Genomic DNA, 60,948 nt, shown 5'->3' on the forward strand with positions numbered 1-60,948 from the left:
ATATGTGGAGACTGGAGGAGCTGCATAAAAACCTGACGATGGCTCTATTACACAGCCACGTACTGCTGGTGGAATTAATGAGACTGTACATAAACCCATGTGCCTACTAAACAACAATGCCACTTCCCAGTAGCAGGTCAGTCGGCTGAGCTTGTGCAGTGCAATGTGAAATGTGCACTCACAGCAGAAAAAGCAGAGAAAAACTACAGTGAGATGAGGCCCCTTGTGGCCATGAGTGGATTCAATCAATCCGAATTAGAGATGTGAAGGGTTCCAAGGTTTTGTCTTGTTTCATGTGGAGTGGGAAAAAAATTGAAAATTGACCTGGCAGCCTTCATTTAGTGACAATGTGCTAAAGTATCATAAAGTATGATGGGTATTCATCACACTGATCTGCATAAGCGGGGGCAATACAGTGGCACAAAGGTTTTCAATTGAAAACCATAATACTCATTAATGTAACACTCGACATCAGCAGCAATCAGAAGTTGCATTAGCAGCGAGAAGGTGCCTGGACAAAATTACATCCCTAAAATGGCTAAAATATATACAACACATACTGGAAAATGCAGGCCAGCTAGGATCTATAGCGTGGGATTATGCACTAAAAATACATCAAATGATATATGAATATCTATATATTGTCTCCTTGACATATTCAAGTGGTGAAATGTTCAGTTTCTTTTCAAGGCTGACCATGAAAAAATTATGACGTTTTCTTTGCAATTTCACATCATTTATCAGTTTAAGAGTATGATCAGGGAGGATATGAGAATACCCACAAATGCTAGCCTAAAGAAAACACGGCCTACTATTCAGTGTTAAAGCAGAATAAATAAGTGAGATAACATCATAAATACATCATGATTTTCAAGCAATAATAGAAGATAGAATTGCTTATTTATCTGATATGACATATTTAGAGCAGAGGACAAATTAAATTAATCTATCCTAATTGACTGCATTGTGCATCAGTATTTTATATTTAAAAAAAAATTCAATATTCACACTAGGAGCCAGGTTTTGAGCCAGTTTCGCATATCTAAGGTTACCATCTAGACAACCTAAAAAAGAGACGGTTCTTCTTCGGTTCTTCTGCGGCTTCGATTTTGATAATTTTTAGTGATGGTGGCAGCATGGCTCTAGGGTGGCACGTTGGTCGGTCTACATGTCTCAACAACTGTTTAATGGATTGTCATGAAATTTTGTTGACGTTCATGGTCCTTGGAGGATGAATCTTAATGACTTTTCCTCTTGCGCCATTAGGAGGTCAAGGTTTTCACTTCAGCATCCACTTGATGGAATCAAAATCAAAATTTGGTTTCCAAATGATTTATGATGGGTTTGGTGTGAACACACCATAAAACATAAAAATACAGTTTTCCTCTAGCGCCACCACCAGGTAGACACTTTTGGCTCAGAGTGAAATGTGTGGACAACTATTGGACGGATTGACTTGAAATTTGGTAGACATTCATGATTCATCATCGGCCATCATCGGGTTGAAATGTCCAATAGTGTCCACTACTTTTGTTTCTGTATTATGTTTGAAGTTATTAAGTATATTTTCTTTTGACAAAATACCTGCCAAACTAATGACATTCCAATCAGTCTCAACTTTGTTATTGCTAATTAGCAAAATATTATCATGCTAATACACTAAAAAAAATGGTAAACATAAATGCTAAACATCAACATGCTAGCATTATCACTGCAAGCAAGTTAGCAGGCTAACCTGAGCATTTAGCTGAGCCTCACAAAGACGCTAGCATGGCTGTACTGTAGACATAGTCTTGTTCTTAAACTGTCCGCCATGAGTCCAAAGTATTATAGAAGTGCGGTGGAGAACTCTGAAGAGTGCAACATCTGAAAGAGGTATGGAATATTAGTTAGCAGTATACATCCGAGTGCCAGGGTTGTTCTAATTGACCCTTTTATGTTTACAAAGTTGTTTATTGATGATGTCATCGTCTTTGCTTGTGTCCTTTTTTTCTATTTGTAAAACTCTGAATTATTATGCTAGGGTATTATGTCCAAATTAAATACATTTTATAAACGTTTGTATTTTTGTGTTGTACAATGTCAAAACATTAAATGAGTAAAAAAAAAAAGATACTGATTCGCTAAGTTTTATTTCCTTCTCTACAATAAGAATCACACCATTTGAGCAATATACAAAACATTTTTTTATTTTCAGTATGAAGTGTTTCAAAACACACATTGGGAATTGTTTTGACAAAAGATCTTTAAAAAAATGTCTACAATGGAAAAGAAGCAGGGTTTCTCTGCAGGGTAGTGGACCTCCTATCACCTGTGACATATTACACATCAGTTAATCTCACACAATGTGATTAAACACATGGGACAAACAGGAAGTCTCACCCTCCAGCTGCATCAATCTCCTCTACTGTATCAACATCAGCTGGGAAACAGACAGGTCTTCTCCACTGATACACCTGACTCAGCCACGATAAATCTGTAACACTATTAAAACAGTGATTCGTTACATCAGGAGAGTTTCTTCTTGGTTGCAGCTAAAGTCTGTGGTGATGTGGGCTTTGTACAGACAGGGCAGACCACCTGTATGTTGGGAGGGTGGGCTCCAGGCCAGCAGCATCTCAGAGTCCAATCAGGCCTGTGCCGCAAGCCTCTCAATGATTCTCCTGTAGTCTTCCACGACAACCTGATAACTCTTCTCCAGCTCTTCGTGCTGCGTCTGAGTGTCCATCTGACCCATGTGGGACACCAGCTCCTCCGGCCGCAGGCACTTCCTCATCTTCGCCAGCTCCCTCTGATTCTTCTGCACACACACAGGTGAGGTGTTAAGATCAGTTTGGCCACTTCCTCCAAAGACACATAAACATGCTATGTAACAACGTGTGGTGACAAACGTGTGCTTTTTCATTAACATTTAGGTGTCACTGATAAGGAATACATTATAAAGGGGTATATAAGCTATAATTAACTGGAGAGATATTGATGAGTTATCAGAACTGAGATTTATGTATATTGTACCATGTTCATGGTGCTTAATGGTGGGAATTATCATCAACCCTAAATCATTTTGTGTCCGATATCAGGCAGTGGCTACATAGGCACCATCATTTAGTAGTTTCAATTTTTTGCTGATTTTGGACTTTAAAAATGTATATACCCTTTATAAAGCATGCCTCATTAGACAGTGGCACATACATTTGTAGTAAAATCAGAGCACTGACAGGTTCTGGACATGGACGAAGTGTACATTCACTTAGTTTAGTGCAATCTGCTGTTTGAAAAATCCTGCACGCACATCCATGCAAACATGGTCTCTGGGGAACTGGGGTAAAGAGAAGAAATGTATAATCCCCCTCACATTCACAGAGCAGCGGCTTCTGCCATTCAACTAATTACATGCTAAATCTCCTCAGGGAAGGAAAACCGCTCTGCATCTGGCCACCAGATCTTTCCTTGCCACTCTCCCAAGGAATTCCTACTTCCCGCTTCACCACATAGGTCTTTTCCACGTCAGATTTTTTTTTTTTTTTTTGAGACATTTGGTTACCCTGCTGACAGCAACTTCTCTAATGGCTGGTGTGCAAAGTCTCAGTGAACAGCTCAAACAAAATGTCACAAGCAAACAGTCTGGTGAAACAGAATCAGAGAAGCTTATGATATTCTGTTCACCAGGTTTAAGTCTGTTGAACTAAATCTCTGAAACAAAGACAATTTTATAAAATTGCACTGTTTTCCTAGTAAAAAGCGCTGCTATAGTAAAAGCCACAGAGCTCTGAAGAGTAGCAGCTTTTTGACAAAGTGCTTCAAACACACTTTCATGAAAATGATTTCTCCCAAAGAAATGCAAATCCTTACTAATGACATGTGCCTGAATAGAAAAAAGCTCCAGCAGCAGCAAAACCACAGACGCCTGGTGCGCCCTATTGTGGCTGTAACAATACACCATTAGTAATCTATCAGTTTTATCGGGACTGAAGATCAATTTTTCGGCTGTTTTAAAAAGGTAACATAATAAACAGTGACAATACAGAGCTGTAAGCCAATCAAGTGTAAGCCGTACATGGGCCACTTTGCTTCCTACACTAAACAGCTGTAATGTTATTCTAACAAAAAGGTAGAAGACTGCTCACTGGATTCTTGTTTGACAGCAACAGAGACAAGTTGACGTTTGGATTTATTTCTGAATAAATCAGGAAATCACTTATACACAATGTCTTTCTGCATGCTGACATGTAAAGTACACTTCTGTGAAGGTGCGATGATTAAAACCTCACCCTGTATGGTCCAAATAGCCTCTTCTTCACCTCCAAACGGTACTCTCTTGCCTTTTCTTCATCGTTCATGTCTGTTGCTCGCAGGCGCAGGATTTCATACACTCGCCTCGCATGTTTCTGTAGGAAAAGGGGGAAAAAACATAATTAAATTTTTTTAAATGTACAAAACACCAGTGTGCCTCACCATGAACCTAAAACACTTTCCAGGAAAGGCTACAGGAAGTCATAAGCTATTCAGGGCTTATGCTAAATCAGGCCTCTAGTTATCTGTTCCAAGAACAGTATCGCTTTAGCACTTGTATGTGCTAAAACAATTAATGGATTAGGTGACAGACAAAAATTGTTTTGATGATCCATAATTGTTCATAAAGAAAATATGAAAAACATAATCTGGTTGTTAAATGTGAGGATTTGCTGCTTTTCTGTTTTATAATCACCATAAAAGTAATGATTTGGGGTCTTGGGGCCGGACAAAACACGCACATGAAGACATCATCTTGGGGTTCTACAAAATTGAGATTTTCCACTATTTTCTGACATTTTATAGACAAGACTACCAAATACAGAAAAAAAATCATCCTTAGTTGCAGCCTCATACAGCACCTTGTTAATTTTCAACTTTTCTTGTGCCTCTTTGACCATGTCAGCTGAGAAGCCGAGGTGCAGCTTGTCCGCAGTGAAGGATGACAGGCCTTGACAAAGTTTAACCAACACGTAATCTCTCAGCTTCACGTAGTTCTCAGAGGGGTCTTCAGCTGAGAACAAACACCACAACACAGTTAAAATGAGTGAACAGGGTTGATCTCATGGTTTTCAAATCATTTGCAATAAACCTGACACACGTGGCTTGGTTCAATACGTGCTCCTGTTAATAGTGTGTGTGTGTGTGTGTTGGGGGAGCAGGGAAAGGATTTTGTGGGTCTACAAAAAAGTCCCATCAAAACTTTTTCAAGAAGTTACTTATAAACAACAATAAAGAGATATTACTCAAGATCAGACGAACAGGAATGTTCTGCCTATTCAAATGCTACATTTTAAAGTTCTTTCTTGAAAAGAATTCCTCTCTCAAAAGGATAAAAGATGGGATGCCTCTTTAGTATTCATGCTCTGTCTCCATGTAAAGCAACTGTTTGGAGCCAACGAGTTTCAACAGAGCCTCGGCACATTCTGGTGTACATGCCAGCCCTCCAAATTAACTGTCTGCATCCACCTACTGCAGAGAAAAATCATTTAAGGTGTTTGTGGGTGAGGATCTTGGATTTAAATGTTTATCCACGCCTTCTTCAACACAGTAAATGCTGTTAATAACACGCTCACCTGTGATGTCTTGCACTTTGGGCAGGCTGCAGTAAAATCTGTGCACTGCCTCCAGAAGCTGAGCTCCATGACCTTCTCCTTGGAACGGAGGCAGGATCAACATTTGGCTGTTTAGTTAAAGGGCAGACAGACACGCAAACATAGAGCCAAATGAGGGAAACAGGTTTGTTCAAAATTAGTCACAAAACAAACTGATGTGGTATCTGAGTGGCAATTCTGAGCAGGAGCAGAAATTCTTTGATTCAAAGCGGGAAATAATAGATTGTTATCCTGATCCATCAATGCAACAAATCAAATCACATCAAAAGCTGATCCATAAAGTTGTTTTCAGATACAAATCACCCTGGTTTGGTAATGAAACAAAATCTGGTTGAATGGTTGGCTATATAAGCCAGTAATTTGGGCTCTTTGGGAAGAGGATAAAGAAATGTATAATTTTCCACTCCTTTTTCATACAAAAGAATGGGAAGGCACGTGCTGCCCCAGCAATTACCTTACACGTGGTCGGGTTTTGTCTGGGTACACGTAGTAATTATAAACTGTCATGTAGCCAACAGTTGCGTAGAGAGTCTCCCCATCTTTATTGTACTTTTCAAATCTGCAGATAAAACACAAAGGCAAACAGGTCAATTACAGGCACACTCCCATGCAGTGTCCATTTTAGCCTCTCTGTTCTCGTGCCCACCCCTCACCCCCCGACGTCAGCATGTTAGAGCAGCCAGGCCCCGATTGGTACACCTGCTACAACCTGAATACATTATGCACTTAATTGGAGTACTGCAACTTAGAGGAAGAGAAGGGGTTGGAGGAGGGACTGAGCTCCTCAAAATCACTTCAGTCCATTTTCCCCATTGTCAGTATTAATAGTTGCCAGGGTAAAGAAAACACTGGCAGAGGCTCTTTTTACTGTTAAGACATTGTTCAGTGTTTCAAAAGACAACAGTATTCAATTCAGCTCTTGCCCCTGAAAAATTTGAAAAGGGCTTTTGGCACAAAGGAAGCTCTTGCCTGATCAACAATTCTACAACTGGGGGAAATATAATCAAACTGGCCTGGTAATTGGTCACAAGCGCCACAAAGGGGGGCTTTGTTTTTCAATGACACAATAAAGGCTTTAGGGTAGGGGTGGGCGTAGAGGGGTGGCGGGTGTGGTGGGGTATGATGTCAATAGAGTGTTGTAGGGATGACATATTTTTGTAGGCAAATCTGTTAGCGTCGCCCTGGCTCCCTCAACAAAAGGCCAATGAGATTTGTCCATGGGATTTTGGATTATTGCAGAAAATAAGCTCTGTGGAAAACAAAAGTTTGATACTTACACGTTTTTGTTCAGCAAGATAATCTTTACAAATTAACATTTATGATTTTTGAAGCCTACATGGTTAGGCTAATGTTAGGCTATAAACAAACTACACCACGGTCACATTACTTCAACGTCACCACCACTAACCTTAACTTTTAAGAGAACATAAATAGATATAGATGTATAGATTATAGAGTATAAGTAATAGTACTAGTATATAGCACATTCTGTGTACGGCATGAAGACGTTTAATGTCCGCGACAACCTCTGTAGTCTCATTCAGCCACTTGTTAGCAACTGCCTTTTTTAAGACACGTAAAACCTTCAAAATTCACAAGTGGGGTATCTACTGATGTATTTTATGTCGTAGAACAAAATGTGAAAATCTCTTAAGCTTGTGTTAACCACAGATCTTTCATGTATCTAACCAAAAACCCATTTGAGGGAACCGGAAGTGTAAAAACGGGAGGACTCTATTAAAGAGGGCACTCACACAAGAAAGAAGTCCCAGCGATCATCGTCTGCATCGATGAAACTGGCAGTCTCTATGAACCACATGAGGAAGGTCTGCAGGCGCTCGTGGTACTCTTGGAATCCTGGGCAGGTAATATCAGCCTGTGGCGAACGCGGCATAAACAAATGTCTGATATGGTTTACAGTTAAATCTCATCCCTGCCATTATGAAAAGTTAAAAACTGATATTAAAATCTAAAAGGCATCCTGGATTGCTTTGGTGAGGCGGTGAATGGCGTTTGTACCTTGTGGATCTGGTATGTGAGTTCTCCTGCCTCCTCGCTGTGGACTGTGTACGAGTGAAGCAGGGTGCCGAAGGGCTTGAAATTGGCCTCCTTCTCCAGCAGTGAGATGAAGTCGTCAGTGTTGCAGGTGAACCCAGCAGGAACGATTTCCCGGATCTTCCCTTCGATATCGTCAGGCTGGATGACACAATGTATATGAATTTAGCACTGCAACAAACAGACCAGGATGATAAAATACATCTAGCATATGTTTTGTAAGACTTAAATGCCTTAAATTAGGCAAGACTGTAAGCTAGCAAAAAAAAAGCGCAAATATATCCTATAAAATAAAACTGGAAACATACATGTTTTGTGCCTATAAAAAAGAAAACCATTAGGCAATTAAAACTGTCAGCTGAGCAGAGACCACAGCAGCAACCTCCCCACCTCCCCGGTGAAAAGACCACTTAAATCAGTACATTTACTACTTATGTTAAACCATGAATATGTGATGAAGTTGCCACAATAAACGCATTTCTGCTTCTCACTGGGAAATAAAATCTTATGAATTGATCTCAACTTAACAAACCTTTGGCCATCCATAATAGAGGCCTCTCCTCTAATCCTGCCAAGTGAACCCAATCAAATGAATTTGCCCCTACGTTTTCAAAGAGCCTCGGAGACAAAGGGGCCCTACCCTTGGACTTTTTACTCAGTGCAACCTGTGGTTAGTTCAGCTGTAATGTTTGCATTGTATCCATTTCCACAAGGATTGACATGAGAACACTTTGCTAAGCAGCCCTTTCACACCATTTACATGTGTGATGGGCATTATTTCAGCAAAGAGACTCTTGCTGCTCAGCATTGAAAACTGGGAAATGAAGAAGGTCTGAGCAAAATGCACTACAAAAGGCTAATACAACATACTGCTAACCCCCCCCCCCCTTTCAGACATCAGCTAATATCTAACTGGAAGTAATGCACCTGCAGCTGAATGCCTCTTAACCATTGTAATTGTTCAGCCACATTTCTAAGGAAGGACCACACTTAAAAGGCCATGGACAAACAAGCCCCTTTGTCCCAGGCACTCTCCTACATACTAGACACTAAATTGCACAGCCTTCCAGAGTAGATGCCTTAGTTTGGCATGAATGTAACTTAACAATGTTCCTTTAGAACATTTTGTTAATGTCTTTGATTTCTAACAATACGCACAAAGGGAGTACAAACTATCTAATTTGTTGTGTTGGTATTATTCCATCTCTTTAATCTACTCCAAATACCAGATTACATTCAAAATCTGCAAAGTATTTACTTACATTTTTTGAAGTTAAAGCATATTTACACATCCACATTGATTATGAATGTAAAAGAAATAATTACAGAGAACTACTACAAGCATTCAGCAGCCAGCCCATGTGCACAAAAGGTCTGGCACTAAAAATCAGTGTTTTCTGTGAGAGGTCCAGCAGCACAGTGTTTTTGGCTGATTTAAAAGGGGAGAAGGTGATTTTTGATGAGAGTCTTGTATCAACGTGGCAGCTGCATAAACTCCATCTCTGCCTCCCCTCGTCTCTCACCAGCTGCACCGCACCCCGACCGTCCACATGCACTCAGAGACAAACACTCTTCAGAGGCAGCCTGAACTCTGCTGCTCCCCTCACTCTCTACCTCTACACCAGCTGCACTCAAACCCTTAACAAGGTGAACACTCAGGGGTCAACGCTGAACACTAAGTAGTGGCACACACAGACACTAAGCCAGCCATCACATTTCAGTTTGAATATCGGCTTCAAACTATGTTCCCAAAAAGTCTAATGGCTCTCTTTAGGTTTAAAAACAGTGAATTGGTTGCCATGACATTTTTTTTGGAGTTACCAGAGATGAAAGTAATGTGGCGCTCATCGCACCTATTGGAAGGAATCACAACTGTCGTGCGGGGTTATTTACAATTTGAGTGCATCCACAGAAACACAGAATCCTGGTGAGTTACACCAGTGCTCCCACTATCACCAGTTGAAGGCCACATTGTCCAGTGGGGGAGCCCCTGCTGTTTCCAGACAGGACAGCTGTCCCAGAGTTGAATCATCTGACCTCAATAGGGGCCCTGGCTAATTCTTGTATTCGTTTTGCATGTTTGCTGCATTGACAGCTTCAGGAAATACTCAAAGCTGCCTGCGGCCTTTTGTGAAGTCTTAGAGAAGGAGCTACTAGGACAAGCATTTCGCTTTACTGTCCGTTTTTTTGGGGGTCTGCCTGTTGATATGTAAATGCTTATGTCTGGCAATTAAAAAAGGCAGAAAGTGTTACATGCTGAGCAGTGCTACTCTCAGAAGAACATTGCAACTAATTGTCAAGTCTTTAGCAGAGTAATATAATTGATGAATGCATTAAAAAGAATCGTCTCACATTAAAAAACTGAATATAAACCTATTGCAGATCAGTTTACAGATATTGAACACCAGCGATTTTGATTGTCGACGACTTGAGCAACAATTCACTCCTGGAAATATATGTACAAGATTTCCAACCGTGTCACATTACTCCTCCTGCTGATTCAATCACACACACCTCTAAAAAAATCAATGCCTCATGTTAGACCCCACGTACAAAACCTTTTAAAACCCTTCTCTTCCGACAGGGAGGAGGAGGATTAGTGTACTGACACAGGGGGCCATGATGGGCTGAGATTTAGTCTAACAAAACAGGAGGATCTCTTACAGGAATAATGTCACCACCCAGAGAGGCTCTGAGTTACTTCAGTAAGTGAAGAAACAACATTATGGCACCAAAAACTGCCCATAAAACAAGTATATTAGGTCTGTCTACTCCCCTTAAAGAATAACTGATCACGTAATCCTTCTGTCAAACACTTATGGGGGCAAAAACGCTGTAAAGCTGCACAGCATTTGTCTGTCAAAGTTAGTTTGATTTACTAAACTTCAAATTATTAAAGAGAACGTCTATTGCCGTACTTTGATGTGCTGTTGAGTTTTTTTCAGTACGTTTTGACAAATAAAATGACACCCTGCTTCATTCTCACTTTTGCTGTCACCTGCTGTTAGTTTTTCAAAAACACAAATCATGTGTGACACTGGGTATCAAAACTAACATTTTCACAACTACTCAAAATACATCAAATGACATTTTTTCCTTCAGATTACCAATGTGCTACAATACTTTTAAACAGTCCCCGCTGTTTTTTAAATGTTTTTTTGAATACTGAATCAAAGTGGTCATCAGAATTAATCAATAATCTAATATTTGTCTATTCTCATTGATATAAACGGAGTGGGCAAAATATTACAAACAGCTCTCATTATAAGGCAATACAATTCAACAGATGACAGGATTTATTGCGGGACTGTATTTGACTGCATTAGTTTGGTTAGGTGTACCTAATAAACTGGCAACTGAGAGTAAATCTCCCAACTTGCAGCTCTCTTGCAGACTTTGACTTTTCACTGCATCCGTTTTGCCATCTAGCTTCATAAAGCTTCCAATCCCTGTTGCAGAGGAGCTTCCCCACAGCATGAGGCTGCCACCACCAGGCTCCATGGTGGGGTTGGTGTGTTTCTGCTGATGTGCAGTGTTTGGTTTATGCCAAATATAGCATTTAGTATGCTGGCCAAAAAGCTCAATTTTGGTCTCAGACCATAGAACCATCTTCCACTTCCACAACACATAGTGTCTCTCAGCCATGACACCCTGTACAGACAGACCTTTTGGTGGCCTCCCTCAACAGAGTCTTCCTCAAACGGACAGTTTTTAAAGATGGCATGCTCTCGATGTGTCAGATTACAGCTGTGCCATAATTTTTGTCCTGTATTTGTCTTTAATTATTTACCTCTCTGAACTTTTCTTGCAACCTTCCCCTGATTGTTACTTAACCTCCTCACAAATTTGTTTCCTGTGATGTGTGTAATGTCTGCAATCCTGGAGTGTGTTCTCAAACTTCTCTCGTATTCAGACATGCTTGTAGCAAACAGGTGCCTTCTTACATCCAGCAGAGACAGCGCAACATTAACATCCCATTGAATTCCTGTCATTAGCCACTTGATGAATAGAAGTCCAACAACTGCAACTACAACTACAACTCCTGAGCAAAATATCTTTAGCTGCGAGATGCTTGCCTTTGGTCATGAGTCATCTACTGCGGCTTTAACTAAAAATCAATTGGTTTGGTTTGTGACAAAAACACAAATACATCACTGACTGCAAAATCCACCCTAAGACTAGACAATTGTTATTTTCCATAACACCCCCTCTGTAAAACATAATGGAGCAGCTTTGGATAAAAACATATTCTCAACAGGATGCAAGGTGTATCACACCTATATTTTGTTTATACTGGTGGACAATCACCACATGGGTACCCATCATCATTACAATAATACAAGAAAATGGCTGACAAGTATAGTAAGCAATGATCCTGCCACAACACTAATAGTCACATTTAAGGGTGCTAGAACTTCTAAATGAAAGGAATAAAGAAATGCATGACCTACCTCCACACAATCAAATGTCTCAGTGACTTTTGAGGAATATTTCACTTTGAAGAGGTTACTCAGGTTTCCAGCAGTGTAGAAGAGCTGTATCTCAAGACCTTTGTATCCAAAAGCGACCTCACTGCAGACAAAATGTTTGGAATAATTAAAAATGGTTACATATTTAGGACTCAGCCGTTTTAATGTAGTGTGCAGTCTAGGATAAACTCATATCAAGGGGACAAAAATGCACATCTTATTAATCTTATTTAATGAAATTTATTAAATATACACCTGGAGTGAATTATAAACACTAACTGTAAGTCTGGCCACTTATTCCACTGTGTTGCATTGTTTCTTTCACCACTACATCACTGGCAGTTTATGGCAAAATAGATTTCATCATTATGCAACTGTGTGATTGAGCTTTACTAGCAATTACGATTGCTGAAACAATTAATGCCCCAATTACTGAGTTCCCTTTGAGCTGATTGCAGCAACCGCAAAAATAACCAATCCTAGTTTTGACTAATTTGGAAATGCAGTTTAGAGCATAATGACATGCTCCTGTAAGCCTACACACAGACACAGGTGTCACTGCCAATAATGTAGTCTTGCTCATGTTCAATAGCAATGCCTCCTTGTGCATCACATTAGAGTAATAATGTGACTCTACAGCTTTCTCTGAAGCTAAAATAACATGTGACTGAATTTTGTTAATGTTCACATGTTTTAACTTTGGATATCTGATGCTGTCAAATTCATCCATGACTTTTGCTTCTACAACATCTGAATGAACACAAGATGACTAGAAAACAGAAAATCTGTAGTGTTGGCAGGCTTGCTCTGAGCATTGCAAATATGATGGCATAGTTGCCATGTAAATATGCCGTGCTATCAGCAAGTCACAGGGAAAGGCAGGTGCTTAAAAGGTCAGAGAAGCCGCTTTGTAGCCATAAGGTTACTGAATCAAATCACCTGGCTTCACCAAGCCAGCCCACATTTGGTCGGGCAAGGCTCAATAGGTATTTATGCGAGATGGGCATCATTTTATGTCGGCTGAAGAAAAGGTGATTGACAAAAAGAACATTTCAGCTATTCCTTTACATGCGCACAGTGCAATGGCCTTTTAAAGATTACTAATGTCTGGAATATGTATTTGCTTGCTTTCTTTCTATCTTTCTTTCAATCCAGCCTAGTTAGCCTAGCTTAGCATAAAGACTGGAAGCAAGAAGAATAAGCTAGCCCGACTCTGTTACACCTACCAACACCTCTAAAACTCACTATTGTAACACGTATCTCATTTTGGTTTTACAGCGACTCACACAGTGTTAACTAATTATTGGCGAACAACAGCTGAGCCTAGTGACTCTTACAGTCTTGTCACAGTCAAGTTGCCAGGTTTGGTACCATGGTGCTTTGTGCAAAACCTGTGCTCAACAACTTTATCTGGCAACCTGCAATATCGTCAGAAATGCTGTACTTAAGTGTTGGGCAGATGGATAGACTGTTGTAAGTCAAGAAATAGTTACAGCATGTACCCCTCCAAAACCATTATCTGTCGTTCTTACATTCTGTTTGTGTGCAGATTAAACCAATGAGATACATCATTTTTATGTGTTAGGTGCAGGCAGGTGTATTTCATGACTTTGAACAGAGCTGGGCTAGTTGTCCCTCCCCTCCTCTGTCACGCTACAAACATCAAGCAGAACTTAATATTCTGAAGAACTTCCAACAAAATCAAAAATTGCATTACATTATGTAACTAGTTACTGTAGAGCCCTGATCAGGACCCTGAATACACAAAAACTGACCAAGACTTTTACTGTTTTCCTCTATTTTACACTGTTACTGCAATTTTCTGCACATGCTAAACTTAGCTGAAGATAATCTTTTTAGTATACAAGTACCTATAGTGAGGCAGGTAAATGTGGAAACACAATGATCAAAATGAACTGATAACTACCTACACTGTACCTACACTTGCACAGACTCATTGAAGAAGAACAGCAGAAAGCAGCTTGTACCTTCTGTGCTGCCTGTACCTTCGAGCGGCACATAAGGGAAGAAGTACTAGTAACCAATAGTGAAAAGTAATGATGACAGAAAGTACTCACTCGTCTCCAAAAAGTTGGTGGCTGTACTCGGGGTGAAATGTAGTGCCATCATCTTCAACATCCTCTGGAAAACGAACTGAGAGGAAAAGAAGACAGGGTTCAAACTAATTAAGAAATTCGAAGCTAATTCCACAAAACTTTGTCACTGCACACATAACTATCATACTGACAACAATTTACAAGACATATAAAATAAAGCAACAATAAACATACCCAGCTTCAAGCTTATAGCTTCATTGGTGTCACACTTGTATTCAGCAAGTTTCTTCTCCATGGTATTTACCGCTGAGGAAACACACAAACCACAAACCATGCTTAACATTTTTTTTTGTCAGTTTTTAACATTACTTGTTTCTCAAGACCCATTTTCTACTTTTCCATTTAATCTAGAGAGTGATCCGTTTATTGCTGCACAATATCAACAGTGCAGGTTTCTGGCAAATTAAAGTTATTACACAAGAAGAACGAGAAAACACAAGCAGCCCATGCTGACCAATCACAGTACTTGTGGATTCTATCACACCAACTTGTAGTTACATTAGCCTCGTTCATGGAGTAGCACAGGAAGTGCTAAGGTCATAAATGGCGTGATTTTTGATGAGGAGCACGTTAGCTTTGCTGGTACCTCTTGAGACTCCTCAACAACCTGATGCAAACGTATAGAGCCTGTGTTCTGACAATGTTTAGGTGCCCTACGAAGATGAACTACCAGTGTCATCATCTGAAATTAGATATGTCATTCTCTCAGCCCACAATATCTATGAAGATGGACTACCAAATGTGCTCAAAATGTAAGTTAAAATCAATTCTTTCTGTCAACTGAGAGAACATCAGTTGTAAGCACACAAGTTATGTTACGTGGGCAAAGGGCATCAAAGCGGACGTTAGTATGCCACACATTAAACACTACGTCCAGGTGTTACATAAACACACCAACATAACAGTGTGCTATGACAGCCTGATAGCATGCTACTAACGTTAGCAGGCAGGCCCCCACTGCTGCCTTTGCAATGTAACGTTAGCTTAGCTTGCTATGTTTTGAACAGGTCACAAGCCAACTTACAACTCTAACGGGCTTAAAGCGGGGCCAACGTCCATTTTGCGGTGAATATGCATTAAAACGAAGACAGCGGAATTAAAGCATGAAGGCGTTTATCCACTTACCCGCCATTTCTGCACTGTGTTGTGCGGAGCTGTGTTGTCCCAAAAGACCCGCGGAATCAGGACGACTTCCGGGTCCGTGTGGAAACAGGATGTAGTTTTTTCAACGGCTGCTGTCGATTTCAATAAAACGTTGTTGAATTTGTCACTTAACAGCATTTTAACATCGTACTGTGAATAAAACGGCTCTTTTGAACAAGTAATTCCTGAATACACAGGAAGGGTTAATTCAAGGCCAAAATACGTTGTTTACAAACTGAAATTAGTTATATTAAGGCACCAACTAGCGATTATATTCGTTATAGATTGATGTCAATTAGTTATTTTTTCGAGTTGCTTTATCGTAAAAATATTTGTTTATGTTTATGGGGGGGGAGACTATCGATATATAGGTAATTTTCAGATTTTTTAAACTCTCAAATATCATTATCAGTATCACCATAAACAATCTTGTATCAGTCAGGCTATAATGTCTGGTAATGTGGCAATAATAAAGTTGGCTTGTTTGGTCCGACCATATGGAGCCCATACGACCAAGAGTCCAAGCAAATTTAAAGTTATACAAAACAGACGAGCAGCAAGTGTTTGGTATTTTTGCATGATATACAACTTACACGATTAATCAATTATTGACACTGTTAGCAATTAATAATCGACCAATCCATAGTCGTTCCAGCATCAGTTAGTTTTCTGAAATATCAACACTTTTAAATATATTAAACAGGCGTTCAAGATATCTCGGGATTAAAGAAAACATACTGAAAAAAACTAGGGAAATATTAGCATTTCTAATCGTCAAGTAAAACACCTAATATATACATCACTTAATACCAACACGCCCAATTATGGCCTCCTTGGTACACTCTAAAAACTCTTACCTCCATTTATTAAAAAAAAAATTGGGTAATTACAAGAAGTTGTGTTATATATCCTTACAAATGTAAGCCTAACTTAATTTAGTGTCATTACCAGACAAATTATGTCAGTGCTAGTACAAGCTAATTACGTAAAAGACCAAAATACTTGGCTAATATGGTTTAAATAACACGTAATGCCAGTGTATTTTTTTTTTTTAATCAATATAACCATGATATGTTTATTTTCAACATATCTGCCAAATGTCCACTGCCATATTTTAAGTTTTTTACAGTTATGCTTTAGAGCCCAACCAATTTCACTCTGACTGGTCAAAGCCTGATTCAAGTTCTGAGAGCACTGACAAGTTTATTTTTCGACTATAAAATGTCCCACTCAGACATATCTAATTCTTTAATAACCAAATTTAAGGGATTCTTATCAACAAAAGGTTTGTTTATGTTTTGTGGGTATATAAAAACAGAATATCAGCTGATATATCATTATCATAGATATCAGACTCAAAACTCCATTATTAGTTGGGCTATATTGTGTTTAGGTAACAAATAGGACATACTGTGGTCATGGAAAGAAATGTCATCATTGAAAAAAGTATAGTTAAGGCACCGTTAAGTGTGGTGCCTAAAATGCAGAATTCTACATTTGAATGCCATTTTATTTGTCATTTTATTGTATTGTGTTTACCTGATGCAGCAGAGTACAACACCTATAGTGAAAATCAGTTTTGGCTGAGTCAAAATGCATATTTTGAATAAAATTCCACCTCATTTGGACAAGTTAGTGAGAATAAAGAAACTTGTCATTCAGAAAGTGGTTAGGTTCGACTACAGCAATATCTCAATAAAATAAATTGACTCTCCGGGGGAAAGTGCAATTCTGAACATCCCTCTGAGCCCAGTAATGCTGTGCTATCATCCCAGCCTCTGCTATTCTGTCCTCCAGGTGCACCAATGAATGACCTACCCAGTCATGTTTAAGCCACTGTAATTTTACCTCTACTACACTGTCAGCACTAGATTATCCCTTTCCTGAACAATACCATACCTTTTACAATCCTTAGGCAACAAATTGTGTCTGCATGGAGGCAATGCATGCTGCTTGATCTCTGAACTTCAAACTACAGTTGTTTAGACTTTTTTTTCTGCAAATGCAGGGAATGAGAGGATACTGCAATAGAGGAAGGAAATGCAATGTTGTAGTGTTAAATCGTTTTGGTACAGTCAATCCTCTGGTAGACATTTCTACAAAATTCAAGTGTATTTGTCTGAATGGGCATGATCAGTGGCATGGATGTGATAAATGCAGGTATGCAGTAGCTCAGGTGGTAGAACAGTTTGGCCATTAATCATATGGTTGGTGGTTTGGTCCTCTGCAACTCCTTGAGCAAGACACTGAACCCTAACTTGCTTTTCATTTGTGTAGGAAAAATTTGTAAATTGTTTTGGACAAACATGTGAGAGCCAGCTGACTGTTATATTGTGTAATGAGAGGAGTGAGATTTCACAAGTAAGTGTTACAGGGTTAAATGTTTTGGTGTCTTTGTGTTTGTGTTGTGAGTAGCCATTTACTAATCTTGTAAATGGTCAGTATATTTAGTCATTTTAAACAGTAAGCCTTTACTTCCCTGACCTCTGGATAATGTCCTGAGTAACCAAAGTTTGTAAACAGAGGTGGAAAGTAACAAACTACATTCACTCAATTGAGGCAAACACACGTTTTGTGGTGCACATTTAGTATTTTACATTGTGAGACTGTCAGGCACTAAATCTCAAACAAAAATATGGCACATTATACTCCATTACATTAACATTATGGTTTTACTTACAAAAATTAGCCTGTCAGTACTGGAGGTTTTGCTGGGCCTTGTGTGGCCTATAGTGATTTTTTTCTTTACATTTGCTTAAACGGCACATGATTTAATTAAAGTTATAATCCTTAAAATTTCAGTCCTGGTTAATTTGCCATCACCTGAGATGTCAGCACTAACCATTATGATATATATTGCATTTAATGTGAAGCAGCTGCAGTAGGAAATGTTAGGTTTGCATAATCCGTAACTTGAAACAGTTCTGATGTGGAGTTAGGGGAGTGAACAGTCAACAGTGAGAAAAACTGTAACATGCTGCATAGTCTCCTGTGAATCCCCTGTGCATGTGAAGGCAATTTGATTCCTGCAGAATGGCGGACCCCGACTGTATAGAATTATTTATAGAATGTAAATGCATTGAATGGCTGTTGCTGAAAAAATATACAATGAATAGTATAAAAAAACAGCAACTAATGATGATTATTTTCATTATGGGTTAATCTACTGATTTCTCCATTACACGATTGATTGTTTTGCAGTCACAATTACAAAGTGATGCTTGTTTTGTCCAACCAATAGTGCAAAATTGAAAATTCTTAAAAATAAACAAATTATATTATAATTAAAAGGAAAAGCAGCAAATCCTCATTTTTGAAGCTGGAAACATGAAACGTTTTGCATGAAAAAATAATTTATTGCCAATTCATTTTCTTTCAACAGACTAATTGATTAATCAACTAATAGTTTAAGCTGTAGGCTACTCATATACACTTTTGGGTAGTTTAATTTATAAGAAGACATTTTTTTAATTTGTAAAGTAACTAATAACTAAAGCTATCAAATAGATTGAAGACTTAAGTAAAGTACAAATAGGCTACCTCAGGTTAAGTACAGTACTTGAGTAGCCTATATGTACTTAGTTACATTCCACCACTGGATAATGACAATATTAGTTGCAGCCCTGTTACTAAAGCTACTACTAAGCTAAATATTCGTGGATTTAAACCCATTTTTGCCATTACATCAAGCAGAGTCACATTTAGTGAGTGCACTGTACACTGTGCAGTCCTGTGTATTGTCTGCAGGCACAGTTAACCGTGTCCTCGTGTGACCCGAGCAGACAGGAAGTAACACATCTGCTGACCAACTTTCTCTCTGTCCGGAGCATCTCTCCCTCTCTCGGCGGCTCCTCGCCGAACACACCGCCCCGCAGACGGTTTACAGGACGACACTTGGCTAAATATATTTAGGTTTGTCAGACCTCGGCCGTCCTGTCATGCCCGCTGCCGTCCCGGTGCCCAGCGCGTGCGCTAGTCCACTGCAGCTGACGTCACACCCAGCATGGCGGTCAAGGTGACTCCGTCGATATTTCTTAACTGATATTAATTTTAAAGGCAGTAAAGCGGCGGCGAGCTTACCGCTGTCGGATACGGAGGACAGCATGTCTGTGCGGACGCGTGGGTTGAAAGCTCTTGTCTTATTTGCAGCGGAGTCCCCCATTCTTTTATTCCTGCATCTTTACATAGGCGCATCTCTGCCGGCCTCGCAGAGACAACTGTAATTTCTTTCCTCTGTTGCATTTGTGCATGAGAGAGATTTGGCTTGAAGCGGTTTTATTTTCTGTCTGTATGGTTATTTTCACATGCAGGAGGTTGAAGTTGTTGTTACAGTCGTCTGTGATCGATCCTTACATTCAAAGCTTAACAGTGACAGCCTGAACTTCAGTTTTATTGATTAACTGAAGCCTCAAGTGTAGGCAGCATGGTGATACACTGACTTTTTGTTTATAGCAAACCCTTGTGTGTTTTAGGTGCAAGCTACAAAAAGAGCCGACCCCCATGAGTTGAAGGCTATTTTTCTGAAGGTAAGACTCACAGAAAGCAAAAAACTTGGAGCTTTTAACCTACATGGCAACACACGATTTACATAAAGAAACTGTGTGTTACAAGTCTACTAACATGTTGCAGCCAGTGAGTAGTTTCTGTGTGCTGTCCACTGGGATGCATAGTTCAATAAAGGTCACACAAATGCTTCGACTAATTTTGGATCCGCTTCAACAGAGAATCTCCTCCTTCCCTTTGACTTCATGTGAGGATGTGTGGTGTGTGTGTGTGTGTGTGTTTTGATCTTCAGCATGTCATTGAATTTCTCATCACGCTCTGCCTGCAACCGTTCAAAGAAACAAAACCCTGGCATTCGCGTGTAGGTTTGTTTACCACCACAGATCTTGTTTGGAGTGTAAACTTGTTGCTGAGAGTCGGGAGTCTGTTCGAGGTACAAGTCGCCTTATGGTCGCTCCACATCTCTTGACTCCGCCATAAGAGGGCTGTGTAATTTGTAATGCATATTCAGGTGGAAGAGTTAATTACTGGAAGCTCATTCTGACTGCCTGTATAATTTGATTAAGAACTACTTGAGGCCTACTGTGAGGGTGAATGGATACACAATCATGTGACGGAGTAATGTGGCAATAAATTGCTTGGAATTAATATTTTCACTTAAAACATTAATTCGGCAGAGTGCATTGAATTGTAGCCCTGAAAACACTTGGTGTGAAAGTCTCCTCCCACACTCCTTCTCTGTTTATCTCAGGCTCTCTCTATCTGAGCTTGGCTCAGACCCACGAGCGTGGCCTTTCTGTTGCCAGTTCATGTTGCGCTTGTGTTTCCAGAGCTATCTCTGCTCCAGCTTTGAAACCCAACCCAGGCTCTAAAAATGACCGTACGTCTTAAAGCCTAAGCCTGACTGAGATCTCAGGTTGAGCATAGCATTGGCTGTGCATGTTTGGCTTCAGTCAAGTGAAACACAGTCGCAATACAAAGCTTGCAAGGTTAATGATTAAGGTATTGTCGCTGTGTGCTCTGTGTTTTATCAATTTGAATTAAGTTTGGGCGTTATGACGATATATACAGTGAGACGACTGAAATGTGTTAACTGAGCAGGACTGATTTACAGTGATACTAGATTTATTTTTATTTATTTATTTATTTTTTGCATTAATGTGATAAAGCACCTTGATATTACAGGCATTTAAAACACTAGATTGGCCATTAGTATTGGACTGTAAACATAAGTGGTCACTCAATTGAATCTCCAGAAAATGTAGATTATCACCACGTATCTATCAGCATCGCAATATAAAATTAAATATGGCACAATAGAAGATTTTATCCATATCACTCACACCGATTTTTTGGTAGTGGCGGCGTAAAGGTTAGAGAGAGCGACATTTGCTCATCCCAGAGGTGCCAGTAGAGCTGCTCTGCGGCCAGCAGCAGATTGTACTGGGCAGCTTCCAGGTGTGAATGAATGTGTGTAACTGAGTGAGTGTGAACAGGGTGTTCCTGATAAAGAGCAGTGCCTCCATTAATAAATAAAGATTAGATAAGATTAAAACACAATTATACACTGTTCCCCTATCACCAAAACACTAATCATGGAAATAGTTATTACATCTAACACATCACAGGACTTATTTATTGAAGTGTACGGCACAGCAGCAGTATTGTTTTGTCTTTTTAAATGTAATTGTGTAGTGCCTGTTGATGAGGTGGAAATGTTTGTATCTAGTGCATGGAGACATGTGTCTCTGCCCTACATGAAGTCAAAGGATGACAATGATTTGAACCACACTGATGCTTTTTAACCCTATTTGTCATGACGGGAAGCAGCAAAGCTTTGTATAGATTTAAGATGCTTTAACTGTGAAGGGCCAGTAAACTGAGAACCATATGTGCTGGTATAGAAAACTGTACACAAACACCTTATTGTCACAAAGAAAAGACAAACCAATCGAGAAACCCGCAGTAAAAACAGACCTATTTGTCACCTACGGCTTGTTTTCTTCTCTTTCACTGCCTTCAGTTCTCCATTTTCTTTCTATGCACACAAAGGACATTCTACCCCACCGATTAATAATCTAAATCCACATATTCTTTGAGACATTTATCATCCACGTTGTTTACAGCTCTGTCTGTGTCTCCTCCGCAGTATGCCAGTGCAGTGGAGGATGGAGAGCGTTACATGACCCCCAGGGACTTTGTGCAGAGTTACCTGGGTCTGCATGCACAGCCTCAGTATAATCCCAAAACAGTGGAGCTGATAGCTGGAGTGGCTGACACTACTAAAGATGGGTGAGTGGATAGGTTATCCTGTTTAGGTTTACATTTCCTCAGCAAATGTTTTTATTTTTTATTTATTTAACATATCAAAGAAAAAATATATAAGACGTCATAGACATGTCGAGTTTTAGAGTTAAATGAAGTTAAAGGATAATTTATTTCCATTGTGGTCCTCTTTTGAAATTTGGACTTCTCACTGAAACTCATGTTTTTGGTCTGGAATAGCCTCATTGTAGTTCTTCTTCTTTGTGCATTTCATCTACTTTCGATAAACAAAATTTTTCTGTTGTTTTTAAACTTCTCCAGCAGAGGCGACAGTTTTGCAGTTGGAGGCAGCTGCTGCTATTTGATTGTATATAAAAGTATATATTACTTGTCACAGTTTGTTGTATGTAAGAACCAATGGAAACTGGATTTTGCAGATTACATGCTGTCAGCACAATACTACGCTACATGAATGGGCATTATTACACAAGACAAACAAGCGTGTCAGTCTTAACTGATGGAAGTGCACAACAATGCCTTGTTAGCTGTTATGTGAGGATTAAGTTGTGTTAAATGAGCTTACATTATGTCATTACACGTTCTGTTGATATGTTCCTGAACTTGTGTCACAAATTCCTGAACATGTATTGCACCTATAAACTGGTGTCTTGGCCAAAATGTAAAATCTCATTTGCCCCCCTTTGACTTCCATCCATTTAGAACCAGATACATTTAGCTTTTATGGGTATTTTGACAAAGCAAACCATGTATTCCTGTTTCACCAGGTTCTTCTTAACCATCTGGATATCACATGATCAAGCAGCAATTAACCTTTCAGTCCACTTTGACACCCAATTCTCATAATCTGTGTATGATAATTTTTCTCTCCAGTGCCCCACCTGTTGCGCTCTGTTGATTAAATATTCTTCAGATTCACTGAAGCAGTGCGCCACCAACAGTAGCTGCCAAAAGAGACTGTTAATGATTTATCTCAATGATGTTTGCAGAGTTAATAGGTATCTGTATCAGTCAACACCTGCAGCTGATCGATTTAAAATCCAGTGATAAGATAAACCAAAATATAAGTAAGATAAGAGAAAGTAAGATTTCACCTCCAGGTCCTTTAGATGTTCAAATTTCCATTTATCTGACTCATCCATGTTGGCTCATAAGTTGAGCTTCAAAGTTCATTCTAATTCATTATTAATGATAATACATGTATGTAGTTTATAAAATAATAATAGAATATAATAGAATGAAGCAAAACTTTTAACACAACGTGGACGAAAAAAAGTCCTTTAGGTGCTCAAAAAGATATTTTTTTGATTTGTGCAAACTCCATTTGCTGGCAAAGATCATGTGTTATGATTGAAAATTTCAGAACGGCTACTAAATGGACCTTGTTGTTGGTTTTGTCAAATGCTGTTTCCATTGTCAAGAATGAACTCAAAATCTTAGCTGAAAAAGAGGTTCAGTATCACATCACTGCATTTGCTTGCTGTCCTTCAGTCAGTCAGTGTTCTTATCTGTGTTTAATGGGGTTCTTTTCAGGATAGATTGTGTGTAGTTGTTGTTTTTGTAATTTTGTCAAAGACACATATGTCCTTTGTTCAGATAGCACTCTTTCTTTCTTGTCCAAACAGACTGATCTCTTTCCAGGAGTTTCTGGCCTTTGAATCAGTTCTATGTGCCCCGGATGCCCTGTTCATAGTTGCCTTTCAGTTGTTTGACAAGACTGGCACAGGGAACATCTCATTTGGTATGTACATGGTGGCACGCTGGTGTTCTTCATATTAGAATAACTCTTTTTGACTAAACATGTTGACTTCATGTAGGAAATTAAAGGAATTTTTTTGTTGTAGTTTTAATGGATAAGTAATAGAAAACAATGATGATGGAAAGAAAAACTTCTGCAAGAGGTGCATTTGAGGGTAACATTGAACGTTAGTGGGTCGCAAGTGCTACTCTCACTGAAAGCATGTGTAGTCAATAAATGTAGCACTGGCCATGTCTTCTTTATATATTACATATGCCAGCAGCTTGTATTCTTAAAGTCTCATGTCAGGGCAGGACAGCAAGCGAGGAACATCGCATTATAACGAGCTCCATCTGACAAGAGGAGAAATGAATCCAGCATGTTATAAACCAAGAGATGCAGAGTCTTACAAAGAAGCTGCTGCTATGCTCTATCTGTGCAATGGGCCTCCATAAAGGTGACTGAAATTGAGAGCAGTGAATGTCCTGGATGGACTCCCATCAAAGTGTGAAAGTAGTGGGACTGTCAAACAGCCTATTCAGCCTTGCAGTCTAAATGGACTCTTTCCTGTACTCTAACGAGGTTCTCTACAAATGGCATGAGGACGTGAGACGGATGTTACGACTGCATCTTGTATGTTTTTCCCTCTGTCTCTTGTTATTGCTCACTCATGTCTCACTCTTCCAGAGAATGTACGTGACATCTTCAGCCAGACCACAGTTCATCACCACATTCCCTTCAACTGGGACTGTGAGTTCATCAGGCTACACTTCGGCCATGAAAGAAACAAGAACCTCAGCTACACAGAGTTCACCCAGTTTCTGCAGGTATATAATGTATCTATACCTTCATCGGTTTCATTTTAGAACCAATAAGCTGTGCGATAAAGTTTGGAAATACAGTTAATCGCTTTCCTGCTGAGAGTTACATGAGAAGATTGACACTACTCTCATGTTTGCACCCTAAATATGAAGCTACCAGCATCAGCTGGTTAGCTTAGCTTTGCATTAAGACGGGAAAAAGGGGGAAACAGCTAGCATGGCTCTGTCCAAGGTGAAAAAGAAATCTGCCTACCAGCACCTTTAAATCTCACTAATTAACTGGTATATCAATTAGTCAATCGATCGACAGAAAATTAATCGGCAAGTCTTTTGATAATCGATGAACAATTTTACAGGGGTTTATGTGATGGACTATATCTTAGTCAGCGCAGTGACTTCTTGGAGTCTCTGCTGGTGACCTGAGAACCTCCAGAAAGTCACTGGGCTAAAAAATAGTCCCACACATAACCCCCTGCAAAAGTCTTTATGCTATGCTAAGCTAACCGGCTGCTGGCTCCAATTTTATATTTATTATAATATTGACATAATGATCAGATATAAGAGTGGTATCGATCATCTCATCTAACTCTTGGCATGTGTATAAGTGTATAATATGTGTACTTACCAAAATGCTGCTCTATTGAGTTAATGCTTCGCTCTACAACTTGTATGACCTGAAATGAAAACAAACCATAATCTAGACAGGATATAATGAACCCATTAGCTGTAGCATTCCACTGACACTTACTTTAATTTGAATGAGAAAGATTGTGCTATTTCTGCATGATCACACACTACAGTGTAAATTCATTGACCTCAGCTGCTCATAAGAAGAGCTACAGATAAACAGTTTTGTATGTAAATGCAACACGATATGCTACAAAACATATTGACAGCACACAAAATGTATTATTCAGTTTGTTCCCCCCAACATCTTAGAAAGTGTGCATCAATAAATGTGAAACCATTCATAATGTTCACCTACATCCCGTGGTGAGGCTTTTTCATCCTGCTGAGGGGACGAATGGAAATGACGTAACGTGAACTACATGCAATATATGATCTCTGAGGATAATGGAGTTGTGGTGCAGAGTTGCATCTTTAGTGTTTTGTCCCTTCAGCTGTGCTAGTGGCTTGCAGTAGCCCAGTGTGCCATTAAGACACTCAGCATTGCTGTCTTGCTTTATTGGTCGTTGCCTGTATCTCACTGAGACCTCCGCGCAGCTAAAGCAGCAGCAGCAGTACGGGTCAGGGAGGAACCCGGTTTGGAGTGGAGGGCTGTGGTCTTAGGCAGAATCTGGGTGGTCCGAGAGTTAGACAGGCTGCACTGCAGTGTGGGATCCCTCAGAGCACTTTGTGGTTTATCATACTAGACTAGGGCTTCCCACCGCTACACCAAAGACTCTCGTGTGTGCAGGATTTAATTTACATCCATCATTTTTTTTTGGTTTTTCTGTCATGTCCAAGCACGTTTCATTTCTTTTAACTGAGTATGACTAGTATGAAAGCACAGATCCATGTGTAGATTTGATTGTTTGTTTTTCAAATAGTCTTGGCTCTGCCACCTTGTGGTTGTTGCAGTATTTGGCTGGACCTGAAACTTCCGCGACTGCAGACAAAGGTAGAGCGTTTGTTGGCTTGAAAAGTACAATGTTTGCGAGGCGCCAAAGTATCATCATGAGTATTCAACAATATAATCAGCAAACATTGTGAGAATCAATCTTCAGCAACAATCCACTGATTAGGTTATCAGAACCAGAGTGTAAAGATGAAGTAACAGCTGAATATTGCAGTGACGATGCTCTGTGATCCTCTGGTTATATGCGATGAGCTTTGACAGCAGACGTTGACCCGGGGTCAGCCTCCCCCTGCATCCCCATCTGATTGCATGGCTGTCATATTGAATCATCTTCCTGCGGACACACCTGCCGGCCGTCTCACCAACCGCTCGGCTGGGCCCCGGGATCAGACTTCTCGGGACATGGTTTCCATTAGTCTCCAGAGAGACAGTGGTGATTACAAAAGCCAGTGTTTGACACATCTGATGACTTTCACATCTGTCCAACGCTGACATTATTATACTTTCATCCCCCAAAGTTCTGTTTCTCTGTTCCCTTGTAAAGCTCCTCGTCGCAGGAGCACATTCTTTGCTTCTTTTGTCAGCTAACAGCGTGACCTCCTCTCTACCTGTGTGTGTGTGTGTGCGTGTTGCTGCAGGAGCTGCAGTTGGAGCACGCCCGCCAGGCGTTTGCACAAAAAGACAAGAACAAAAGTGGCACCATCACTGCCTTGGACTTCAGCGACATCATGGCCACCATCAGACACCACATGCTGACTCCATTTGTAGAGGAGAACCTGGTTTCAGTGAGTTTAAGAAGTTCTACACCAGTTGTTAAAGCGGCTATTATGGATATTACATACAATAACAATAACAATGTTTTAAATTTGAAAGGGGTTGCTCGTAGTGATGACCCTACAGAGAATTATCACCTGAATCTGTAGCTCCCCTCAGCTTTATGGATCACTGTTTAGCTGTCTGGCCAACAACTTCACTGTTTTCACTCTCACTGCTTTCATAGTGTTGTTTTTGGCCGCCGCAGGCAGCTGTTTTCAGATCCATAAACCCACTGTACACTTCATGCTCACCACCAAACAGCAGAGAGACACAGTCAGCAACTAGCTGGTGAACGTAGCGGAGCATTTAGCAGCTAAAGATCCAGATATTTCCCTCAGGAGTTGGTAGAGACCAAAAACAGAGCTAAAAGAGAGAGTGAATATTGGACTTACAGGTGACCACAAACTCCAAATAATGTTGCTCAGTAACTGCTGGATATGTAAATAAGCAACTGTTTGCTAACAAGTCACCAACTTAAAAACTGATGATATGTCAATGTTGTGTTCACAACTGGTTTCTGCTGCCCCAAAGTGGCCAATTCTTGAAGGTTTAAAACAAGAAAGTAAAAGATTTGCGTCCAGTGAGTTTACAGTTAGCTTAGCCATTTATATTTTCAACTGCTGCCGTCATTTAGCAGAAAAAGGAGGATTTAAGAGAATATAATAAGATCCAGCAGAAGTCTTCCTATACAGAAGCAATGACAGACGTTTGGCTCTTTCTCCAGGCTGCAGGAGGCAGCACCTCCCACATGGTGAGCTTCTCCTACTTCAACGCCTTCAACGCCCTCCTCAACAACATGGAGCTGGTCCGCAAGATTTACAGCACCCTCGCCGGCACCCACAGAGACACACTTGTTACCAAAGGTATGCCTGAGATGCCCCTGACACTGCTGAAATTAGTCATATGTGATGTGAAATGTAGCTGTGCGATCATCTTTTAACTTTCTCGACAGAGTGGTGTGAGTGAACACACAGGGAACATTTACTGTAGCACTAAATTACAAAGGTAAATGAACATTTTTAACTTCAATCAGATCACCTCCTACTTGTAGACCTGTGTAACAGATAGTCATGCCATCAGTTCCATCTGTTCCTTTTCATGTTTCCCATTGAGATGCAAACTGTAGACTGATCCTCTACTTTCTCTCCATCGTTTTCCTCCTTCTAGAAAAGACTTTGGGCAAATAGTATTTGCAAATAATTATTATTTGTATTACCAACCATTATCAGATAGGTGGGTAAGTGTAAAGCAAACACGTCAGCTGTCAGTCACAGAAAAGTATATCATTGCAGCACTCGAGATCAGAGAAGCAGGCTTGTAACCGAAGGTTGTAATGCTTGGACCTGACAGGAAGGTCTTTGTGGGGGAATTGAATAACAAACTCTTTTCCCTCCTTCAACAACTACCATTAGGGTTTTTTTTAGAAAGACCACCTGATGGTAATGGAGCTTCTCAGCAGGCAACAGTTAAGAACTGAGTATAAAGCACATATAAAAGGGTGATGCAGGGTGCTGCTGGGAGAATGCACGACCGCTCAGTTAGTGTAAGAAGGTAAAGCACATATGGGATTGATTTAATGCTTTTAGATATTTTTGTAATGTTCAGCAGCAAGCATCTACAATAACACCAAAACAAACAAGCAACATTTGCAAATACTATTTAATACTAGCCTGCTGTAGAAAATACCTCATGTGGCTAACCCCTCGGCTTCCTGTTTGAGGCTTCCTTCTCGCATTGTTTAATTTCCTCTTCTCTTTATTACGTTGTAGAGGAGTTTGTTCATGCTGCAAATAAGTTTGGTCAAATCACTCCAATGGAGATTGACATCCTGTACCAGGTCGTTGGTCTCCACTCTCACTCCGGGTAAGACTCTGACTCTGTTTCAACCACCTGAGTCCGTCATCTGTGAATACACTGAGCATGTTTTATTTACAGTAACATAGCTTTATTTATATATACATGTAGAAAACCTGTTGAAAGTGCTGATGTGGGTCTTTCACACACTGTCTCATTTATGTCTGTAAACCATAAAATATTTGAAAGGAATTTTTAAAAACTTTAAAAACTTTTTAAAACTTATTATATTCATTGGCATACATAGACTTTCAATAGAAAAGGCACAAGAATGTGTTTGAATAAAATCACATTACATGTAAATAGTGAAACAATATTTTTTGTGTTCTATAATAATATTTTGTATGATTATGACTGAAGATTTGTACATTTTTATAGGCGTGTGTCATTTTTCGTGTGTTTTGGGTTCCTGGCAGCTTAATACTTTGTTGAATTGACGAAATGATAAGTCAGACATATAGCTAAGTTTGTGCTGAAAAAAAAAGATACAAGGAGTATGCAAGGAGCAAGAAAGTTTACAAGGTGCTAAACAGACAAAGAGACAAAAGACAAAAATGTGTGTGTAGAAAGTCGGAAACCTGGACTCTAGAAATTAAACTTAACTTGACTTAACTTTTCCACTTTTGTCATTCAAAACATTTATACAAAACGGGGATCTTTTTTTTATTCCACCATGAATGGAATGAATATGTTACAGGTCTGTTTATTGGCTATAAAGATAAAGTTATTGCTCATTCAGTTTAACAACAGTGGCTCCACTGGCTAATTTACAAGACAAACATAAAACATGGATCCAGACTTTATGATGCGTCAGGCCAGTGGGGAATATTTGTGTCTCAAACATTTAGTAACAAAACACTTTCATTTACTTGTTGGGCCACGGGCACTCACCCAGCTTTGTTTGTCTGTTGTTTATATAAGCTTAAATTAAAGTTGCAGTAACTTGGAGTTATATGCCAGTAAAAGGTCTGTGGAAAATCTTACATCACTGGCTGCTGCTCGCAGGAGATGCTCTCTGCTTTTTCCTGGCCTAACTCCTTCCCTCCCCTGCTATTGTGCGTCAAGGCGGCTGAACCATGCAGACATCGAGAGGATAGCCCCGCTGGAGGAGGAAGCCATGCCGTACCACCAAGCAGAGGCCCAGAGACAGGTAGCCTGATTGACTCTAATACACCTCACATCCTCCTGCCTTTTATCAAAGCGTCTTCTCTCTCTTTCTGCTTCCTTCTCAGAAAGGAGCAAGAAAGGGAGAATGTTCAGTCACTGAATTAGCAGAGTGCCCATGTTTTTCTTCCCTTGTGAAGTGCATTACTTAAACTCCCAGATAAAAGTACACCAATTATAGTTATAGAAGAGGAATGGATTGTTGCGTTGCAGCTCTCCATGAAAGGCTCTCCCCATTTTATTAAGTATAGCTGCACATACACATACACATCAGCTGCAATCACACATCTGAGAAGCTAATAAGAGGCTTTTATCAGTGTGGGGCTTGAGGAGTTTTAGGGAGCCTTTAGCAAAGTCTGGTAATGGCGGGAGGGGAGTGAGAGTCAAGGTGGATGTGGGAGAACAAAATAGTTCCTGCCTCCACCGGATAACACGGCTCTATATCAGACAGTGGTCAGAGCTTTCAGACCACTCATGCTCCTGGGACTCACGCTCAGAGGTCTGGAATTTGATTCCTTTGGGGGGGATGCTGAAATTCTCAGGCCTGCCCTTTAGTGGAAGTAGGCTAATTGTTTAAACCCTTTGATCAAGACCTCGATCTTGTTAGCATGCAACCCTCGGTGGAAGCATCTGGGAAGAGGAAAAGACTGATCTGCTCTACTCCCCTCTCATCTGTTCTTGGAGAAGTTACTCACCGCCTCGGCCTGCACACACACACTTTGACAGAGTTTCACTCGGACTGTGTAATATTCATGTAGATACTTATCAGTACATGGAAAAGGCTTGTGGGGCTAATCTGTTCCCCCGCACCACAGTGAAAACAAAGGGGCTCCACTTTCAACATCAAACATCAATCCGGAGATCAAGTCGATAAGAGAGAAATTATACTTTGTTGTGAAAATAAAAGAAGACCTTTAGCTCGTAGCCTCCTACATGTGGCATGTGTGGAAAGCTCAGCTGCAGGTTCACACAGTCATTTACTGTATCCAGAGCTGGTCTGCCTGTGACATTTAATACTGGCTGGTGATGAATCAGACGTTATGTCCACATTCCATTGCCTTCCTCCGTCGTTGAGTACTCCATAGCATTTTTCTTTCCACAATGTATCTGGTTCGCTATAGTTTAATAGCCAGCCGATTCATGGTTACTGTTCTGACCCCCTCCCCCGTCTTTCTCCAGATTCATTTGACCCCCGGTGTCTTTTTCTCCTATACAGCACAAGTCTCGGCCCATCTGGCTCCAGGCCGCAGAGTCCGCCTACAGGTTTTCTCTGGGCTCAATCGCTGGAGGTGAGTGACATGTCTGCGGCGGAGCCCCCGGCCCGCCCGAGGGGTAACCTTAGCCGGGCCAGACTGGCGCGCTGAGGCCCCGGGGCCAGCCATTGTGCACGATGCAGGGAGAGAGGGGTTGTGATGTGAGGCTCCGGCATTGTGCTGCCGTGCCACCGGTGGCTCCAGGCTGTCGTTGGAGTCGGAGCTTTGGAATGACACAAATCTTCCGGAACCGCACTCTCTGGAATCTCTGTCTAATTACACTGGAAGGAACTGATACAAGGAACCTCTGACATAACTGCTCCTCAGATAGGAACACTCTCCGGCCCTGTGTGTGTGTGTGTGTGTGTGTGTTTTGCTCTCCTCAAACACGCAAAGACTCATCAATCCTCACTCACCACAGTGGCCAATTCAGGCCGGGTCAAGAAGAGATGTATATCATGAGGTTTATAGTGAAACTGCCATGTCATTGTGGCGATAATGAGCTGTTTCTCACCCGACCTCGGTGCTGACCGAGCTGTTTGCATGTTTGAGAGAGGAGTCATTCCAGCAGCCTTTGATGTCAGACAAGACATGGCAAGTAAAGCTGAGATCAGGAGTTTAGTGCAACTTGCTGGAGCATTGCCTGCCCATAGTTACCAGACCTTCCACTCTGAGCTTAATAACAGTTTTTATAGTTTATACACAAACACAGCTCTATGTATTTCTCAGTGATCATTAAACACCCTCCCCCCCCAAAAAAAAAAAACATATCTGCAGAATTATTATTGTATATTCAACTGTGGAAGACACTAATAAATGAATTAGGGTGACAAAGAGGACTGTCCAAGAGCTCGAAAATTCAGTTTTAGAGCTGGAACGATTAGTTAATCAACAGAAAATTAGTTATGTAATATGTACTATTTTGGCAATTGATTGATTGTTCCAGTCCTTTTTCAAACAAAAAGGCCAAACATTTTCATTTTCAGTTTCTCAAATGTGAAGATTTGCTGCTTTTCTTTGTCATACATGATAGTGAATTGATTACCTTCAGGTTTTGGGACAGTTGGTCAGACAAAACAAGGGATTTAAAGATGCTCTCTGAAATTATAGTGGCCACTCTTTAGTATTTTCTGACATTTTACAGACAAAACAGTTAATACATAATGAAAGGAATTGTTAACCTGACAGTTTTAAGTGTATGTCTAAGAAAAACATATGATAATACGATAAAGCTAATGAATTTGTGTTGATGCTCAAAAATGCTGCCAAAACTTTGTTCCTTGAAAAACAGAGCAAAGATTTCATCCAGCGTACAAATGTGTGTTTTGTAGCCACCGGTGCCACGGCTGTATACCCCATCGACCTGGTGAAGACGCGCATGCAGAACCAGCGCTCCACGGGCTCCTTTGTAGGAGAGCTGATGTACAAGAACAGCTTCGACTGTGCGAAGAAAGTGCTCCGTTACGAGGGCTTCTTCGGATTCTACAGAGGTAAATCCTTCACAGATTTTATTGTACGTAAAAAAAAAAGGACCTGAAATCTGTGTGCAGGCCAACAACATGTGGCTCTCGTGCAAAACAAACCGTCTGATGGGAAAGCATTAGGATTTGTCAGTGCGCTAATATCAGCAGCATGGTTTGCTAATTGATACCAGAAACCTTTGCCCTCCCTGTTCAGCGGTGAATAAAGCAACACCCAGGGGTCGCGTTTTCATTATCTCAATACCTGGGAGAGCTCCACGAGGAAAATGACCAGCAGGCTTCGTGTAGTAACAGTGTCTGATCTGCCTCTGCCCGGGTGGTGATAATGGTGCTGAAGGCTTGTGATATACAACACTTCTTCCCTCGGGCTGTTCATATGAAGGAAGTCAAGACTGCCATCTACTGCTACGTCCACCACTGCAGCTCTTTGTTGCTCTGATCTGCCTTCCTTCCTCCCCTCTCGCACATGATAAGAGGGTGATTGACTCAGAGACAGACACGCTCGGCTGTTTTCTGGCTGCATACCAGCAGCAGTCACTCAGCAGCTCCTTCAGAAGTTTATCTGGCTTGATGAAGGACAGACGGTGAAACAGTATGGCGGTTATCGCCACCGTAGCACCCAGCCCCCCACCCCCACCCCCCTGATCTTGTCCGTGACCACACAGCTCTCTCTGTTCCCCACCAACACTGGGATCAGACCTCAACAATGCTGATCCCATACGCACCAGCAGTGTCATACTTTTTGGATACTTTTGTTCAGTTTCAATGGGACCTTTGTGTTTTGGTGCATCAGATGTATCAGCCACATCTGTAAATATTTATGGGTTTGTTTTACGCACACAAGAACCCTGCAGCTTACATCATGTCAGTGGATGTATTCATTCAGTGAAGATAAAAAAAAAAAAAAGTGCGTTTATTTCAAGGCAGACTTTGTCTCTTTCTCTCTGTCAGGTATTCTAATGGTATCCATGAATAATATTTTGCAGGTCTCCTCCCGCAGCTCATTGGCGTTGCCCCGGAGAAAGCTATCAAACTCACGGCAAGTCATTCCACTGTGTAGCTCAGAGTGTTCAGAAAAGTTGAAATGATTCACTGTGAATGAAAAACATGCATAGAGCGTAGAAGAAACGCACTCTTCGCAATCAAGATGTGACTGCAACCACAAGTTAACATTAATGCCCTGCTATCAAGAATGGGATTGTGTCTCATCTGCCTTCTTTCTTGATGCCCCCCCCTTTTCTTTTTCCAGGTGAATGATTTTGTCAGAGACAAGTTCACCACACAAGATGATACCATCATTCTGCCTGCAGAGATTCTCGCTGGTGGATGTGTAAGCATCGCTTCTTCTTTGAAATTCAGTCTGTAGATGAACTCAAAACCAAGTAAAGGAACACCTAAAAGACATGCAAAGTATACAAGATTTCAAGTCATTAATGTAGGTAAATATTGGAAATTATTGTCTGTCTTCATGAGGTGGTTTACTAAAATACATTCTTGCTAACAGTTATCACCATCCAAAGCAGCTGCTACATTTCTTAATAGAAAGTTTTGTGTATAGAAACTTGCTTGTTCACTTAAAAGGTGGATAAATATTCTAATTCATCAGGAAGTACAAGATAAATCAAACTACATGAAAGTATTTTAGATATAAAGCACACTCCTACCTACACACACCCACTCACACTGCTGTTTTGATGTTTAATATTATAATATAAATGTTTAAGTACCTGCAGTCTAATGACTATATACCGTGGTGGGTGTATTTAGATCCTTTATTTAAGTGAATGTAGCAATACTGCAGTATAAAAATACTCCATTACAAGTATATGTCTTGCCTTGAGAATTAGCAGAATGTACTGAAAGTATCAAAAGTAAAAGTACTCATAATGTATATTATTGGATTATTAGTACTGATGTATTAACGGGTAAGTAGCTGTTTTAGTTGGTCGAGGTTTTCACTATTTCATGTACTGTTGGGTAGTTTATAGCAATATTCATCATATTTTTAAAAGCTCTTATGTTTTCTGTGTAAAATCTTAGGTAAGTGAAATAAAAAGTACAATGTTTCCTTCTGAATTGCAGTAGAGAATACTCATGTACCTCATATTTGTACTATAACTAATTTATTTAGTTTGTGTAAGAGATTATAATTATTCAGCATCTCATGTCAACTAATCTTCAGGCATCCTGCATGGGTTCTCTGAATACAAAAGTTAACTTTCTTCCCTAAATCCTCTAAATTGGACATTTTTTAGTACAATATTATGTCTTCTGAGTGCAGCACCAGATTAAAGATGTAATTCCTTCACTCTGCTTCTCCCCTGGCTGTGGGGAAGTGAAACAGGCAGGCCATGCAGCAGAGCCTGCACGTTGCTCATAGAGGAGCGGGGTCTGTGGGGTCGTGATCCCTGTCAGGATGTAATTGTAGGAAGAGGCCCTGGAGGGTCCTGGATGTAGCTGGGTCTAGCTCAGTGTGATTGAGTTTGACAACGCGGTACATACCCAAGGAGTGGTCACAGTGCAGGTCCCCACACAGGACAACAAGGATGTTTCCAATACACAATGTTAACCACTGATATGTCACATCTAGGGCCTGCGTGCCCATGAGGTATATATTCCGTTTTATGAACTGGACGACATCCTTGTGTTATTTTCTGAAAGTTAAAAGTCTGGTTAATCTGACAGCTTGTTAAATTGTGGCTCCCATCAGAGGAGAGAGCTGAAGCAGATAAAAGAGAGGGGACGAATGCATCAATCTTCAGAGCAGCGGATATTCCCCCTCCGCTTTGAAAATGACTAAATGTGCCGGAGCTTTTTTTAGACCTTTGCTCGGATGTTTACAGATAAGACCCCCTTGCCCTGAATGTCACCAGCAGCCATCCTGGGGCCTGATTAGATTTGGGGAGGGTGATAAATGTGCCTGAGTCAGAGGGTGCCATGCCTTCAGGGCATCGCTTGAGTCGTCCGGGTGATTCACCGCTCTCCCCTGGGAATGGGAGTGAATTGGGGAAGTGTGCGGGACGAGGCCAGGCTGGGCCGCTCACCCTGCCACAGGAGGTGCCTCAGGGGAGGCGAGGGGGCAGAGGGCCGATGCCAGGGTCAGAGCCTCTCAACCATGAGCCAGGGCTTCTACTCACCCTACGCCTGCTCTATTCTGACCCCAGTTGTTCTTCTATCAATGCCTGCTTTTTCCTCCTCCTGTCAAGGCCACTCTAACTATATGAAATCAGATCTGGGGGAAAAAGTGTCTTTTGTGCTGAAGTTTACTGAGATAATTTGAAAACTCTACTAATAGGGATAAATGCTTACACATCATTACTTCTTCACCCCTCAGATGTGTAATCTCACTCAGTCTAAGAGACCTGCGTCTGTGCATATGAACCACTCGTCAGCTGTTTCTATTTCCTGTTGCGTCCTGCAGGCTGGAGCTTCCCAGGTGATTTTCACCAATCCTCTGGAGATCGTTAAGATCCGTCTGCAGGTGGCTGGAGAGATCACCACGGGCCCCAGGGTCAGTGCCCTGAATGTTGTGAGAGAGCTGGGCTTCTTTGGCCTCTACAAGGTAGGTCAGCACCTCCGCAGCACCATGAGGTCTGCAGCATCAACCTCTGCTAACTGTCATACAAGGGCGGTGAAAGGTGTTTATTTATTGTTCGCTTCAGTGTAGATACTAACAACGGAAGAAGTTTGGTGGAAGACATTTTCCGACCTCATTATCAGTTAATCGACCTATAATCATCTTGATTAATCATTTGGTCTTTGAAATGTCAGAAAACACAATTTCCCGGTAGCGTCTACGATCAACAGTCTAAAACCCAGAGATTTCTTTTCATATGAGACAAAGAACAGCTACAGATCCTCACAATTAAGGTGGAACTCAGGAATTTTGTTTTTTATTACTAAAAATTACTAAGTAAAGGTCCTCCATGCAAAATAACACCTTAAATAAAGTACAGAAGTATTATCAGCGTTATGTACGCAAGTATCGAAAGTAAAAGTACCCTAGTAAGTACTTTTGCAGAGTAGCCCCTTTCTGAGTTATCTGATTATCAATTGTTTTACTGTATTATTATTAATGGTGCATTAACTTTTAAAAAGCTAAAACTTGTTATTGTCATTAGGGTGGAATTATGTTTAGTTAGAGCTACAGTTAAATCTTTAAATCTTTAAATCTGTATGTGTACACAGACACAATGGAGATCAGGATCACAAATGTGAAGATCAGACAGCGCTTTTGCTGACTGTTTGCAATTTTCTGAAACAGTGTTAAACATGCGAAAGGAGCTGTGGCCGACAACCAACAGCAAATTATTGAGGGATTACGCTTTGCTACCGCTCCTTTCCAGATCCTTGTGGGTTTTACTTTCAGCTCCAGTCATGTGTTCATACTCCATATTTTAATGAGGAGCAGACAGTGTGTGGCTTGTTAAAAAAAAACTGACTTCCTCTTGGCAGAAGAAGCCAGCACTCCGATGTGCATGTGTGTGTGTGATGGATCCCTCTGGAGGCCCAGTGCTGCAGCTCTGCCTGGGGCTCTTTGGCTCCATCATCAACACTAAAGCCCCCTGTAGATTGACTGAAACAGCTCCCAGGCCACTTAATCCCCAAGACAAACCTCCTCAACCACTGCCTCTGCTCATGACTGACTGTGGTCAAGATGTATATATAAATGTTTAAATTTATCTCTTTTTTTCTGTTAGGGAGCCAAAGCTTGCTTCCTGCGTGACATCCCCTTCTCCGCCATCTACTTCCCCGTTTATGCCCACACCAAGGAGAAAATGGCCGACGAGGACGGAAGGCTGGGGGCACTGCAGCTGCTCACTGCTGGAGCTATTGCAGGTAACAAACATCTGGAAAGCTCAGGGTCCGGGGACATCCAAAGTAGTTGTGTTTTAATTGAGGCATGTGTCACATTTTCTGCTCCAAGAAATGCATTTTGGTTTGAATTGAACCTCACAATGCCCTGGCTGCATATACAGTGCCTTTGTCATTCCACACTATACAGCTATACCAATTTCAAGCCCTGCATGATGCTGAAGCAGGGTTGTCAGAATGTGACACCATCTGTGCATAGTGAAAGTGCTTCATTACGTCTGTTGTGAAACGTCTCCTAAGGTATACCGGCGGCTTCGCTGGTGACCCCTGCTGATGTCATCAAGACCAGGCTCCAGGTGGCGGCCCGAGCAGGCCAGACGACATACAGCGGAGTCATCGACTGCTTCAGGAAGATCCTCAAGGAGGAAGGTTTCAGGGCATTTTGGAAGGGCACAGCAGGTAAATGCACACACACACATACACACACTCAAATATCCTATAAGTGGTTTCATGACTGGAAAATGAGGCTCGCTGTGGTGGCTGTAACTGACGACAAGGCACCAAAGAATTTGTAATTTTCAAACTATCTTCCATTAGCTCGGGTCTTCAGATCTTCACCTCAGTTTGGTGTAACCCTGGTGACCTATGAACTGTTGCAGAGATGGTTGTACGTCGACTTTGGAGGACAGTAAGTACTTTAACCCTGTTTGCACAACCTCTCATCAATGTTAAGAAGTGCGTCTTGCACTAATTTGACTCTCTCCTCAGTCATCCTACTGGCTCTGTGCCCACCCCCAAACCAAGGATGGGGGACCTTCCTTCCGTGACTGCTGACCACGTAGGTGGCTACCATCTGGCTGCTGCAACCTTTGCTGGAGTGGAGAGGAAGTTCGGTCTGCACCTGCCCAAGTTTAAGCCTTCCAGAGTGGCGACAATCAAACCAGCGGAGTCCCAAACAGAGCCGCAGGCTTCATAAACCTTCACTCATCATGGCTGCGAGGGCTGCACGCTCCTCCAGCCATGCTTTTGAATGTTGCATGAGTATGGCTTTATTGCGGTTTCTTTGCATAGCTTGCACAACTTTATTGTACATATTGTACTTCTCTACAGAGGGACATTATGGCATTACGAAGGATTGTAAGTGTGTTTTTCTGGTGTGCGATAGCTTTGGTGTGCATGTGTCAGTTAAATTTCAGAGACGCAAGGATGTACAGATGTCTTCAAAAGTGTCAGTTTTGAAATCACAACCAGGGACATGGGACATAATTTAAAGTTATTTATTGTATTTTATTGAAATAAATCATTCAAACTGTTTCTACTGTGTGAAAAGTACATTCTCAGTTTTGACACCAAGCTTTGAGATTCTGTTCAGATCCTGTCAACATACTGCACAGATCTGAAAATCACTGAGCAGTTACAGCATACATGATCATCTTCTTAGGCATTGAGGACATTCCAACTATCTCAAGTCTAAACAGCTGCACTGATTAAGTGAAAACAGCAGTATAGAACAATATAGAAAGTAGAAAGACATCTGGATTTTGGACATTTCAGTATTTTACAGACAAGTGAATATTTCGGTTATCAAGTCCAAAAAGAACAGAGATGACAACATGGGCTACAGTTAGAAGAAGTTTACATTCCTGGGTGTTTAAAGATGTGATTTCTTTACTACAACTTTGGTGGAAATGGAGCTCAGCTATGAGTGTTCTTCATGGATATGTGGAGTGGGGCACCTATTTAGGTTGAAAAACTTAACTGAAAATTAAGGCTTACGTTAACATGCCCTAAATGAAGACAGGCAGGATTTTACAATCAAGATTAAAATTAAAGTTTAAGGCATCTGGTTGAAGAAAGGACGACTGGTTTGTGTTTGTGACTATGGCTTCATGTCTGAGGTTGACATCCCTGTCGCTTGTGTTATTCCAAGGAAGACTGGTGACGGTCCAGCTAACTGAGAAGGCAGAGTTGTCCAAATGAGAAGGTGTAAGAAATCAAGAGATGTCCATACTTCTTTCTGATGAAAACTAAAAGGTTTTCCTCCGGTCATGTTGTCAACGCATCTTTTCCTTCCATCAAAAACGGGGCTGAATATTAACAAGCACGCCACTGGTCCCTTAAACATCTCGTCCATGGCGAGTGGATCAGGCAGCCAGGCGCTGAGCTGCCAGCTCCTCCGCGTCATCTCTGTTCTCGTTGATCTCTGCCAGCGTGCGAACAAAACGGGTCCACTCGTCGTTTCGTGGAACCGCAATTTGCTGCAGGGGGAAGAGCACAACAGAGGGATGACTCAAAGTTCAACACAGGTAATGCTCTATATGCATATTTATGGACAATGTCTGCATTACATACTCAAACCATAAGAAATAGTTTGACTTAAATCCACAAAATGCTGATAAAAAATCTCATTATGGTGAACTGCCCACAGTTATGTTGTGCAACTAATCACTACAGTACAATTTATAGCAGATAAGAGGCTGAATTATGTCCGCAAAAAAATGCACAAGTGATTATGATTAACAAATAGACAACAGTCAAGAGAAATGTAATGTTAACAAGCTGAGTCATGCCAGCTCACCTCTCCAACATCATACACAAGAACTCGTCCATCAGAGTCTCCCACAGCGATTTCTTTGCCAGTGTGAGCCCATCTGACCCTGTTGAGGGCTGGGTTACCCTCTACTGTGACGCTGGCGGTAGGAACCTAAAAACAACACCACCATAAAACACCAGTTAGAGGAGTGGGAACATGCTCTGCAACCTCTGTGCTGCTCCCACCATGAAAGTATATTTAATCAAAAAAAAGTAGATAAATGTCTAATTGAGGTTTGAGTCTCCTCTCAGGATGTAAAGGAAAACAGTGAAAGCAGATGTGATGAAACACAGTATGTCTATGCTGTGAGTGCGAATGTAATACCTCGGTGTCGTTGTTGAGGTTCCACAGGTCGAGATGGCCCACTCCGTCCACACAAGCAAACAGAGCAGGGTGAGTCGGAGACCACATGACATCGTACACGTAATCCGAGTTATCTTCAAATGAGTAGAGCGGCTTGTTGTTCTGCATATTTGAGGAGAAAGATAGAAAAGACATTTACTTAATTTACGGAGAATTGTTGCTATATGGGTGTCTATCTATTTATGCAGAAGATTTCTCCATTTGATCAAACATGCTTAATGAATACAAACTTTGATGTTTTCAGATAACATTTTTTAAACCCCCATTTTCTTAACTCCTGTCAAACTTCCTAACTTCTAGGGAAGGCTCCACCTCTTTGGTCCAGAGTGAAAGGACCTATATAAATATTGGAGGATATAAACATTTGATCATATTTGAAACATAAGATCTTCATGTTCCACACTGGATGAATTGTAGACCTTTCGTCTTGTGCTACGGTCAGGTCAAACTTTTCAATTTGTGATCAAAAAAACTGCAAAACTAATGACATTCCTATCAGCTGTAGTTTATGTTGAATGCTATTTTGCATTCCTAAACTAATCCGGTAAAGGCCATCTGCTAAACATTACCATGTTAGCATTGGCTGTACTTGATAGCAGTAGGCACACATAAACCTGCTTAAATGCAGTGCAGGCAGTGGGTATAATGTTGAATGTCTATCAGCTGATAATCAAACAGCAGCAGTGATATGAATCAATCTGTGGTAACAATTCTTGTGTGTTTGATCTGTTCATTGGCTGATCCCGTTCCCATGAATGACAATTCACCTAATTGTGTACTAATTTCTCTCCCCCTAATTTAAGGTCCACAGAAGAGAACGATCAGCGGTCACTGCTCTCTAATCTGTTCATCTGTTAGATAGTGTGATCTACTGTCCAAACAATGGGCATCCTGTATATTTACCACTTTATTTAATATTTACTTTGACATCACCCTCTGGCCAGTTTTTACATTTACTTTACCACAACTGCTACAAAAAAAAAAAAGAATAATAGTTGGACATCAACTTTTATCTCTCTTCCAATGTGGTTATCTTTACAATTACAACAACAGCATTACAGCCTCACAGAGATGGTAGTGGCTGTAGACTCTTTTGCTTGTTAAATTAGAGGGAACAAAACAGGGTCTAGTATTGTGACTGTTCTGGTTGTCACAACTTCTGTCTTCAAATTCAATCAATACCCCTTTATACAGAAGTATGTGACTTGAAAGTCAGCATAAAAAGAAACTACAGTGCAGTTGAAAATGAACAAAAGCTGGATTATACGGAACCTTGTAGAGACGCAAACCACAGAGGGAAGGAGGAAACTTTTTCCTATACACAGATTGGTCTTTTCAACCAAACAAAACAATCCTGAGGTTTTCTTGGGCTATTGGACCTTTAAAATCGCTCATACCTTGGTGCTCCAGAGCTTGACAGTCCAGTCGAATGAGGAGGTAACAAACAGGTGGGAGAAGTCCAGGGGCCCTGGAGCTGTGTGGCAGTCGATCCCTGTGATGGGCCCATGGTGGCCCTCGAACATCTCGCTAATGCCCGCTTTGCTGAGGAGCACACAGACGAAGTGGGGAGTGAGTGCAAACGTACTGACAGATTTCCAAAAGCAGCAGATGTTGAGTAATGACCTTCAGTGGTGATAATGTTTGAATACACATTTCTGTACATTGCAAGACGGGAGCAAACGACAACAATTCAGAGGGTTAACAGATAGCAGTTTTTAAATGATTCGGGCATTATATTTAGCATGAAAGGAAGCAAAAGGCACAGACGGACGCTCTGCTGGACGTATTCACATGAGTAATTTCCTTATATCATGTGATTACCAGCAGGGTGGCAAAAGTGCCTGCAACCCCTCAACCACATGTTGCAGAGCTGTTACCCAACTGAGGCTCTGATAATTAACGTAGAGAGGTAAATACTCAGCATGAGTGATGCTTATGCATTATTAACTGCGATGAGAGTATCATACCATTGTAAATGAGGTGGAAAATTATTCCCCCAATTACGGAGGTGATTCTGCTGAGCAAAGCCTAGCAGCTATCCCCTCTCTGTGGTCTCTGGGCACACTGCAGGACATCTAACGTGGGGATAACATGCTGCTCACTGGCAGCTCTGATTTAAGCCACATTCCTTTGCTCCTTTACCAGAGGACCATCCACTGCAAGAGGAACCCCTGGTCTCTTAAATGAGAACATTGTGGGATGAACTGAAGTTTTAATTCTCCCCGGGACGGCCGACTGTAAACAAACTCTCTCACCCAGAGAAACATACTGAGAAGAGAAAAAAAAAAAAAAAGGACAGGGAAAAAATGATTTGTTTCCCCTGCATGTGTGCCCTGTTTATATTGAACGACCTTTACAAACACAACTGACAAGCGGAAAAGAAAAACAGGATGACTGAGCAGGAGTGAAACCTCAAACAGCAGGAGATCAAGTGTTGGATTTGTGTTGCACTGGGAAGTGAGTGGGCTATATTTATTTGACACTCGGTCCTAGGTGGGCCTAACAAGCCGCCTCAGTTTCCTGGCGGTGTTCAGGAGGGACGCCGGGGGCCGCGGGTTGCTCATGAACGCACCTTCCATGACGACACGACATGTAGACAGAGCCGTCCTCGCTGCCCACCACGAAATTGTTGACATCTCCGAGAGGGAAAGACATGGAGGTGACAGCTACGGCTTTGGACTGCTTGAACACCAGCTCCATGCTGTCCTGTGAGGGGAAGGCAGCATGGAACAACATCCTTAACAAGCTCCCTGCTCAGGCTTTATGTTAACACACAGTCTGCCAAGCACAACCTATAAAAATCACTTGACAGTTTATTAATGTTTCATCTAAATTCAACTAGCACTTTATAAAAAATGGACGTTTGACATTGAGGTCTTGGCAGTGCAGATGAAATGACACAGCTAGCAAAGTTAATTTCCCTGAAAGTGAAAAATGAGTTGAAGAAAACACAGGTTAAAAGCCGGGGGAAATACCAAACTGGAATGCTTAAACGAAGAAGTCCGGCCAAAATGCTTGACATTTAGCATGAATGGGAGGGACAGGAAGTGTGTGTGGAATGTGAGACAGAGAGAGAAGTTTTCTCTCTTCTCTTTAAAATGTGATGTATCATTAACATAGCAATTAAACTTTAAGGTTAAATCTTTAATCCTAAGTCATGTAGTGACTTCAGAAATGGTCCTCTGACCATCCAAAGGAGAAGCCCCCCCCCGCCCCAACACACACACACACACACACACACACACACACACACACACACACACACACACACACACACACACACACACACACACAACACACACACACACGTATACATGTTACCTGTGGCTGAGAGAGCATGTCCAGACTCCAGGAGCACATCTTGCCATCAGTGGAGATGCTGATCAGGTTGTTGGCGTTCTGGGTGCCGACCACATTCACACAGTAGACTGGGTGCTGCAAAGACAATGAGAAAGTTCACCCTCTTCTGCTGTATTAAAATAAAGCACAAGCCCACTGTCTCAGCTGTTGAGTGTACCGTATGTGCTGCTGCTGACAGGGGAGTCCTCTGCACCGGGGTCCTCTTGTTGCTCCTGTTGTCCCACAGTACAATCTGCCCTGAGTATGTGCCCCCCACCACGACGTTGGGGTGGAACTTGGCAAACGCAGCCGACATAACAGCAGACTGTAAGAGAGAGGGAAAAATAGAGAAAGGGACAGCCGATGTTTAGCTTCTCTGGTGATGAAAAAGTAATGTGTTTATAGTGAGACAGCCCGGTGACAGGTCTCTGGAAATGTACCAACATGTCACGTCCAATCAAAAGGAGCAAGAAGGCGTCCAGGCTCAAGTCATGCATGTGCACCTTTAAGACCAAGGCTCATTCCCAGCTTAACAATGCCAAATCTGTGTGGTAGGGTTGGTCTGTATGGCTAAATATCATGTCTCCTGACATTACATAACATCATAACCCCATTAGAATACCTTAACATATTAAAAAAAATTACTTTAACCATTAATTATTCCATGTTTGGTGTGAACCCCTGAATTTGCCCCTGAAATGAAAAATTAAGGTCCTTTTAAAAAAGGTACAAAAGATATGAAGGGGGCAAACATAATAGAAACACCTGTCGGTATAACACCAATTCAACAGCACCACAAACTGCATCCTACAAAATGATTATAAAGTTGAATCTGAACCTCTCTAAAACAGTTTCAACAAAAACATTCATGAAAGTAGGATTCACTGCAGGACTGTATTAAACTGCATTAGTTTTTGCTTGGTGTACTTAATAAGTGTATGTATCTTCTCTGACATGGCTTTTCCATTCAGAACAATAAGAACTGCATTCATTTATACAGACCAGTACAAATCCTGAACAACATAAGCACTTTACATTATTTTTTCAAAATGAATGCAAACACAAACCTAGAGTCAAATAACTCGGGGGAATTTTCCACTGAGGTAACTGACCACAAGGCAAAACTGTATGCAAATTGGGTTCTGGCTAGATTGCTGCAAAATACTGCTATATCAGCAACTTGGCACATTCAAAGTTGCCAATGTGAACATGGAAAACATCAACCTGAACCTGTTGTTTTCCTGCCTCATCTCAAAGTTGCATAACTGTTCTGTGCATGTCCCCTCTTTCCCAAAACACAAGCAAACACAACTTTCGTCACTCATGCCTCAGTTCTTACAGTGCAAACAAAACAAACCTCAAGGCAGGTCAACAGGATTTCTATTTATTTTTGGATTCTGGCTTGATTCATGAATTTTTTTTAGGTGGTCTACATGCACCCATCGCTTTATCTATCACAATCTCACCTCAATATTTTTTCTAAAAAGACTTTTCTTGACCAAAATTGCTGCGCACGGTTAAAGGAAAATCTCATTGAGCCGACTAGGAGGAAAGGAGAAAACTGCGTTCACACTTCTGTTCAGTTTTATTCATCTGAGCAATGTGCCTGCATCTACATCCGCTCTGGAGGCAACAACATGTGGTTCTACTCAACTTGTCTTGGTGAAGGAGCCTCAGGGCAGGCATTATAATAAGGCCGGGCAGAGCGGAGGAGCTCTGCAGCTCTCCCTGCGAGCTCGTCTGAACACAGGGCCCTTGTTTAGATGCACATGATAACTAGCCCTGCCCCACACACTTAATCCTGCTGCAGTGCTCGGATTGCATTCAACTCCTGCTGCACCACAGGTCTTCTCCGGCGCCTCACGAACATGTGTTTGTGGATAGATGTGGTGGAGGTGGATGCCAGTACGGTGAACTCACAATGTGGATGAAGGCAGGAGGGTGAGGGGTGTGGGAGCAGGGGAGGAGGAAGAGGGGGGGCGGGGGAGCAAACAGGGGTTGGTTGGCGGTGTTCCACACTTGTCATGGAAGAAGCCACTGGCGAGGATGTGGGGAGGAGTGGGTGGGAGAAAGAAGGCTTTGCTTTGGGTACCTGACAGTGGAAGACGTATTCTGGTGTAGCCTTCTTGTACTTCATGTTCCACACTAAGGCCACGCCGTCTGGCTCGTGAGGAGCGTCCTCGTTGTTGTTATATGAGGCAACAAGCAGTTCAGGATACTGGTGACAGAAAAAGAAAATCAGCCCAAATGAATGTCAGGGGGGAGGCAGACATGCCCCCCAGGCTTGGCTCCATGTGGACGAGCCTCGCCTGCCCTTTGCGGTGCTGCTGAATGCCTTAAAGAATGAGTAACCCTTTCCTCAAGATTTATGGCTCGTTTAATTAGCCACCCCCCCAAGAATTCTGGTAAATTACGTTTTTATTTCCTTTCATAATTTTAACCAAAAGCTACAGTTCTGAAAGCACTCAGAGGAACAGCGGTGCTCTACAACAGAACAGCTCCTTGAGAAGAGAATCTAAAATTGAAACCCACTGAAGTGCATATTAAAAGTGCAGGCAGAGAATGACTACAGAAACACTACCTAGATGTAAACAAAACCATTAACCTCTGCTGCCTCCAATACTTGATCTGAGATTCACAGTTTGTGAATTCATCATTTAAATCACAATGGTGTGGATATCGCTCTGAGCTAGAAAATACTGTTAACAAAGCATTGCTGTTCAATCACTGTCAAAAGTCATTGCACAATGATGCATTAAATGACCTTAGACACCAGAGGAAACAAATCATTATGGCCTCCGACTAAGTGACAATTTACGTGGGACATAACTTACTTTTCCTGAGGGACTTGTGGCTAAAAGTAAATGCTGTCAAACTCAAGCTATGTAATCATAAAGAATTATGGCTGTGCAAAGTTAAGTTGTTTCAACAGTCAATTAGCAGCAATTATGCACATATTACTTCTATTTTAGCACAAAACACAATTGATTAATTTGACCATTATAATTGCGGACAACGTATGCGTGAGATTCTGAGAAATGTGTTTAACAAGATGTTGTTAAAAAAAGAAAAAAAAGAATGACCTGGGGGGACCAGTCCAGGCAGGTGACGACACGATGCTTGGACCAGCGCTCATCCATGAACTGCCTGTTGAGAGAGAGCTTTGCTCCGGCCTGGATTTCACTGGGGAAAACAAAGCACCACAAATCAATAAAAAAAACACTTCTTCAAAAACCAATTACAAGTAAAAAAAAAAAAAAAAAAAAGCACTAGTTGTTCAATTATCACCCCTCCTTCTCCTCCAGGTCACGGCCACTGTAGTCAAAGAAGAGGTCCACATGCTCTGATAGAGCCCGCTCAACAATACGTGTGCTGTGGTCGAAGAAATTCACAAACTCCTCGGAGTGCAGGATCTGGAGTTTTTCCTCCTCCGTCAGCTCATGGGGGGGTGCTATACAGAGAAATGCAGTGAGGAGCCCAACTGCTTATTGCCATTATGATATAGAATAGAAACCTCTCTGTACTCATCAACAACTATTATAAAATCCCTAGAAGAAATGAAGCGGCTCAATTTCAGTGGAGTACTGCAATTATGCATCATCACTGGTAGAAGTGTACCTTCCTCCTCCTCTTTCTGGTCCGGTTTCTCAGTCTGAGTCTCGACTACTGGTTGAGATGGAGCAATTTCTTCCTCTTCTTCTTCCTCTGTTGATCAGAAAGTGAACTATGTTAAACTCACTGAGTGAGGTTATATATGCAGCACATTAACACATTCCTGCGAAAGAAAATGCAAATAACTTTGGTTGCGATTTCAATTTTGTCAAAACTTCAAATGTAAACAGGGAATCAAGTCGAGTTCACACTATGAAGCGATCATGCCTCCATACATACATACATACTACATCTTCCACCTCCATTATTTTCTTTTTTTCAATAAAAGCTTCACCCAGTGATTATGGGCACGGCAAAAGACTGATTTTGTATCTCTGCCTTGCATTTGTTTGGTTTGTCAGCACAATGTCGCCTTTCAAAAAGAACCTGCTCTTCTAAAGCGGGGAAGTTTGCCATTTGTGTTAAAGGGACACAGCGCAGCGGGTGTCTTGTTGTCATAGGGACCCCTGTCTTTCCCAACTGTTAATGAGACTCTAGCCATTCAATAGAGACGCTTGCTGTCAGTGTAGCTGTTTCCTCTGTGTCCCAGTAGCAGGTTGCCCCCTTCTAGGCCACAGGGCAGCGGGGCAGAGGGTGTGGAGCAGCTGCCCGGGCTCGTCCCATTGGTCTGGCCAGATGACGGTATGGTGCAAAAGCAGATGGTGAGGCTGGGATTGTCTTGTGCTCTTCAAAGGTGGCATGGGGATGGCACAGAGGTTTTCCGCCTGGCTGCCCCGAGACAAGCTTGTCCCTGAACAGCAAGCCTGTGCAATTACCATCCTAGCAGGAGGTCCTGCAACTCCTATTCAACCTCAGAGAATATACAACAAAATACAGGCCAGACCAGCTGGCAAACTGCACACCGGTTCTACCTCGAAGAAGATGAACACGCTTTTTCAAAACACATCTCTTAGAGACGGTATATAGCCTATGCTTCCAATGTAAAAACTAATAGCAAAAGCAGGACAAAACAGATTCATAAGGAGACGGGAAATACTCGCCTGGTTCAGGCATTTATCTTGCTATAAGCCTTATAGTTAATCTAAGATGACAGCACTACATGCCAGAATTTCCTTCCTACAGAGATAATCTAAATGATAATGTCATCTGTCACTTTGTCCATAAAGTGATTTATCCCCTTTCTCAGCTGGAGGTTTGGGGAAGAAGGTTATTGGGTGCACTGATGAGTTTACAGAACTGGGTTGATGACACAAGCCATTTCAATGTACAGCCATACTCCGCAACCAACAGGACAAGGTTAAAATCTTTCCTTTCAAGGGCCTCAATCAGGCTTAAAGGAAAACAGTAATCACTGTCTTTCAGCTAGTCCCGGCCGTGCTCGTCAGCCCTTTCCCTGGTGAGGCAGCCAGAGCAATCAACCTGCCAGGCATTAGGAGCGGATAGACAATCTGAAAATAAAGGGTATAATGCACCTGCCAGCCAAAATGGCCATTTGGAGAAAAGCTAGTGATCCTGGTGACCCTGCTGGGGATGTGTAGTAGCGCCCAGCGAGGGTGGGTGGTGGAGGGGGGGGGTTGCATTTAACAGAATTCACCCGGATCACCGATGTCCCATACACTGACACCTCCTCTCAAAGCAGGCCCAATTATGGCTTTTGTACCACTTAAGAAATAAAAGCTTTTTGGGAAAGGGAGGGGGCTGGACAGGAGGGGGGGGGGTAATCACAGGTCTTAGTCAGTGGACAATATATTAATGCAAACACGTTATGTGGCCAGTGATGTACAAGAATAAAACTAAATGACCTTTGCTCTCTGCTGCAGGTGTCTTCCACTTTCTATATGTCCACACAGAACAAAGGTCTGCATGTGCAGCAGGGTTTTTCTCTTCCGTATAAAAAGGCCAATAATGAAATCACAGAGGACAAAACTCAACCACACACACAAATATGTGCACTTCATTTCTTGTTTCCTAAAATAGAGTTCCTCTAACACCAGTTTACAAAATGCACTTGCGATCAACCTTTTCCATGTGGTACAACGTCAACATTTGCGGTTGTGTGATAGTGAAATTGCTGCAAGGCAAATAAAAACAAAAGACATCAGCAGTCAGACTTCTGTCAATCTGATAACACTGTTCCAGATTCAGTCATCTGTGAAACAGGAGTCTATTGTTTTCAACTTCTTCAACATGGTTACACATGTCACTAATGACACTGAGGTCTAAAGATCACCGACAGGCCAACGGTACGCAGAAATACAAAACCAGCTCCTTAAAATACAAAACAAAAGTCTGTCACAGATAATATACAAACTCACAATCTTGTTCAATAAGACTGAGAACAAGTACACATATTCAAACCATAAGCTCAGGGAAAAAAAAGAATATACCAAATATTCTGTTCAAAATGATTAGCTACTGTATGACAGAGGGATACAATAGATATTTAACAGTACTAATCATCAAGTGCATGAAAGCTGACCACAATTACAAGTGGCACTTCACACAAGAAGGCCATTAAGGGCTTTTGTGATTAAAAGTTTTGACCTGCCTCTGAATTCAGAGTGATTAAAACAATCACATTCAATTAAATATTAGATTTACTAAACTGCTCCACATACTCATATTCCTGACAAGCCTTTTTAAACGCTGTACCAGACCAACCACTCCACACACCACCACCACCACCACACCCCCCAACCTCCAACAATATCTTACTCCATAATTACAGCCTCTTGTTGAGGAGTGCATACTGATGCTGCATATTACCTACTACTGCAGTCTGGGAGTACTGTAGTGGCGGCACAGATATTCACATATCTGATGGCTTAAAATCAGCACATTCCCTGAAACGTCCTACAGATGGAGTAGCACTAATTTAAATCTAAAACACAAAATGCACCTATGCTGTCCGATGGTCATGGCAAATAAAGATATAGGCGAAATAATATCAAAATTGTACAGTCATAGACATCTGAGAGGAGATTTCAGGGCACACAAGGCTAACAGAGACTGTCTTGTTCATCTTGTGTGGCAGAATGACGCAATACTGCCCCATTAATAACAAACAAATCATATAACCCGAAGATGAGCTCTCCTTGACTGTTCAGGGGTTTCTCTTTGGGTCAACAGGGCAGGTGATATTAATATCTTAAATCTTTCACTCCTTCCTCTGAGATGTCTAGCAGACGCTGTGGGAACCCTCGGTCTGCGGCAGCCGGGGCCACGGCAGCCGCTCCCTCTAATGCCACCGCCTGCTGACCTTGAGAGTGCTGCGCCGTTGCCTCCTTTTGACAACATGATAAATCGCTCAATCAGAGAGCAGGCCTGACGCCACCCCACACATCAAAAATGCGCCGAGGGGAGCAAGCTGGGAAAGGGGATGCCGTCTCATCGAGTGCCAGAAGTGATGGTGTGAAAATGCACAATGTCACTGAGTGTGTTTTGTTATGTGCCTGTTCGGTGAAGGGAGAAGACAGGGAAGCGAGGGAGTTGATGAAATGATTACATAGTGGCAGAGAGGATAAGGGGGCCTCGTGTTGAACAGCTGGCAGAAACCATCATTGTTTAACACAGCTTTACAATGCCCAGTAGAGTCCAGAGTAAAGCGCAATGAGGAACAGAGGGATGCTCTTCATCCTTCACTAGTTCTGCTTATAGTTTTCCACAAAATCACACAATTTTATCTTACTCGCGCTGCATGCCACCTCAGAATTTTCTACACGTCACCTGATGGGACAACAACCCACTGTTTAAAATCCTAACCAGGCTTTCAAGGATGCTTAAAAAGATGTGTTAGCTGATGCAAATAAATTGAGCAAACAGCTAAAAAGACATTCCAACAGCAGTTGGAGGTTTTGCAGGATCTGGGGCTAGCTCTGTTATCTCTTTGGACAAAAAAATAAATAAAAATCTAATCAGGATTTCAGTCGAGCGCATTATTCGCCATCTGTCATTACACAAAATCAACCAAGAATGAGCAGCACACCCACAAATATTGCATATTTAATGGAACATGTGTTCAACATGTGGATGTAAGGAGTAGCCCAAATATTCTCTTTGGTCAACCACATGAAAGCTCCAGTGCAGCAATTACATACATATCGACATGCTCCAGAGGCAGTAGGCCGTTGTATGCACAGCGCTTCATATCTCTCTCACAAATCACATTTCTCCTTCCTGTCACTGGTTTTCTCATCCTGCTCATTAATTACACCAAAGCGCAGTTGGTTGTGAGGTTCTTGTCTGAACTGAATCTCTCCTTTGACTTCTTATGTTTCCTGGGCCTCTTTTTTCCTTTACTTTCATCTCACATCCAATCTCTTCCACTTGTTGTTCACTTACGGTACCCACGTGTACACTCATACAGCCCACAATACCCCTGTTATGAATAATTCTCAAGAGGTGGCGCACCCTTCCTGCAGCAAAACAAAACGCTATACATTTTAATGGACCAATGCATTTTTATCAATCACACAGTTAGGTGCATGTACACACAAGTTCCATTTTCCGAGGTTAACCTGTACAACATTATGTGAGAATCACCTTCTTTCTGCTGGGTCACGACAGGTGTCTGGGTCTCTTTTGTGTAGGACACAGTTTCACGTGGAGGGAAGTCCACTTGTGTGACTTTGGCCATTCCCAGTTTTGGAGTTCCACGCCTAAAAGCACAGAACAACTCAAACTTTGCACAGCCCACTATCACTACGAAACAGTCATGATTTTAACAAGAAAAAAAACACACAAAACAGTCATTCTACTGTAAACATTTTTGTCTGTTTTTCGTAACAATTTTCACCTCCATGCAAGTGCAAGAATCTTGTGCTGATCAAAGTACATTAATGAGTGTTTCATGGGATGGCAACGACTTCAGATTAGTTTAACAACCAGTGTGAATTTATTAAAAAGGTTCTGTCTGACCACTCTTGCATGCACGGCTGTTTTCCTGGACTGCATTAACTGAATCATGACTTTGAAAGACAAAAGTAATCATGCCATAGATTGAGAGAAGGGAAAATGACCAGGAAAGGAGAGAAGAGAGTGTCCAGTACCCCAGCTCAGAATCAGAGTGAAGTTGAAGAGTGGACGGGTCAGAGTCCCAGTGCAGAGTCCTGGTTAGTGTCACAGCAACAAGGCAGCATTAGTGAGAGAGACACGCAAGCACAAATGAGGAGAGGAAATAAAGTTAGCATTATGGCACACAACATGCTGATTGGATCCTATGTCACAAATCAGTTAAATTTGCATTTTATCAAAACACACTTCAAACGGGGAGGTTTTTCAGCTCAAATCAAGCTTGAATGAGACTCAGAGATGGAAGAATGTGTGCTTAAAATGCATGGATGCACGGACCCTCAAGAGTGGGATGACACTGATACAGCCCGAACTGTGTCACACCAAAGGCTCTGAGTGTTGTGTCGACAGAGAGGGAGGGAGAGCGAGAGCACCCTCAGGGAGAAAACATGACCTCCATGTGTGTAGGAAATGGCCATGCTGGTGAGGGAAATGAGTCAACACGTAGGGGGAACAGCTCCCTGGGCCTGATGGGACACTGGAGGAGCTTGAATTTCAGCCCAGGGAAGGGGCTCTAATTAGGGGTTAAGAAGTCCCCCAGGCATCACAGCAGCCTGCTGTTTTATTGTTAATTTAGGATCGTCCTAATTCAACAGCACACAAATTAAATAAACATGCACTCAGTTGGCATAAACTTCTCATCATTCACTGTACTGGTATGAGACTTTATAAAAGATTTTAGCTCGGTTGTTCTTAATGTAATCATGTTTTAGACATATTTACAGCTTTTGTCTGGAGTTGAAATTGATGCAAAGCAAAAACAGACCTACATTTCTTCTGTAAAATACTTCAGAACTAATTTGCTGTACAAAACATCTGCAGTTTAAATGGCTTGAGAAACTGTGACAAGGACGCTGAAATTGTATTCTTGCTGGCATAAGCAGAGATGTTATACTGTAGTAAAGAGACATATAAAGCTCAAGAAAGCACTAAGCATTTAAACAGTTTGCCTTAGGTGGAGAAAAAGCCCTTAATTCTTCCTAAGTAGGGATGTTGGCATTGTTTCCAAACTTGTAATGTGCTGTACTGTAGCGGGGAAAGAATTTTGTTAGTCACACTGTTTGCTCAGGAGTGTGTGTGTGTGTGTTTGTGTGTGTACCTGGGTCCCACGGCTCCATCAGAGTCTTGGCTCCCTGCCTCACTTGGTGTACCCGCCGATTTGGTAGTTGGAGACATGGAAGGAGGGACTACACAGTGAGACAGACAATAATCAACTGTTACACTACGCTTTTCTCAACCGAGTACAAATGCATCCACGCTGCAGCTTTGTGGTTTCAAATGCTGGATGAATTCTATCGATCTTAATGTAGCTTTCCTGACAGCGACATCTTAGCAGACATGTTGGAATATGTGTAAAGCCTTGACTTAATAACAAACGTAAGCTGTGGGAAGCTCAACACGTATTGGGAAAGAAGCTTTAATAAACACAATTACACTGACTTTTTCTTTATGCATTTTCTAAATGAATGTTTGAAAAAATGCTATAACAAGACTGACTATTAAAACTACACACAACTATGATTTCTTTTCATTTCTCTTTCAAGACAAGAGTTTCATATGGATCTCTTCTGCCACCTGCTGTTAGCAATGTGAAAGTGCTCCAACAATCCCGCTCTGGATGAATTCTATAAACTAATATTAATACAGTCTATACTAGTATTACTTTACAAATATTTATTTCTTTTATCAATTCCCTTGTACAGTACAGGTGTTTATAGACATGTTTTGTTTAATCTACTAAACTTACTTAGAGATTTAAGACACACACACACACACAGAAAGTGAGGAAGGACAAGTAAACACAAACTTGAAGTTATTATATATATAACATTTGGTTGCACACACATCGCAGTCAAAGACTGTCTGAATGTTACCACTTTCATCTCTTGCGTGTTTCTGAGCTTTTTGCTTTCAGTCTGATCTTTAACAAGTCAAACACATGATCAGCTGAACTGAGGTCAGGTGACTGAATTAGCCAGTAAAGAACATTCCACCGTTTGACTATAAAAAATCTGTATGTTTTGGATTGCATGGCATTATCCTACAGCTTGGATCTGCTTTGAGGGTGAGTTGAGGGACGTGGGAATAATAATAATAATAATAATAATAATTCCTACACTGTTTACCCAGTATGAATGTGAACACCCTCAAACCCTGGTCAAAAAGCCAGAACACTGAAAAAATATTGACTGTCCTAACGCAATGACTGCATGTATGTGAGATGTAATGGCAAATGAGCTACTGTAAGTGTTAGGATATATATATATATATATATATATATATATATGTCTAGGAACCCTGAGGACATCACAGTAGCTAAATATGCACAAGGTAATATAAAGGTAATATAAAAACATACCAACAGGAACATCCGAGGTTATGCCCACACTCTGTAGAAGAGCATCAGCCTCACGTCTTTTTTTCTCCAGGTCAGAATCATCTTGGTGAAGTGCAGCATCTTTCAATTGGTCCGCCTAGAAACACAGAAATTTATCATCTCTAAATCTGAACATTGCATTGCTATGATCTCAGTAAAGTGTACGGAACCTGAACTTGTTACAAGTTTCCTGAAGAGACTTGTGCACATCCTCAAATACTTATTAACTGACTAATTTGCATTCATTACGCGTAATGTCCGAATGTAACCTAACTAGCATCAGGGAACATAAAATGTCAAATGCAGTATGAAGGAGCTGGTCATCAGTAACACTTTGAGCATATAGAAAATTGATTTATGGAAAAAGAAGACTACCAAAAGCTGGACTTAATTTAATGCTTCTGAACAAAGGACAACTTTGTCCATGACCCTGTGTTGGAGGTGTAGCTTGTTTCTACCATTTCCAGACCAAATCGCAAGGTGAAAAGGTTTTATAAAGCTTTCCCCTCTCAGTTACATTATTCTTGCCGGTAACTGCACTCAAACTCATCGTGGCTTCAAGACAGAGCTATCAGGGCTTATTTTCTTATCTTGGTAGAAACTGTATGCTACATATCATTGTGCTACGTTATGAAAACCAACTTACAGACACTGACTCAGTCAGACATTACATGACAGTAAACCAGGACTAATTTTACTTGGATTGTTTTGTTGTTACTGGAGTATGCCTAAATTAAGAAATTTCATGCACTTTACTTACTGCTAATCAAATGACAAAGAATGATCCTTGAAAAACAATCTGTGAGATTTCTTTATTTCATATCCATCTCATAGTAATTCTGTAAAATAACAACTTTAATAATTGATCTGCATCGCATTCTCAAGAGAGTTTAAAAAATACAATAGTATTAGTTATAAATGAATTATTATTTAAAACAATGCTTCTTATATTGAGATCAACATGTAAACTTCTCAGGAGAACCCTACATCTAAGAGGCCTTGGAACGTGTCTGTCAACATAACCACCATCAGTTGTCCAGTTTAAGGCTCTAAAATGCATTTGACTCAGATGCAAATAGTGGCTATCAATGATTTCTTGCAGCATCTGGACTACCAAAACTCACAAAAATGAAGGTAGAGAATTTGCATTTGAATTGAAAAATGATTTTGCAATGCTCACACTGAGCCATTTGTGGCTTTGGTGGTGTTCATTCTACATATTAATTTTTAGCATTCAATGCCAGCAAATATTCAAAACATTTACAAAATGTTAAACATACCTCTTTCTTCTTGCGCTCCTCCTCCTTTCTTTTCTTCTCCTCTCTGATTTGTGCCAAGCGTTGCTTCTTCCTTTCCAGCTCTGCTTTCAGCTCACTTTTGTCAGACATGATGCCACAGCTGTATACAAACAACACAGGTTTGTTTGTCTTGGTGTTCCATTAAAAATACATTGGAAAAGATTGTATTTTTAAGACTTAAGCATAATAAACAAAAGCCAAGCATCCAGGATGAGTGGTCTCTCTGTGTTTGGACTGTCTGACATATAAAGGTTTTAAAAACAGCCTTAAGTAAGCGAAGCATCTCCTGACAGCCGCTGCTCTCAGCTTCAGTACCACCTGCACAGCAACTGAGACAGCTAGCTACCCAACTTCCCCTAGAAGATTACACAGGTAACATGTGACCTCCCAACAGTGTTTTCTGTCTTCTCTGCAGCCGAGTGCGCTAAACTTCTTAACTTCTGTTTTGAGACAAATGCTTAGATCATTTCTCAGCTATATGTAACTCTGTTACCACCACAGCTCCGCTGATCAGTTAGTCATTGTCAGCTAGCTAACAGTGAGCCCCACCCTACAGTTGTTACAATTGTTCACACCCGGTTAGCTTAGCACAGGGTTATCCTGTTTCAGTTAGTTGATTGTCTCTGGTCTTTATTAGCTTGTTTTATCCGCTATCAAACTACAGGCCTGCTCAATATTAATATGATGTTTTATTTAACTAGTCACACCGTAGTTTCATAGAAATCACGTAACGTTAACATCTAATCGGCCTCTGCCGCTGCTAACATTAGCCTTCCTTGTTATGACAGGCTACAGAGATAGCTCAACCATCCTTGTTGTACAACATTTAATTAACGTTACCACACAGTTTAATGTTAATATCTCAAGTAAAAATGTTTTTCGGGTCAAAGAAAATGTGACTTGCACAATCCAAACCAGCCCTTATGACTAGAGATGTAGCGTTAGCTTTATTTGTTAGCAGCTAGCAACAACAGTTAACCGGACCCTGGTCCGCAGTGCTGTCATGCGCTTTCAGCTCTACTGACCGCACAATGAATAAAGCATGTTGGGATACAACCACAACGACAAATACTAAAAAATGTTACAATTGTGTTATACTACAGCTAACACGACATTGATGTGTAGATTACAAACCTTAAAGCAGGTTTTCGACCTGACACCAAATGCCTATAACCAATACACAGCCAAAACAAACAGGCTGCCACCCAAACTACAGGTGCGTGCAAGAGCCAAAAAGAAGCGTTTCGCTTTGACGTGGCTGTGCTGCTGCCATCTGAGGTCAAGGATGGCGACTTTTGAGCTTGGCCAAACCTCAAAAGGCAGCTAGTGGTGTGAGGACAAGTCTTTGGATATATTACTTAATGGTGGTGGTTCATATTGTGAGTGGATGTGACTATATTATCTTTGAAAGGCATTAATATTGAACAGTAACAGGAAGCCAGAGCACTAATGGTTCATGTGGCAAATACGATCACAAATTGGTGCTCATATTTATTGACTGTGTTGTATTGTATGAATATTTTCCCTCTTCTGCAGCCAATAATTAGAATATTAATATATTTCTAAATATTCAAGGACTGTGAGATGCATGTTAGAAGTTGCAAATATTTATTGTAAAATACATGTAGGGTCTGCAGATATTTGAAAAACCCAGATACCAGAATACAAAAGGAATTAGAGTATAGAAAATCTATCATGATTATTTGAACATGTTTGTCAATAAAGTGTATTCCCACATAATCATCTGAATCTTGTTATAAAGTAGCTCACCATTGCGCTTACAACAATAAAAAAAAAAAACCCAACAACCTCAAAATACCAACAACATGAAACACTTTAAAGTGCAAGAGAAAAGTTATGAATGGAAAGATAAGAAAAAATAGATTTCCTTTTCACTTTCTCTGACCAGTGTAGACTGGGTGTACATACATTCAACACTGGAGACAGTATCATCTCTGAGTCATTTATGTAGTAATCAGTTAGCGTCATCGTCTAATTTGTTACTCCTCCACCTGACATCCCCAAAGGTCTCAGTGTTAGTTCCCTCAGACAGCTGAGACACGGTTGGACTGACTTTGGTGCCGTCCTCACCTCCCCCACTGGTGTGCAGAATATGCAAGGTCTCTTCACTGGGCCGTTTCCAAGACGTTTGAGTGGCAATCCAGAGGACAAGTGCTCCAAAAACCACGAGGAGGATTCCCAGGAAGTTCACAAAGACTGCCTCTGGGGGAGAGTCCTTATACTTCGGGTTGCTCCTTGTTGATAAAGTACAAAAAGTAAAGTCATGCCCACTGTAAAGCAGCACATTAACATTGTACACCTGGTTTGTAGATTTGTATAAACGATTACAATCCTTTATTTCTTTCTTTTAATACTCACAGGCCAAAAATTAGTTTCTCTGTGATGCCCATGAGTGCCACACCTATAATACTGGTAAAGAGAAAAAGGCCACTGTAGATGTGGAGGGGCATATACGCTGCTCTCCAGGACGCAGGTGTAGCTGGTATCAGGAACATGCCAACTCCGACAACAAGCTGCTCATTGAAAGAGAAGAAAACATCCTTGTCAGATATGAATCAACATGGTTGTTCACTATGACTTAGCGTTTCAAAAAGTCATTGTTTTTTGGTGTTTTTAAAGAAAATCTCAATATCACATGTGTAAGGCATACTGTCCTCTTCTATATGCATTGTGTTGAACCAGTCCACAGCTCCATAAAAGACAGATTAATAAAAGTGCAAAATGTCAAACTGTACTATTTATTAGTTTATCATCCATACACTCCTACGTTTATTTACCTGTGCACAGTACAGTATCACAGCTGTCAGGCCGAGCCAGCTGTGCAGACTGTACATGTTGGGGATTTTGGCACCATTGTGGAAGTCAAAAGCTGCCACCAAAGATACAACAGCAAAACTGAAGGCTAGAAAGTTCAAGCCTGCGTGGATGAGCTTCATCATGAGTTTGCTGCACTGCCAAGTCCAGGGGAGTCTGTAGACAATGATGGCTGCAAGAGAGGGTGACTCAGTGTCATTCAACCAAGTCCTGATGTAACTTTGATGCATATGTTTTTAATTTTGACAACATTAAACACATCTTAACTGCCAGGTTCTCATGTGTGGCAGGCACATATTAAAGTTTGATATGAAAGGTGTAGTTGTTGGTAGTCACATTAAGAAAGTACAACTATTGTCTTTATATAAATCACTTTTTATGCAGTAAAACCATGTGAAGTATACATGCCATGTGTCAAAGGTCCATGCTTCCCATGCTATTATCAGACTAAACTCATAACTTACTCACTTTTCTTCACACAGTGAACGAAGTTTAACAACAACAGTCTCAGAGGAAGTTGAGTTGGAATACGCTGTCATAATATTAACCCCCCCCTAACATCCTTGGAAAAGTGAACCTTGTGTAACTTGGCCTTGAGCAAGCATTTCCTTTAGTTGTTTACATTTCTTCAACGCAACGACCAAATCCCATTTCCCCATCATATTTCTTGAAAAGACGGACTCCTCTCACCCGTTCCCTGCAAGAAGATAAACCCGGTGACTATTAACACCGGATGCCAGTTGAATTCGGCCAGTCCTCCATCCCAGGCCAAACCTTCCTTGTAGTGGAGAGCCCATCTTAACACGAATATTATGGAGACGAACCCGACGGCGGCGGCGGCAGACAGAGCGACCAGGAACTGTTTCAAATTCTCCATCGCCACCAGTGTTGAAGCTGCAGCAAGAGACGGAGCGACTCGACTGCAGCAGCTGTTACCACAACAACTATTTCAAGTGGTGGCTGGTGAGGACGGACCACGGTCACATGACCCAGAGCTGAGCTAATGTTTGGAGGAGACGCCTTTTATAACTTGTCATGGTTACAAAAGAGTCTGGGAAGAGTGAAAAAAAAGAAAGGTTTTTTTTGTTTTTTGTCGCTGGATTGGATCATCTGACCCATGTTTACACTTTGAGTCTGAGTCTTGTAAAGTTTGAGTCTGAGATGTGAAGTTGGTGAATCAGGCAGGGTAGTGACCTCAGGTTAGGTTAAATCAGCCTTTAAAATGCACAGATGCCCTACACCATTTCATTTATGACCTACACCAAAGATATTGCATTAATATTTCTCTCTGAGATTAGAGTCCCCCTCCACTCAAACATGTTTTGCTTATTGTTCCTTCACTTGGATGTTTGAGCTTCACTGTGCTGTTGGACACTAAAAGGCTGTTTTCACATTCATCTGCTGAAGTTTCTCTGTACTCACCTTAAATCTGTGTTTAAGACATGCACATCAAAGCAAGTAAAGGATATATATAAGTTTAAGTGTGTGTGTGTGTATTTGCTCATTTTATATCACCAATTTAACAAGCAGCTAATTTGCAACAGGATTATTTCATCTCCTGTTAATTTAAACACTAATCAAAACACAATTGTGACCCATGCATGCAAGAGCCCAGTAGGACAAATTCATCTGGAATGACACATATCCTCCTGAGACCCGGCCCATTCATTTATGTCCTTTATAATGGACATTTTGTTCACCTGTATCTTTCTTAAGTATTTGGAGTTACCCTTCCAAGTCCTA

General features: G+C 41.2%; 4 protein-coding genes across 6 annotated transcripts; 1 reads left to right on the plus strand and 3 right to left on the minus strand.

Moving 5' to 3' along the window:
* Positions 1 to 2,162: 2,162 nt before the first annotated feature.
* On the minus strand, positions 2,163 to 15,439 carry hat1 (histone acetyltransferase 1). Its single transcript, XM_070914777.1, has 11 exons — positions 15,394 to 15,439; positions 14,443 to 14,514; positions 14,230 to 14,305; positions 12,134 to 12,254; positions 7,647 to 7,823; positions 7,382 to 7,503; positions 6,082 to 6,186; positions 5,589 to 5,695; positions 4,875 to 5,026; positions 4,272 to 4,388; positions 2,163 to 2,800 (listed from the first exon to the last, which is right to left on the minus strand). The coding sequence occupies exons 1-11, from the start codon at positions 15,398 to 15,400 to the stop codon at positions 2,630 to 2,632; spliced, it is 1,227 nt and encodes a 408-aa protein (XP_070770878.1). The 5' UTR covers positions 15,401 to 15,439; the 3' UTR covers positions 2,163 to 2,629.
* A 3,924-nt stretch (positions 15,440 to 19,363) lies between these two features.
* LOC139291954 (electrogenic aspartate/glutamate antiporter SLC25A12, mitochondrial-like) lies at positions 19,364 to 38,970 on the plus strand. 2 transcript variants are annotated; one of them, XM_070914040.1, is made up of 19 exons: positions 19,364 to 19,426; positions 19,884 to 19,937; positions 22,064 to 22,206; positions 23,823 to 23,938; positions 24,623 to 24,762; positions 26,974 to 27,120; positions 27,876 to 28,014; positions 28,921 to 29,014; positions 30,071 to 30,155; positions 30,520 to 30,528; positions 31,386 to 31,458; positions 32,754 to 32,912; positions 33,890 to 33,942; positions 34,153 to 34,233; positions 36,325 to 36,465; positions 37,604 to 37,742; positions 38,019 to 38,177; positions 38,316 to 38,406; positions 38,487 to 38,970. In XM_070914040.1, the coding sequence occupies exons 1-19, from the start codon at positions 19,415 to 19,417 to the stop codon at positions 38,692 to 38,694; spliced, it is 2,043 nt and encodes a 680-aa protein (XP_070770141.1). In that variant the 5' UTR covers positions 19,364 to 19,414; the 3' UTR covers positions 38,695 to 38,970. The 2 variants fall into 2 exon arrangements, with proteins under 2 accessions (XP_070770141.1, XP_070770140.1); XM_070914039.1 differs by lacking the exon at positions 30,520 to 30,528.
* Positions 38,971 to 38,981: 11 nt separating this feature from the next.
* On the minus strand, positions 38,982 to 57,563 carry LOC139291955 (dynein, cytoplasmic 1, intermediate chain 2a). Of its 2 annotated transcripts, XM_070914041.1 has the most exons (17): positions 57,505 to 57,563; positions 56,353 to 56,470; positions 55,055 to 55,169; positions 53,795 to 53,882; positions 52,674 to 52,733; positions 52,168 to 52,283; positions 47,632 to 47,718; positions 47,302 to 47,464; positions 47,097 to 47,196; positions 46,106 to 46,231; positions 44,192 to 44,338; positions 43,996 to 44,109; positions 43,247 to 43,380; positions 42,072 to 42,216; positions 40,636 to 40,776; positions 40,297 to 40,422; positions 38,982 to 39,976 (listed from the first exon to the last, which is right to left on the minus strand). In XM_070914041.1, exons 2-17 carry the CDS (start codon positions 56,458 to 56,460, stop codon positions 39,863 to 39,865), a joined length of 1,884 nt encoding a protein of 627 aa, XP_070770142.1. In that variant the 5' UTR covers positions 56,461 to 56,470; positions 57,505 to 57,563; the 3' UTR covers positions 38,982 to 39,862. The 2 variants fall into 2 exon arrangements, with proteins under 2 accessions (XP_070770142.1, XP_070770143.1); XM_070914042.1 differs by lacking the exon at positions 52,674 to 52,733.
* A 432-nt stretch (positions 57,564 to 57,995) lies between these two features.
* cybrd1 (cytochrome b reductase 1) lies at positions 57,996 to 60,082 on the minus strand. The gene is made up of 4 exons (XM_070915133.1): positions 59,896 to 60,082; positions 59,169 to 59,377; positions 58,750 to 58,904; positions 57,996 to 58,625 (listed from the first exon to the last, which is right to left on the minus strand). Exons 1-4 carry the CDS (start codon positions 60,080 to 60,082, stop codon positions 58,346 to 58,348), a joined length of 831 nt encoding a protein of 276 aa, XP_070771234.1. The 3' UTR covers positions 57,996 to 58,345.
* Positions 60,083 to 60,948: the final 866 nt, after the last annotated feature.

Source organism: Enoplosus armatus, chromosome 11 (assembly GCF_043641665.1).
Source record: "Enoplosus armatus isolate fEnoArm2 chromosome 11, fEnoArm2.hap1, whole genome shotgun sequence".
In the NCBI taxonomy this organism is placed as follows: domain Eukaryota; kingdom Metazoa; phylum Chordata; class Actinopteri; order Centrarchiformes; family Enoplosidae; genus Enoplosus; species Enoplosus armatus.

Bases quoted from the DNA above. Each gene is read 5' to 3' on its own strand.
- hat1 (XM_070914777.1), bottom strand. The intron at 6,187-7,381 runs GTGAGTGCCCTC...TTTTATCTGCAG, and splicing joins CGCTGGGACTTCTTTCTTGT to ATTTGAAAAGTACAATAAAG. The intron at 5,027-5,588 runs GTGAGCGTGTTA...GTTTGTTCTCAG, and splicing joins CAAAGTGCAAGACATCACAG to CTGAAGACCCCTCTGAGAAC.
- LOC139291954 (XM_070914040.1), top strand. The intron at 19,938-22,063 runs GTAAGACTCACA...TCTCCTCCGCAG, and splicing joins TGAAGGCTATTTTTCTGAAG to TATGCCAGTGCAGTGGAGGA. The intron at 23,939-24,622 runs GTATGTACATGG...TCACTCTTCCAG, and splicing joins CACAGGGAACATCTCATTTG to AGAATGTACGTGACATCTTC.
- LOC139291955 (XM_070914041.1), bottom strand. From the start codon at position 56,460: ATGTCTGACAAAAGTGAGCTGAAAGCAGAGCTGGAAAGGAAGAAGCAA. The intron at 52,734-53,794 runs GTACACACACAA...GACACTAACCAG, and splicing joins GATGGAGCCGTGGGACCCAG to GACTCTGCACTGGGACTCTG. The intron at 40,423-40,635 runs GTATTACATTCG...TGTTGTTTTTAG, and splicing joins ACCTCAACAACGACACCGAG to GTTCCTACCGCCAGCGTCAC.
- cybrd1 (XM_070915133.1), bottom strand. From the start codon at position 60,082: ATGGAGAATTTGAAACAGTTCCTGGTCGCTCTGTCTGCCGCCGCCGCC. The intron at 59,378-59,895 runs GTGAGAGGAGTC...CCTCTCTTGCAG, and splicing joins TATCTTCTTGCAGGGAACGG to CCATCATTGTCTACAGACTC. The intron at 58,626-58,749 runs GTGAGTATTAAA...TTTATCAACAAG, and splicing joins GAGAAACTAATTTTTGGCCT to GAGCAACCCGAAGTATAAGG.